Consider the following 72,089-nt stretch of genomic DNA (forward strand, 5'->3'; position numbering starts at 1 on the left):
TTTTATTCTGAGACAGTCTTGCAAAGTTGTTGTGGGTTGGCTAGAGCTTGTGATCCTCCTGCATCAGCTTCCCAGAGTGCTGGGATTACAGCACCACCATTAAAAGAATTTAATTATTCTGGTTTATTAAAAGAATTTTTTTTTTTTTTTTTTTTTTTGGTGCCGGGATCAAACTCAGGTGCTTGTGCTTTCGAGGCAGGCGGCAGAACCACTAAGCTAAATCCCCAGCCCCTAAAAGAATTCTTCATATCTGTTATTTTGCTTCTGAGATTTAAATTTGAGCCAGGCTTATTGTTTCCATCCCTTTGCTGAAGCTTCTCCGTGTGTTCTTGAGTATTGTCCAGCTTTTCCACTAAGTGCTGTAACATATTACTCTTAGCTGCTCAAAACTTCCCTTCTGTTAGTTCCAATATCTGGGTCACATCTGAATTTGAACTTATTGATTGCCTTGTCTCTGGACAATAGGTTGTCTGTTCCTTGTTTTTTTGATGTGCTTTTTAATTTTATAGAAGAGTCTGAAGTAAATAGTATTTACACTCAGAAATGGTCATGTCACCTGTTTTTTCAGCCCATTAGTATGTGGAGAAGTGTCCATCTCAGTTGAGCAGGATTGGGGTTTGGGTGCAACTATAATCATCTGTGCATTACAGGCTTCAAAGTCCTGTGGTTCGATGGATATGTTTTTCATTATTCTGAAAAATTCTCAGCCATAATTTTTGATACTGGAGGCGAGAAGAGGAGAAAGGGCTGAATAGATTGGGACTGAGGAGAGAGAAAATGAACCAGACACAGGGTAGAAGTAGATTCTCAGAGTGTTAGATAGCTGCTATGTAGATTCCTTTTTCTCTTCGAGAGAATCAAATAAAGAATAAATTATTTTAATGACTTCACAATGCTTTTAAATACCGTGCCACTCTGAGTCTGAACCACTTATCATAGCCATGGCATGAGGAGGGTTACACTGCAGATGCTGTGGATATGCCAGGACCCTTTAGAGTACTTTGCAGATTAAGAACCTGAGGCCCCTGATGGCAGGTGACTTGCCTCCAACCACACAGCTAATAAGTGACACTACTTGGATAAAAATCCAGCCAGAAGGGCCAGGCATTTAACTCAGTGGCTCAGTGCCTGCCATGTAAGTGCAAGGTCCTGAGCTGGATTCCAGGTACTGGAAAATATTCAGCCAGGTCTCACCTTCTAGCCTGAGATCTTTCAGTCTTGTTATTCAGCATCTCCTCCCTGGCCTACCCTGCCCCAGAGGTCATACTGCCTCTCTCTTACCCACTACCACCAGCATCAGAGGTGGGTGATCTATATTATATATACCCTCTCCAGCCTGGCCACACCAGCCTCTGGAGACATCTTGCCTACCCCCATCCATGAGGAGAAAAAGTTCTTTGGTTCCCTGTGTGCCCCAGACAGCCAGGCCTCAGGAATTGTAGCCAAGCAGATCCCCTCTGGGTGCCCCCAGCATGGGCCCCGGGTGTGCATCCTGTCACAGTCCAGGAATGTGGGCTTCAAAGTACCAGTACCAGACAGCCCGCTGGCTGTCAGCCGAGCTGGGGCCTCTGATAACTGACAGGAGCTGACAGGCTATTTGAGAGTATGGTGGGGTGGAAGGGGCAAATTTCAGAGTCACTTGAACTGTAAAAAGCAGAGTAAGCAGCTGGAGCTGACAACCTCTGGTGAGCCACTGCCTGAGAGGCCTCAGTTTTCCTATCTGTAGGATAGGGACAATATCTCACAGCTGTCTCCTGTGAAAAAAATAAATGTGTTGATTGCATTACCTGATTGAATTGCCAACCTCAGCCCATCTCAAAAACCACAGAGGATACTGAGTCTCTGAGAGTACAGATTGCACCTCATGTTGGAGATAGAGTCAAGACTGAACTCCAGGTCCCCTGCTTCCCCAACCGAGATCATCTACCCTGGTTTAAGTCCCTTTTTGGCTGAATACACCCAGGGAGGTAGTTTGGCTTCCTATGTGGGGGCCAGGATGGGCTAAAATTAATCCAAAGACACCCTACACCCCTGCCACTGCCACCAAGATGGGCCTGGAGTCCTGACCTCCAGGCCAAGCATCATCACTGACTGGCTGCAGGAAACCAGGCAGAGGATTTCCCTCGTAGGGCCTTGGTTCCTTTATTGTAGAATGCAGGAGTTGTTAGGAGCAGTATTCCAAACTTTAATGGGTTTTCAAATCCCAGGAAACTTCTAGAAAACCAGTCTGATTCAACCCCAAATTCTTCTAACCCTTAACTAGCTTCCTACCACTCCCATAAAACAGTCAAAGCCTGATGGTGGTCTGTAGGCTCTATCTGACTAAGCTGGACCCTGCCCCATCCCCACCGTAGCCTCTGCTTTCTTTGTGTTCTGAGCAGATTGGTTTTGTCCCCTCCTCAAACTGCTGACAAGTCACTCTGGAGTTTCAAGTGCTTCATCTTATTTTGTCCCCACAATGCATCCAGGCAAGCGTACCTCACGGGGCCAAGAGCTGGCTGGAAGTGATGTTTTCCAGTGTGCCCGCCACATAATAAGAACTTAACAAATGTTGGTTTCTTCCTTCCTTATGAACACACACCCTCTCTTCTTTACAAAACCCCAGCAGTATACACATAAATCTTACTGTGGCAGCTGCTGATGGCAGGCATGGAGGGAGAAGAAGGAAAGCAGAGTGAGCAAGGCTGCAGATGGGTTGCCTCATAATTGTCCAGCTCTCTCATCCTCTCAGCCTGCACAGTGGAGCTGGGGAGCTCTGTACTGAACTCCCCACATCCTCCTTAGAGTTGGGGCCCTGTTTCCTATTATGAGCAGGCTGTGGGCCCTTCCCCTAAGGCAGGTTCCAGGAGAGGAAAGAGTAGCCTTAGACTTCCTGTTTCTGAAGGTGAGGCAGGAGGGAGGAGTGTAACAGAGATGTTCCCAATGAGGAGTTCCAGGAACGTCAGGACCGCCCCCCCGGGGGTGGGGAGGGAAGGTCAGAGCCCTAGCAGTGCACCAAATACCAAGACACCGAGTGGAGAGGAGGGGAGGGGAATTGTAGTGGGTCAGAGGGACCCCTAATGAAGTGTCTTCCACTTCTGGGGGTCTTCAGAGGAACAGACTAGTTGGCAGCCCTGTTTGTATCCTACATAGCTTGACAGCATATTCTTCACGATACTCTTGTTTTCTTTTTGCAAATCTCCAGGAGGGGGCAGCAGAAGCCTCAGTTTCCCCCCTTGGAAGATAAACTCTATGGAACACCAAATGTTTCTCCCAAACTGTCCCAGAATGAGTCACTGGACTGGGACGGGACCCCAGACACTCACAGAACTCTGGGTCCTCCAAGGGAGGCCAGAAGGCAAGGGCCCAGCCTGAGTCAGCCAGTGTCCATCCTAGGAGCATCGCCCGGCTGGCCCAGCTCAAAATAACTTTCCAGATGCAAGGAAATATTTCACCCCACTCTGTTTTCCCACACATGCACACATGAAAAATAAACATCCCTAAATCTCAATGGGGTCAGGCTCAGGGTTGGGGGGAAGGGAACAAGAACATGGCTGGCCGCCCACTGAGAAGTCCAGTTTTTGTCCTTTTAGTTCCTTTCTTGGGGTCAAGACTTTGCTTCCTGACATGAGTGTGGCAACTCCCACTGCTTTCCTGGAGGTCACCAGCTTGCTCTTGGCGTCAGGGTGCCCTTTCTCCAGGGTCACACGCCCCAGACATTGTGACGCTGAGGAGACAGCTACAGAGACTGCACATGGGGGAATTAAGAAGTATATGACACAGCTCTGCCCTTGAGAAGCTCACTAGCCACTGAGGGGCATGGCTGGTCTTGCTCTCTCCCTGAGGAGCTCTTGGAAACTGAGGGCATGGCCATCGAGGCAAGAGTGGTTTTCCTGAAGTCGAGCTCCTCTTCATAGAGCCCACCAAAAGTTTGTCATTGCCACCTCCACAAAAATTGATATCAGCAACGTGAAAATTTTCAAACACCTCTCTGATGCTTACTTCAAGAAGAAGAAGCTGCAGAAAGGAGCCCAGAGAATGGGAGGGTGAGCTCTTCGACACGAGAAAGAGAGATACCAGATTTCAGAGCAGCGCGAGGTCCGTCAGAAGTGGCGGACTTGCAGAATTTTAACAAAAATCAAAGCTGTTCCTTAGTTCTGGGGCTACATGTGATCCCTTTTTGCTCCGACAAATGGAATGTACCCTCACGAATTGGTGTTCTGAATTTCTTACTAAAAACCTAATTAAATAACTGATATGTTGAAAAAAAAAAAAAGAGAAAGAAACAAAGAGAAAGAAAGAAGAAACTAGAGGCATGGTGGTGCATACCCGTGACCCTGGAACTCTATGAGGCTGAGGCAGAAGGAACATAAGTTAGAGCCTAGACCTAGACAACTCATCAACTTAGCAAGACACTGGCTCAAAATAAAGAGCCTGAGATGTAGCTCAGTGTGAAGACCCTGGGTTCTATTCCTAGCACTGAAAAAAAATTCACAGTATCCCATCTTAGAGAAGTATTCTAATATAATCAATCAATTCCTTATTGAGGTATGCTACTGTTGTATCCAATGGCTCATTTTTAAAATAAATTCTGCTTTCATTAACAAATTATCCCCCCAAAAGGATAAAATTTAAATCCTACCTTTCAAAGGCATCTTTTAAAATATTATAAAATTGTCTATATTGCCTATTTATACTCTAAGGGTTTTATGACTTACATAAGCACTATTACACAATTCCAATTATTTAAATATAGGATGATGAAAGATTGTATTTTCATTAGTTTTTATAAGATAATATATTAAGAAATATTAAAATGGAAATTTTATCAAATTTGTTCAATACAAGAATTGACTGGTTGAGATGACACTTGCCTCAGTGTGCAAACAAACTCATGCTGTCCAGTCATGCTTGGGTTAAACCTTTAAGTGGTTAAGGAAACTAATCAAACAGATACAGTAAAGACCAAGCAAACAATGTAATAGGCGTTGTAGACCCACTACCTTTCAGCGTAGTCATTCATTAGCTTTTATTACATTTACTTTGGAGATTTAAAAGTTGAACGAATGGTATAACAAACCACTGCGTACTCATCAATTAGCTAGAGCACTTAACAGTTCATGGTTGTATTTCATCTGGACATCCAGCTCTAAATTATTTCAATGCAAATGCCAGGCATCATAAAGTTTCATCTAAAAATACTTCAGCAGTACTTCAACAGGTCTAAAAGGTAAGGACTTTCATACCTTAAACAATTGATGTTCTGATATAATCAAATATCCAATATGTCAAATTTCCCTAGGGAGATATTGGTCAAAGGTCACAAATTTTACTTAGGAGGAATCATGGTGACTGTGGTTATAACAGTATGTTGTATACTTGAAAATAGAGTAGATTTTAAATGTTCTTGGCACAAAAAAGTGTATGAGATGCATAGGCTAACTGGCTTGACGTAATCTTTCTACACTATATACATAGATCAAAACATCATGTTGTGCACCACAAATTTATATTTTCTCTCATCAATTGAGAAAAGAAAAATAATTTGTTTGTTTGAATGGGATCCAAAAGAAGATACAGAGGGCCAGGGGATTTAGCTCAGTGGTTCCACTGCCTGCAAATAAAGACTTTCTTCTCTGTACAAACAGTACATCCATCCAGTCCAGGGGATTAATGTGGACTCATCACTGTCACCCACCTTCAGCCTCCATTAAGTCTTGGGAATGTTCCAATAATGTCTCCACAGCTGCCAATGAACTCTGAGGATGCATGCGCTACATTTATTTGTTGCGTGTTTTTCCTCATTGTGTCTTATCAGTGGTGTGTGATTTTGATTGCTCTGTTACTGATGGTTATTAAGGTGATGTTTGCCAGTCTTCACCCCTGTGAAGTTACTATTTATTTTTTAATCTTTAGGAACTAGTTTTTTTATTATTATTATTAATTGAGTTTATTGGTACATTTAAAGTATACAGTATAATTATGTTCATTATTGGGATCTTGTACCTTTACATGACAGGTCTTGGTTCTCATTTTTTTTCCCCTTGTCCATGACCTCTCTTTACCCAGGAACTAGTTTTTATTAACATATGATGTGAAGTTAATCTTTTCTCCTTTGTGACTTTGGAGAGAGATGCTTTGAAACTGCATATCTCATTCTCATCAAACCTTCAATTCATTCATTTACATCAGAATGAACTCATAGTTTTCTGCTTTATTCAGTGTTTTGTGATCTCTTGCTATTGTTATTTTTTAAAAATTTTTTCTCATTGAGTTTATTGGTACATTTTAGGTATACAGTACAGTTACATTCATTATTGGGATCTTGTACCTTTACATGACAGGTCTTGGTTCTCATTTTTCCTCCTTATCCCTTCTTTAATTCTTGAAATGTACCCAGCCTGACCGGCGGAAGTCTCTTCAAGCTGGCTTTTGCATCCTTTTAAGAAATCCCCATCATTCTTTGAGCATGTGCTTATATTCTACCATAACAAGATGTTCCAGGCTGATTTTATCTTTTTCCTGTCCTTATCTTGTAAACAGGATATGCAAAGTAGAGATATTCTAATTCTATTATTCTTTATTTATTAGCTAGGCTGAAGCAGGAAGATTGCAAATTTGAGGCCAGCTTGGGCAATTTAGCAAGACCCTGTCTCAAAAAAAAAAAAGTGAATAAATAAATAAGTAAAGTGTAGGGATATATAGATCAATGGTAGACTGCTTGCCTAGTATGTGCAAAGCCCTGGGTTCAATCTCAAGCACCACACACACACACAAACACACACACACATTCCTTTTACCAACTACACTAGTACATTTACTTGAGGTACAGTTGAAATAGAAAATCAATATGTCTTTCCTTTGGATCATCAGTTTTCATAACAATGTTAGTTTTCTAGTTTCTCTAACAGTGACCAGTAAGGTTTCCCCCGCAAGATTACTACAAACATTAACTTTTGTATATATCAATCTATTTGTCATTATTTGTATTGATGTTAGAATTGTCCTATCCTTGCCCAGTGAAAGCCTTTTTTTTTTGGTACCAGGGATCAAACTCAGAACCTTGAACTTTCGAGGCAGGCGTTGGCACCACTGAGCTAAATCCCTGGCCCTAGTGAAAACCTATTTTAACCTTTATTCTTCTGTATGAATCATGAGGGAACAAACCCACACTGAATCTTTTCTGCAATGAAAAGGTCATTGGGAATTTCATGCGGGATTGCATAGATGCCATAGGCCAATGTGGGGTGTCCTGACACCCTTGAGATCATGAGCCTTCCTACTAGTGAATGTGGTATACATCTCTGCTTATTTAGGCCCTGTTTCATTAAAATTTTACTCAAGATCTTGAGATTTATTTCACGATATTGAGTATTTTTATTGCTAGTAAAAATCATGTCCTTTTAAGAGTGCATTTTCTAATTTTAGTATATGTGCTGCTGAAATGAGCACTACGAGTGCATTTTCTAACTGAAAAAAATTGACAGTAGATACCAGTGCAAATGACTTTGATATATTGATTTTTAGATCAGACAAATTGCTAAACTGTCTTATTAAGTCTAATAATTTGACTATAGTTTGTTTGTCTCTGGAACTTCTTATCCAATGTTGAATAGAATTGGCAGTAGTAGGAATATTTGTATTATTCCTGAATTTTAAAGGAATACTTCAAGTTTCAAAATTTAATAAGACTTTGCTACAGAGTTCTTTTTTAGAGGAGGGTTAGATGTCAAATTTGGAAAATTTTTTATATTACTTATTTTCTAAGAGTTTTATTTTGAATCATAAATAGGTATTGACTTTTATCAAATTTAAAATAATTTTTTGAAATAATTGTATGGGGTTCCCTCTATGTTATTAATAAAAACAAATTCACTCATTTACAACATTTTCTATTGTTGAATTGTTTGGTCAGAGAACATTGTTTGCATGAAACTGAGTATTTGGAATTTGTTGAGATGTGGTCTTTAGCTCAATTCATTAAATCTGCAAAGGAAGTCCATATGTGCTTTAAAACTGAGTCTTGTTCTCTAGTCATTAGAGTGGGATTCTATATACATGATTAGGTCCTTTCTTATTGGGGTTGCTGAAATCTTACTGATGATCTTTGGTTTATTCAAACACTGATCGATCTACTATTTCATGCAATACTATGCTATAATGTGAATTGGAATTAAAGTTTTTTATCTTCCTGGTTAATGGAATCTTTAATGGTCCACTTTATATAAACTTTATAGCAATGTTTCTGTCTTCAAGTCTATTTTGTCTGACGTTAATATGGCAATACTAGCTTTCTTTTAGTTAATAGTTTTGTGATGTGTTTTGTTTCATCCTTTAACTTTCAGCTTTTCTGAGTTCTTAAAGCTGAATTATTTTTGCTTATTTTGATGATCTTCATGTGTTACTGTGCTGACTTATGTATTCGATTTATTTCTGCAGTATAACACACTGTGGGCACTCAGGAAATGAGCCACTGTCAGCCATTGGCCTCATGGAGACCTACTAGGGGTGGAAGGCTGGGAAAGAGAGAGCTCTTAGGGTGGAAATGTGTGCTACCATTACCTCCTAGACTGGGGGCCTATAGGTTTTTCCTGAGAAAAGCATGGCATTTCCAGAAAGACTGGCTGAGAAAACCCCAACCTAGTCTGAGGCCACATAACTTGTTTCCTAGAAACTAGATGTGAGTGAAACTCGGCCTGTGCCCAAGTCACAGCATACATTTCCTGTTTTTCATCCACCAGCTAATAAAGTTATTTCCTTCGTGTGCTGTGTGGCTAAGCAGGAAGGCTCCTCTGTTCAGGGCTGGAGGCCAGCTGTTATCCACCACCCAGCTCCAAGCAGAGGGAGGAAGTAGCCTGGGTTGTCCTGGAGAGGAGCTTCCTCTGGGCTGTCAACTCGGCTCCCCAGCAGTCAGTGGCCTTGGGGCATCAGCACCATTTCTACCCCAACACTTCCCTGGGCTCTGTCCTCCACGTGGAAGTCTTCCAGATATCTGACCATCACCCCAAGTCCCACAAATCCCAAATGGATATTTTGTTGTTTTGCCTGTGGTCCTTCTGGTGCTCTCGAGTTCCCATCTCTCAGTGTTAGCTCCAGCCAGCAGCAGCTGCACCTGGGGAAAAGAGGTGGGGTGAGGTTAGTTCCCGGGAATGTACAGGGGAGCCTGATGCTTCCAGGGCCTTCTGTTCCCTGAACACTATCGTTTATTTATCCACCAGATCATGAGGCCTTGAGGACTGGAGTTCTAACTTGCTCTCATTTGTGTATTCATTCATTTGCTTGCCCATTTATTCACTCACACACCTAATAAACCATGATTGGTATGAAGCTCTGTGCTGGGCCAGGTGCTGGGCTGGATGGGTCTTCATGTTTGCAATCCAGGAGTTCCTGGTGTTCTGAGAGGTCCCAGCCAGACACAGATCTGGTCATCCAGCAATGGACCTTCAGGGATGAGATAAGACCCTGGTGCCCTCTGCCCTGCAGAAGATGGTGTTTGCACAGCCTGTGGTGTAGACATGCTGCATCAAGCTTCTCCTAGCCTGTGTGCAAAACAGGAATGAATAATAGTGGCCATCCTAGGAGTTGGCTGTGAGGAGCACATGAGGGCTGCAGTATAGAACTGAACTCTGTTGTGAATCATGGACAGGTCATGGGGCTGGTGTCTGTGGACCCTGCCTGGAAATGCTGCATTTGTGCAACCGTCCATCTCTTAGCCACATACTTCCTAGCAACTGCGGAACAAAACATGTTTCAGGCCTGGTGTTGGGTGCACCACACAAAAGTGAGCTGCTCATTCTGTAAGGGACTTCTTGAGAACCTGTAGTGATGCTTATCTCCACTTTAGCTGTGCTTCTCAGAAGGGACCTACTGCTGGCTGAGCATAAACCCAGGGTCTGGGACACAGAGTATAAGATCTAGGTCCCTCCCTCTGGATCCTCTGTCTAGGAGCATAAGACAGGTAAGAAGCTGTAAGTGAGCTGCCTTGTGCATGGTGTGTGTGACCCCAACATGGCTATGAGGTGTAGAGCAATGGGGGTTGGCTCCATATTGTGGAAGGTGTGATAGAAACTGGGTGCTCTGATGTTTCTTCTTACATTGCTCCCCCCAACACACACACACACACACACACACACACACAGACACACACACAGACACACACACAATTTAAGCATTATATCTATCCTTTCCATTTCACAGGTGTGGAAGCTAAAGTTTGAAGTAGTTATGCCACTTGTTTAAGCCACGGTGCTGGCAGGCGGCTGGATTGAGGTTTGACTCCCTGTACACATGGCAGAAGCTGTCACCACACTCCACTGCTTCACAGTCTCTCTCTCTCTCCCTGTTGACTGTGTGCCCTCCTCTACTCCTCACCAGCTTATTCTTCCACCGGTTCCAGAGTTTACCTTAGAACTACAGGGCTGGGAATCTCCAACCCTTCCCTGTGACAAGCTGTTGGGTAGGGACTTCCTGGGTACGATCCCTGGGGAAGCAGCAACTTGGAAATCCCCACACTGCCCAGACTTACTGCTTGGGAAAGGCCCTCCCTGCCCAGGTACAGCCCAGGTACACAAGATCCACCTTGCGGTGGGGACAAAGCCTCTTTGTTTCCTTTTCAGTGCCCACCTGAGCCCCTCCCTGTGCAGTTGGGATTTGGGGCAGATTTGGGGCAGCTTTGCCAGCCAAGCATGGATTTACTGATGAGGTAGCAAAGACCATGATCTTCAGACTCTGTACAGGGGCTTTTGTCCCTGACTGCATATTGGACTCACCTGGGAGTTTATAAAAAATCCCAAGCCAGGGCCCTACTCCAGACCAAATCAACCAGATTCTGCACCCTGCAATAAACCAGTCATTATGAGATTCTATGCACAGCCAGGTCCACCCCAGTGGACTATAAGGTGGCTCTCAATGTCACAGCAGGGGTCTTAGCCTGGATAAAAATTAGATCCTTTGCCTTGAAAGTGCAAAGTCCTGATTTTGATCCCTGGTACCCCCCCCAAATTAGATCCTCAACCCTCTTCATACCTCAAAATTCATATGTTAAAGTTTTAGTCCCCAGTACCTCGCAATTTGGAGATAGGGTCTTTACAGAAGTAACCAAGTTAAAATGTGATCACTAGGGTGGGCCAGTAGACTGGTGTCCTTTTGAGCAGGAGAATTTGGAGACAGACATGCACACAGGGAGCCCCATGTGAAGAGAAGGCAGAGACTGGGGTGATGTAGCTGCAAGTAGCAGTGACAAGGCTGCCAGCTAAAGGACAGGCCTGAGGCAGATGCTCCCTCACAGCCTCAGAGAGACTTCAGCCTCCAGGCCTGAGAGACACTCTGTCTGTGGGGCTGTGATACAGCAGCCTTAGGGCAGCATTCCACCCCTTTTATACAGGGAAGCACAGCCAAGGCTATGAGGTGACTTTCCCATGCTGCCCAGAGCACCGTGATGGCTGCCACCTGCTCCTCTGCCACCTCTAACATGTCACTGCCCCGCTGCAGCCCCAAACTCACCCTACTCTCTGGAGACCCTTCCCTGGCAGTTGATGAGAGCCAGTAGGACAGATTTTCAGGGCCAATGCCTCACAGTGGTCAGGGAATGAGGCCCTACCCCTTCTTGGACTTGGTCTCTCTGTGGGATCAATGCGCACAAGCCCCTGCCAGCCCAACTCCCCATATTATCTTGGCTGAGCTCATGGATGTGACTGGTGGTGTGGACAGGTGGATGAGCTGGGGGAGGGGGAGTGGGAGCCGCATGGGCAACTATATGGGTTGACGCAGCTCAGAAGCAGAGTTGGTAGCCCTGGAAAAACAAGAGAGACGTGCAGGTGATCCCAGTTTCCATAGATGTTCACTTTGACCTGGGTCCCTTCTCGGGTCCCCCTTCTGCTGTCTTCTGAAGGGAAATTCTGGCTGCATACCTTCCACCTCTAAGTAGGTCTGCTGTGGTGTGTCCCTTCTTCCATCACAAAGGCCTGAGGTTCCCTGACCCCTAGTATCTCAGAGTTTTTGTGGACTTCTCAGGTCTCTGAGGGTTGTTGGGTAGCTGAAGGCTTAGTGGGGGTCTAAGGGGTGATCCATGCCTGCTTTCTAAACTGGGACATTATCGAGCCTCTATTTTCTTGGCTCTGAGGTACCCTGGTCCAGAACACCATGTGTCCTGGGGGGGTGAAGTAGAAAGAGTGGCAGAGTGGTCTCTGGCCTGATGACCACACTTGAGTGCCACACAGGGCTTGAAAAAGAGGTGGCCAGTGGGACCCTTAATCTTATGGTGATCTTCTCACCATGAGTTTTGGGTTCTCCTCTATTTAGGTTGAGTGGAACGCCTTGCTTATTCCTGAGTGTTTCTGCACACATGCACAGCAGAGGGGAGGTAGGGAAAGGACCCATCCTAGGTGCCCCCACCCGACACCATTGAACCCAGCCTTGACAGGGTAAGATGAAGAAAAAGCCTGTTTCTGTCCATTCACCTCCTACTCTCCTGCTTCTTGTGATGGATGGGTGGATGAAGGCCCCTTCCTGGATGTGCCATCCCTCACATGGCAAGCCTGGGGGCCATAGTGATAATACAGTTATGCAATCCTCAGGTGGAATGGGCTGCAACTTCCTCTCAGTGCTGAGGGGTGACTAAACTGCTATCTTGCTGTGTGACTTTGTGTGAGTCACCTGACTTCTCTGAGGTGGCTTCTTCATCTAATTAACAGGGATGGTAATGTTTGCTTAATGGGATTGTTGGAAAGTTTAAATAATGTATGTCACTTTTTACCTGGAGCCTGCTTGTTACTTCCGGGTCCCTAGCCCAGGTGGCACCTGGCACTGATTTTCCCTGCCTTATCCCTTCCTGGGAAGAGAGTGTCATCAGACTAGGACATCCACACCTATACTTTCCGGTGTAGTGGTCACATTCAGCTACTTATGAAATGTGCACGGACATTGCACCTGCCTATAGAGTACAGTAGGTTCATTAGCATCACCTAGCCCTGACTCTTTGCACAGAATTCAGGTACACTGTAGTGGTTGAAGGTCCCGAGAGATAAGGATGCGGCTTGTGACTGCAGCTCAGCCTAGCCGGACATGGAGAAGAGGCAAGTGCCACAATAGTGCAACTGAAGACATTCATGAAAGAGGACTTCTAGAACTCCTTCCGAAAGTAGCAAGAATGATGGGATGGGATAAGTGCGTCTGATGCAAAGGAGAATGTTTTGAGGGGGATTAATGGCGATGGGTCTTTCAGTGTAATGTATTTTTTCAAAAATTTAAACATTCACTGTATTTTTCAATCATACCTTGCATAAACATGGCATGATCTTATTTTATATATGACCCAGAGAAAATATTGTATATACAAGTAGAAATTTAGAAATAACACGAATGCCTTAGCTAATTATGGTGTATGGACAAGATGGACTACCCTGAGGCCAAAAATGAAAACTCTGTTATGCCATGGAAGGAAGGACATTGGAGAAGGAAGGATAAAGAAAACTTGGCACAGAATGTGAGTTCCACTGTAGAAGGTGCGGTAGTCATGGCTCCTCCAGAGACAGAGCCAGGAGATCCATGTCAACAGAGGTGTCGCTAGGATGGCTTGTCTGGGGTGGAGGGGCTGGCCAGGCAAGTCCCAAGTCTGAAAGCATCAGGAAGGCATAAGCTGAAGCTGCTGGTGGCAAGAGGAATGTCTTCTCCGGGGAAGCCTCACTTCTATGCTTAAAGCCTTCACTATGCTGAAGTAAACCTGCCTGGATTTCCTGGAATACTCTCCATATTTGGTCCACCGATTTGGACTCTTCTCCACCAAACGCCATCACAGCAACTTTTTACTAGTGTTTGACAGCTGAGGACTGCAGCTGAGCAGAGTTGACCTGAAGAACAGAGCACTGCAGGAGGGATGCAAAATGCCCTCAGGGCTGGCAGCAAGACTCAGCTTGGTTCCAGTCTGATCTCACTGGAGCAGCTTGCTCAAAGCTATAATGCTGAGCTTTAGTACCAGTTGCAAGGCACTTCTCTGGGCCCTACTCCTTCCAGGTCCCTTCCCTGCCAGCACACGGAGGGTGGCTGATTAGGGCTGCTTTCCCCCTGCGGCCTCAGCACTTGTTCATCACCTCTGGGTGCGGTGCCTGGACTGACGCACCACAGCCCTTTCACGCTCCCCTCTGGGGCCTCCTGGGGCTGGGTAGGGAGGGCTGTGGAGGAGCAAGGCCTGACACATGGATCCTATCAGTGATCTCACTCTGACTGGCCATCACTAAACTTCCCTTGACCTGATGGAAACAGCCTCTGTGGGTGTGGGATTTACACAGCCTCTAGGCCCCCAGGATGGAGGAAGGCAACATAAAAAGTGAGTCAGGCTGTGATTGGCTGTGTTAACTTGGGCAAGACCCTGCCCTTCTTTGGACTCTCTGGCTTCCCCAGACTCTGTCCTGGGAATGTTTGATCCCGCTAATAATCTTAGTCCATTCGGACCATGTAACAAAGGACCACAATCTGAGTGGTTTATAAACACTAACCATTTCTATCCCATCATTCTGGAGGCTGCTCAGTCCAAAATTAAGGTGCTGGCAGATTGGTGTCTCACGAAGGTCTGCTTCCTCATAGATGGAACCTGGCCCAAAAGGCCAGCTAGCTATCTCTCTGCAGAGCATTAATCCTAATATAATCTAGCCACCTTCTAAAGGCATACTTACTAACACCATAGATCTTCTGAGGGCTCAGGTTTCACTATAGGAAATTTGGGAGACACTTTCAGATCATAGTTCAGTGTTGGCCTCCGAGTATCTGAGGATCAGTGTATAGAACTGGACCACCTAGAATGGGGATGTGGGGACCAAGCGGGGCAGCTGAGTAGGTGGGGGGTGTTTATAGTTAGAGCCTGATGTGCTCCCCTTGTGCCCTAGGCCTGGGCTGAGCCCACCAGACCCAGGGTTGCTTCTGGCACAAAGGGATCCCTCATGAGTAGGAAAAAAACACAAAGGAAAGGAGGGAGGGATAGGGTAAGACAAAGACAGAAAGAGAAGGATGGAGGGAGGGAGGAAGGAAGGAAAGAAGGATGTATGGAGAGAGGAATCAGGGGAAAGCAGAGGGGTTGCTGGTGGCTGAGTGAATAACAATGAGTGTATGAGTGAGCAGTAACTGGGTGGTGGTAGCAGGCTAGGTGGTAAGCAGTTTGCTCCCATGCAGCCAGTCTGACTGCCATTCGGGATGGTGGCAGGATGGCCTCTCAGTGCTCTCCAAGCCCTGTTACAGGTGAAGATGTGGAGCCTGGGGAGGTTGGGAAGAGCTGAGTCCTGTGGCAGGAGGAGGCAGGGCAGGGCATGAGAGCTCACCCCAGGCTCATGATTCAGTGCTCCTCTCATCTCCCAAGACCACACTCAGAGAACCAGAGGAAGGGTAGTGACCAGGAGTTGGTCCTGCAGTGGAAGAGATCAGGGGCCCCAAGTCCCTGAAACCCCTCTGCCCAGGAGGCAGGCACAATGGTGGGGCCCTAAGGTTGGGTATGCAGGGTGGGAGCCACACCCCCAGGGGAGGCAGCTGAAACCTGGGCCAAGCCCTCAGGCAACAGTGACTGTGGCTGTGGCTGGGCCAGGACTGCTGGCTGAAATGGGGTCCATCTGGGTCCTGGGTTCCGCCTGTTCCAAGACTGCCCACATTCCTCCAGTCTCGCCAGCACGCGCTGCCTCTGCATGTTTGCAGCTTGTTCTCTCCTTTGACAATGTCTCTCCCTCCACCCACCATTTCCTTTTTCCCAGGCGGTCTCTCTTCTCTGTTGCGTGACTTCTCTTCTTGTCTCTGCCCCTTCCTCAAGGGTCCTGTCTCGATGTTTTTGCCCTGCTCCCTGTGGATGCCATTCCATCGGACTCTGCCTCCTGGGGCCTCTTCAGCCTCCATCCAGCTGTTGCTTTCACTCATGCTCTGTCTTGCTCTCCTCTCTCAGTGTCTCTCTGTCCCCTCCTGTTTGTGATATTCTTTCTACCTCTGCCTCCCTTTTTCCAAGGCATGGAGACCTTGGCAGGCATCTGTGGGCAGCACTTGCCCATCCTCCTCTCCTCCCTCAGCCTGACCCCTCTGGTAACAATTACTCTGGTGTAGAATGGAATTCTCCAGAGCCCCAGAGAGATCCACAGGCAGCACATGGGAACCAGATGGTGACAGATTCCTCAAGACACTAAACACTCGGGACAGAGGGGTGTGGTGGGGTGTCCTTGGAGAGGGCCCAGGCAGCTCAGAGCAAAGACCCACAGTACTGTGGCTGCCCAGGGTCCTGAAGCCAAATCTAGAGGGAGTGTCTTGAGCTGCAGTGGGGCTGCTCTGCCCACTCAGCCAGGAAGCCCAGGACTGTAGCCTAGCTCTTAGGCACAGATCGCGGCAGCCAAAGGCCCAACACTGAAAATCGAGCTCTCTTGTCCTGGTTTACAGGCACAAATCCCCACACCCTATCAGTGACCTTCACAAGGTCACCAGTAATTGGAAAATAGGTTCAAAGGCTGGAGTCTGAATCCAGTCTCTGCTCCCATGAGTGGGAGTCTGATGGTCTGGATTTCAGACCCAACTCCACCACTTTTTGACTAGGTGACCTTGGGAAAGTCACTGAACCTCTCAGTACCTTCGCCTGTAAATTAGAAAGAGTGGTAGCTCCTTTGTACAGGGCTGGTCCAGAGGGGAGGTGTTATGGTTTCAATCACAAATGTCCCCAGAAGGCTCATATGATCAGAAATGTAGCTTTGGGAAGGTGGTTAGAATATGCGGGTGCTGACCTCATCAATGGATTAATTAGCTGATGAATTCAAAGCTGAATGTGCTGTTAGGTCTGGCTGGAGAAAGTAGGTCACTGGGGGTGCAACCTGAAAGCCCTTTCTCTCTTTCCCTCTTCCCTTGCTGTCTGCTGAAGTGAGCAGCTTTCTTCTGCCATGATATTTCTGCTTTGGCCAGTTCACCATGGGCTGAAACCTCTGAAACCAAGAGCCAAAATAAACCTCTTTTCCTTTAATTTTTGCATGTTAGGTATTTTGTCCTGGTGACTAATTTAGAAGGTTCAATCAGTAACAAATGAGCAATATGTACCTAAATAATGAAATAACTACTGTTAATGTTTCAAAAGCTCAGCTCAAGCCTCTCCCCGCTCAGAAAACTGCCATGGCTCCCACTGTCTACTGAATGAAGTCTGAGCAAGCTCCAGTAGTCAGTTTTCTGTTCTTGTCTTGCACAGCCCAGACAGTGCTCATTCTTAGACATGGAGGCACTTTGCTAACTGGCCCCTGGGCCTCTGCCTTTTCCACGGCAGCTTCTCTTCAGTGCTCTGTGCGAACTCATCATCATGTAGCGCTTCAGCGTGGCTGTGCTCAGTGTTTAGTCCTCAGCCTCTTCTTTCCATCAACCTCCCATGTGGTCACCTCAGGCAGCCTATGGCGCTGAGTGGTATGGGGATACTAGAGACTCACATTCAGATTTCTAGTCCAGCCTCTCTCTGGGGCCCCCATTATGTCCAACTAGTTCTCACCTTTTCACACTTAACTCATCTAAACAAGAGATAATGATTCCCCACCCTCAAACCTTTTCTTTTCTATCTCTCCAACTTCCCGCTACTCAGTCTCAGAATCTGGCAGACATTTTTGCGTTGTCTCTTTCTATCACACTCCACATCCAAAATGTCAGCAAATCCTGTTGGCTGAACTTTCAAAAATATACCCGGAAGCTTCTCCAAGCCACCACTACCTGTCACTGGCTATTACAATAGTCCTAGCTAGCAGTCTTTTGAGGCCAATACCCTCATCTGGCTCCTGCCTCACCTCTTTGTAAAGCAAAAAATGTGACTATGCAAACTTCAAAACCCAAAGAACTGCACACTAGAAAGGTGTTTACCATATGTAAATTATATGTTAATTTAAAAATATGAAACAAAAAAGTGAAGCAGGACACATTACTTCTTGCAAACCTGCCTAATGGCTTCTGTCACACTCTTTTATCATGTTCTATAAAGTCTTCAGTTAACATTTTTCACATTGTGAGCCATACTATTTAGTAGGTCAGGAAATTAATTTAAGATCATTACCAGCATTATTTTTAAAAATTAGATAGTATAAAATGAAGCACAAAAGTACGTACATATAGTTTACTTCAGGTTTATTTTTGTACACATATGTCTGTACAAGATTACAACATAAAACTTTTTTCATACCATGGGTTGAAATAAAAATTAAAAGCCACACCGACTTGTTCATGTTCCTGCATCATTCCTGGCCCAGTCCTGCCTCAGGGCCTTTGCAATGGCTAATTCATTTGCCTGTCATATTCGTATACTACCCAGTCCCACCCTACATCCATGTGGCTCCCTCTCTGACTTCCTTCACATCTTGGCTCAAATGTCAACCCCTAGAGAGAGGCCATCCAATCTGCAGTGTGCAAAACAGGCCCACTGCCAGTTTTTCCATCATTCATTACCTTATGTTAGTTTTCTTTGTGGTGCTTATAACTACTTGAAATGTTATACATTTGTTTATCTGGAATGTGAGCTCTCTGTTGGAGGGATTGGGTCAGCATTGTTCACTGTTATACCCCGGTGCCTAGAATAGTGCTCAGTGAGTCACGGACATTTATACAACAAATCCCTTCCCTTGGGCCAGCAGAGCACTGTGTTAACCATTGTATGACTTCTTATGGTTCTTTTTAAATAGCAGAGCTCCTGGTTGCTGTCTCCAGGCTGAGACCACCAAGACTGCCCACAGAGATCATGAATGCCAGCTCCACTCCTCAAAAAGGGACATTGAAGGTCACACAGAGTGACACCTTAAAGTCACACAGCAAGCTGAGCAATCACCCACACCTTTCATCAATCAGTCTGGGGCTGCTGGATGCAAGCAGAGGTCTCAGGATGGGCCCGAAACCAGTGCTGGAGTCCAGGCCACGAGCAAGGACCTTGGGGCCAAGGTGGTGTTTAGTGGACTCTTAGCAAACAGACTGGTTGAATTTCAACAGATTAAAAAAAATTGGGGGACCAGGATTGGGATTCACTGGGGACATTATGTGAGGGTGGGGCTGGGAGGGAAGAGGGAGATGAGGCTGCAGTCCCTGTGTGATATGGGGAGTTTCTCAACCCAGAGGTCCCCCAGTCCTCGTCCTCTCACCATGCCCCACGCAGCACTGTCCCTACAGGTGACTGTTGCTCCTTGCTGAGTGCCAATGCTATTTTGGGATGCAGAGCTTCCTCTCCGTAGGGATGCTGGGACACTGGGCAGTGGGAGCAGGGCCTGGGAAAATAGGCCATCAAAGCTGCCCAGGCAGTTCCCAGGGACTCAAGAGAAGAGAGGGCTGCAGGGTCACAGCAGAGAACTAAATTTAGGACACTCAGAGGTGGAAGTGGTTCCTGCCAGCCACAGGGGGTGGGCCACTTCCGTTTCGTTGGTATGGGATGTGGCCCTTTGGGAAGAGAGTGTGTGTGTGTGTGAGACTGAACTAGGTGTTCCAGGCCTAGCCTGTGGCTGGATCAGAGGACATCGTTATGGATTTGGTGTTGGATTTTTGTCTATGGTTGGGGTCATGGCTTGGTTTATTTCCCCATGTTTTCTTGAATTCCAACCATTATCTACCACATGGGCTATGACTCTTGCTTGGAGCTCATACTCAGAGGTGCCTACTTTAGGAGCACATGCTTTCTCTGGAGACAGAACTGTCGTTGACTGACCACCTGTGGATACACAGCATGAGTCACCCTAGAACATCACCATCTACCTACCCATTGGAATCAATGTCCCAAAGGGAGGGATTTTTTTTTATCTGATTGATTCATTCAGATACACCCAGGGACAGGTCAGTGCCTGGCCGAGAATACTCAAAAATATTTGTTGAATGGTGAAATGAATGATTCTACCCAGAGAATTAAGACAGGCTTTTGGAGACGTGGCCTGGGGCTGGCACTTGAAGAAAGAATAGAATCCAGATCCACTTCATTGGGGATGAGTGTGTCAGGCAAAAGTAATTACATTACAAAGACACAACAATATGTGATATACTCAGGAATGTTGCGTGTAGCAGATGGGGAGCCAAGGTAGGAGAGAGACTAGAATAGATCCAAGGTAGGAGAGAGACTAGAATAGGTCCAAGGGCCCTGTCATGCAGGACAGTGTGCATTTGAGGCCACTTTGGACCTCAGTGGCCTGAGTCTGCGAGGGAGGCTGCCACCAATCCAGACCTGGTGGAGGAGGATGGGGTGAGGAGTGATGGGGGGCAAAGCCAGGCCAGAACTGTGCCAGGGAGGAGTGAGAGGACTCTAGGGTATTTTGGAGAAGACAGAAGAGCAGGCTATGGCAATGGATGGGAGGAGAGTTGAGGAGAACATGGGAGGTGCACTTGTCCATGTCTTGGGTGGTGGTAGTGTTCTCACTGAGATGGGGAAGGAAAGGGGAAGGTAGAAGCCATTTTGGGGCAATTGTTTTAGTCCATGTGGGGTCCCGATGGAGACACCAGGAGACTGGAACCTAGGGAGAGACCAAGGAGCCAAGGACTTGACTTCCTTTCTGTTCTCAGAGGCTCAGACACAGCCTCCTCTTGACTAATTGTCCTTTCACATCCCAGCTGAGCCAGGAAGGGCTGATCCATAGGCTCATAGCCAGCCGAGAGTATGGAGAGGCTGAGACTCCAGGTCCCAGGCCCCTGAATTTGCAGGTTGCCCGGGTAACAGGCTCCATTGTGATGTTTCATGGAGCCAGCAGGAAGGGGTCATCATATCCCTTGTATCTCAGGAAGCCTGGAGAGCCAAATCTGGACATGCCTGGGAATGGTCCAAGGATGGGTCAACTGTCTGACAAGGAGGGCCTGGCTGCCAGGTGGGAAGAGCAGCAGTCAGAGGGCAGAGCTTGAGCCAGTGGAAGGTCCTTGTTGAAATCTGGGTTCAAACATCATCCCCTGAACACACTGTAATCAGGACAGCAAGCTAATCAGGCAGTGTCCTCAGTGAAAGAAGAGGTGTCCTTTCTTGTCACATGAGGTGGGACATCATGGGTGGCACCAGCACAGCTAGGACCCAGCCTGGCAGACATGCTGTGACCTTGAAGCAGTCCCTTGGGAGACTCTACATTTAGGCCAGTGAAGCAACCAAGGCTCCAAGCTTTAGGATTCTTTGTGGAGCACCTCAGAGCCATAGGGAAAAGGCCATGCCCTTCAGATATGGGCTGGAATGTTCAGTGCACCTGGGGAAGGATAATGTCTTTTCCTTGGCCTCAGTCTGCCCACTGCGTGTCAGCAGATTACCCAGGAGGCTCCATCAAAGCTCCCTTCCTCATCTTGCCCACAAACCCCCACTCTATTCATTCCTTGCTCCTGCCTGCTGGCTCACGGCCCCATCTTTGGGCTTGCTGTCCTGGCTGGTGGGAATGCCCTCCCCTGGGGGCTTGCCTGTCTCATCCTGCTCCTCCTTCCCATCTTGCTCAAGCAACCTCTCCTGCTCTTGTGAGACCTGTGACTGAGGGACACAAGGGGCCCAGCCCCCATGAACTGCCCTCCTTCTCCCCACCAAGACTGGGAGAAGCCATGGGGTTAACGTCTCCAGACAGGCAGCGGTCCCTTCCCTACGGTCCCTGGGGAAACCCCAGCTGGAAGTGCTCGTCACAGAATAATCATTCCACACAGCTTCAGATGAGTGAGCCACTTCCCTTCCTGAGTCTCAGTGTCCTTTTTGGTAGAGGGAGAGTGATGGTGATGAGTGACCTCATGGGAGGTGGACCAATTGTTATTTTTACATCAACGTGGGTGTCTCTTGTGGGTTTTGGGGGAATGTTTGACGAATAATCCTAGCGTGGATCACACTTACTTCCCTCACCCCTCCAGGGGGTTGGAGGAGGATAGGAGCCACGCCCTTCAGGAACGAGCCTCTCTACGTGAATGTCAGGAAGCTCACAGCAGTCACAGCAGTACTAGTAGCCCTGAATTACTCAGCCCTCCCTCGGGAGCTCTGAAAATAGATCCAGGTGCCCTTCTGAGAAGCAGCATGCGTACAGGGAAAAGGCCCAGAGGCCCCAATTAGAACCTTGCTCCTAGTCATCCTGGCTCTTTGGATGACTTAGAACGGGTCACGTGAGCTTGGTGAGCCACACCCTTAATTTTAATCCCTTCAGGTTCTCCCTCCATAAACCTTACTGTGCCCAATGGCTTCATCATTTTGTGCTCTCACTCAAGCTGTTCCTTTCCCCTGGGCTGTCTGTCTCTGTTCTTCTGGGCCAGGTCACTGCCTCCAGGAGGTGTTTCCAGATCCTCTACCTGGAGAGGACCTCCATCAGCCATTCAAAGGTATCCTTTAAAGATCCCAAGAAGTCTTCCCCAGGACGTGCTGCTGAGCCCATCACAAGCATCATCTCACTTCCCTCTATTTTACAATTCAGGAGACCGAGGCTCAGGAAAGTGTAAAGATTTACCTGCAATGACTTGCAGACCTAGGATTCAAAGCAAGGTGACACAAAAGCCCAGGCTTCTCCCCATACCCACATATGTGCCATTTCTATCTTCTTCTTAGTGAAGATGAGTAGAGATCATGTTCTAAAGAAGAGGCAAGTTTAAAAGCATCAAAATTAATCAGAAATTATTGTCTCTCCCAAGGTCTTCTCTCCAAACTACCAGCATCACAAACCTTCTCTTCTGGTAGAAATACTCCCTAAAACTGAATGGTCCCAGTGAACTCCAAAGCCTTGGAGGAATGTGCAAGTCCACGGCCTCCTCATAGGCATCATCAGGTCCTCCCAACATCTCCTGTTGGCTCAGCCATCAACTTTGCCAGTGCCAAGAACACTGACGATAACTATAGGCTCATGTGGCAACTCCAAGCAGGGCACCAGGGGAAGGTCTTTGCCTCATTTCATCCTTATGTTAGCTCAGGAATGTGGATGTTATTGTTCTATGTCACTGGGAAGAGAAGGAAACCAGGGCACAGAGAGGTTGTTGGGGGACATGGACAGGTCTGCCTAATTCCAACCATCCAGGGATCTCCCACCCTTGCTTCTTTGGTTAGTCCCTCTGCTGTGACTAGGATACCTGCCTGGGGATACACTGGGTCTCCTGCCAGGGGATTTTGCTCAGAGCCTCTCTCAGAGCTTTCTCTAGGACCAGCTTGGCTGACCTTCAGTACCTCCTGGGCTGGCCCAGGCCCTGGTCACCTTTGTGGTGTTCCATGAATGTGCTGGGCAGTTTCAGAAGATAGAGTCTGAATGTGAGGTCAAGAGCCCAGGGTTCAAGTCTCTACTCCTTATTTGTTGTGCTATGACCCCTGGCAAGTCACTAGTCTCTCGAGGCCTGCTGGGGACTGTCTCCCAGGTGATATGGGGGTATTGAGGTATCACATGGTAGGTTGTGCTAGAAGTGAGCTGGGTCAGAGTTAGGGTGGAGGGATGGGCAAGAAGCCTGGTCTAGGAGACTGGGCCAATTTAGGGTTGGTTCAGGAAGCGAAAAAAAAAAAGAGACAAGAAAGTAAAGAAGGGGTACTCATCCTTATTTGGGGAACAGAGAACTTCAGAAGGCTGTGCTCCCCTCCTGTGGGCAGGATGAGGTGAAAACTTCCCCCTCTGGAATGTTCCCTTCCACCTCCCCCATGCCGCAAGACACAGACCTCTAGCATTTGGGCTGAATTAAGAGTTTCAGACGTCAGCTGCCTCTGAATCACAGCTGCTTCAACCCCAGGGGAGTTTGTAGGGCTCCCATCATGGAGGATAGTTTCGCATCATGTCCAGCTGGCCTGGGGCACTTGGGGGTCCAGAAGAGGGAGCTCTGGGCCTCATCCTAGCCTCTCTCACTGCAATTCTCTTTATCTGCTTTACAAAGTGGGTTTCTCTTATTTCATGCAAAGAGAGGAGTCTGCATCCTAATAGAGAAATGGAAAAAAAAAAAACAAAAAACCAAAAACCACCCATGTATCCAATGTTCTCATTTTACAGAGTTCCAGAGAAGTCACAAACCAGACAGTTGGAGGGTGGGATTAGAATCCTGTCTGCCAGGCTCATTCATGCATGTATATCTTCATTCACTAATTAACTCAACAAGTACACATCAAATATCTTCCTTGTGCCAGGCATGGTGGTGATCAGGAGGATTCAGTGGAAGCCAGAATAGACAGGGTTTCTATCTGCAGGGTTGAAAGCCTGAGGAATGACAGGATTAATAACAATTAACCCTTTAGCACTAATTACCACATGCCCCGTACTTTACATGCATTAACTCTGACGGCAAACCTATGAGGTAAGTAACCCTTTAATTTATAGATGAGAAAATTGAAGCACATATAGGTAAAATGATATGCTGATGACCAGGCAGTTAGTAAGTAGCAGAGCTGGGATTTGAAGCTTGGCTGGGATTTGAACCTTTGCTATCTGGCTTTAGCGTGCATGTTAGTTGGTACTCCATTATTTAGATAAATATAGTTTACAATCCATAGTACTATTTTTGTGTTTTACATACAGTACCTATTGGAGATGAGATCAGGACAGAGAGGTGTTGGCCAAGTCTTCCCCGAGGCAATGATGCTTGAGTTAAAGTAGAAGGGCAACATCCACAGGCAACTGATTTTCAGCAGTATTGCCAGTGTCGTTGAGTCCTCTTCTCAATTGATGCTGGAGCAACTGGATATACATATGCAAAAAGAATAGCTGGGTGTGGTGGCACATGCCTGTAGTCCCAGTACTCGGGAGGCTGAGGCAGGTGGATCACTGAGTTTGAGACCAGCCTGGGCTACATAGTGAGTTCCAGGTCAGTCTCAACTACATAGTGAGACCCTATCTCAAAAACAAAAAGATTAAGGTGTCATTCCCCTACCTCACACCATATGCAAAAATTAACTCTCAATGTATCAAAGACCTGCCCTATAAGAACCAAAACAATAATACTTTAGGCAAAAATTTAGTTGCAAAATTTTATGACCTTGGATTAGATAGCCATTTCATAGATATGGCATAAAAAAGTACAAGTAACAGAAGAAAAATTAGACACTCCGGGTATTATCAAAATTAAAAACTTTTGTGTTTCAAGTAAAACTGAGAGAGCCAGAATCCACAGAATGTAAAATGTAAATCATGTATGCAATAAAAAATTTGTATCTGGAATATATAGCGAACACGTAAAACTCAATAATTAAAATACCATAAACTAAAAACAAGCAAAGGTCTAATTAAATAATAAAAAGACCACCCAATTAAAAATGTGCAGGGCTGGGGATTTAGCTCAGTGATTCCACTGCCTGCCTCACAGGTGCAAGGACCAGAGTTCGATCCTCAGTACCCCCCCAAATTTATTTATTTTTCTTTTTATTGAGCTTATTGGTATAATCTAGGTATACAATACAGTTACATTCATCATTGGGATTCTGTACGTTTACATAATAGGTCTTGATTCTCATTTTTTCCCTTTGTCCCTGAAAAAAAATTTTTTTAAATGTGCAAAAGTTTGTACATTTTTCCAAAGAGATTGCACAAATGGCCGACAAACACCAGGGGGCCATTCAATATCATTAGCTATCCCACAAATGCAGTTCCAACCGCAATGCCATGACATCTGATGGCTGCAAGGAAAAAGAAAGCAAAAGTGCTGGTGAGAGCATGCAGAGGTTAGAACCCTCTACATTGCTGGTGACTTGTCAATGATGCAGCCACTGCAGAAAACACCCTAGGGTGGGCTGAGTAGAACAAGGAGTGGGACAATGGGAAGCTGCCCAATGGGAATAAAAAAGAAAGGCTGGCCCTGGGACAATAGAAACCTTTTGGCCACTGCAGGTCACTCTGTCCATCCTGTATCTACTGGCCAGCACGTTTAAGGGCTTCTGGTCTGCTTGCATAGTGTGGAGGCTGGATGAGAAAACCTCCAGCCCTTTCTTCTCTGACTTTTGCTGGCTTCTGTTTCCCCTATGAACCATGTGACCTTACATAAGGCTCCCCCACTTTGGGCCTCAGCTGCCTCTTTTAATTCAAAACCAGTGTTAGGCTGGAATGATCTCTGAGCCTGCACTGGCGGCCTCAGTGTTTGTTCAAAGAACAAGCGAACAGACTTCGTTGCCAAGGCCCCAGCCTCTGCTCCCCTCAGGAGTTCACACGCAGCCCTCCCTCACCGTCAGATTAGTCAGATCCTGGAGATGAATGCAGCCCAGTGGCTCCCATGGATCCCCCGCTCCCCTCCTAGTATCCAGGCACTGGGGAAAAGTGGCTTCTCCTCCAGTCTCAGGAAGACAGCAGGCCACCAAGTGGGATGTGTGACCCTGCCCTCAATAACCCATGGAACGGCAGCTGATAGGTAGTGGCCTTTTATTCTTCTTTACAAAGTGCTGAATATCATCACCATCCCAGCCAGACTTCTGGGCTCCCAACTTCAAGCCTTGTTCCCTAGCTCCCTCTGCCAAGGCTTTTTTAAAAATCCTACTTTCTCAGATCCACTTGGCAAATTCCCAGTTATTCCTCAAGGATTCACCCCTAGATGGTAGCACTGAACCCTCTCCTATGTCCCCACCTCCATGGTACCCTGTGCAGACCTTGACTGACTGAAGGCCTTGACCCTGAAAGTGAAGGCCCCTCCAGGCAGGAAGAGAGAGTGAAGGAAGACATTTATTTTAGGTACCTGCTCAAGAGCCTCCTTCCCCAGGAAGAACCCCCAGACAAAATTTCCCATAGCCACTCAGGTCCTTGGCTTGCATCTCATGTGGCACAGCAACGGGCTAACTCACATCAGTCACTCATGCTCACACAGAATCTGAGCTGTCAAAGCTGAAGGCCCTGGAGATCACATTGCATTTCACAGATGGAGAAACTGAGGCTAGAGATTAGCAGGAACTGCTGACTGTCATTCTGCAGATGGGACTAGAGCCAGGGTTGGAGCTCCAGATCTCCATCCACACTCTCTCCCCTGAACCTAAGGCCTCTGTCTGAGTGCAAATCAAGGGAGGGTCTTGCTTCCTAGGTTGTAGGCTGCATGTCTGGATCCTAGGAGCATGTCATGACACAGCCCATGGGGCAGCCATGCCACAGGAGCCTCACCTGACTAAGGAGATCTCCAAACCACAAGTCCAAGTGCAAAAGAGCCCAGCAATAATAGGGCAATGGGGACATGGGCATAGGGGACTTGGGACATTCAGAGACAATATAAAGCCTTCAAGGGGGCTCTGGGTTTGTGGGACACCCACTGAGCACCCAACCTTTTCTGACCTTGTCTCTTTAAAGCTCTCTGGACCTCAGCCAGGCAGAGATTATCCCATGACTTGACCCCCTACTCCAACACAGCTTCCCTAGCTGGGCGCTGGATTCCCAGCTCTGCTACTCAGTCTCCTGGGAACTTGTACAAATCCCCCAACATCCCGGTATCACTGTTTCTTCCTTTGCAAAACAGATAGCAATGCTGTTATTTTGTAGGGTTGCTATGGGGATTAAATGAGTTAATACACGAGATCACTCAGAACAGTGCCTGGAACATAGTAAATGCTCACTCATGGGAAGGGACTTGTGGGTCACACAGGCACATCAGCTTGCGAGTCATTCACCTCTTGTTTTCTGTGCGAGATGGCCTCTGTGTTGCACTTTCATGGGGCATCTTTGACCAAAGTAACATTGACAGACAGGCTGGGACCTCTTCAAATCCAAGAGTGACTCAAAGGGAAAAGCACACCTCTGGATGTCAGGGAGGAGGACTCCAAGCAGTCCTCCCTCTCACTCTCCCTGCTGGCTCACAGAATAGCAGGGGGGGTGAGGGGTGGAGGAAGGTCTGTCCTCTGCATCTGCTTTGTGTCTTCCTAGTGCTGGTTTTGCATCACAGGGCTGGCAGGAGAGTTTACATTTCCAAATGCCCCAGACAGTGGCTGATAAGGAAGTCTCTGGTCTGGGAGCCTCATAGTGACTTTATCTGTCTAGATAGGACTGGCTGGCCTGGGCTGGAGAGAGAAGGGAGCCTTCTGGTTTCTGAGATATCTCAGAGCCAGATGCTCAGGGCTCAGGTGGGCCTGAGATCACATGGCTCTGGTATGCACCTCCCACCCCCACCTGGGTCCAGCTCTTGATATTCTTCCCTCTTCTTCCCCATCAGTGACCAGAGCCTGTCAGGGCCCTTGAAACTCCCTTAGGATCCCTCCTTCCCACAGCGAGTGAGCAGCCTGAGCACAGGGCCTCCTGGGGACTTTATGTCCAGGTGTAACTCTTCTCTCCCCAGACTCCCTGAAAACCTCCTTCTCCTCTTCCTCCTTGCCAGTTGGAGACAGTGCCATCTTTGGTCTCTTCTTTTCTCCTAAGCCTAACATCCCTACACTTACTTACCAAGCACTTACCATGTGCCAGGGACTTTATTAAAGCCCCAAGACTCCCAAGAGAGACTGTTATGATTTCCGTTTGACAAAGGGATTTGTCACTGAAGGGCACTTAACTGGAGGCAACAGGAGAGATTGGGAGGCCTGACACCAGGTCATCATAGGGTGGGACCTGCAGGAGAAGGAGCTGGCCTGCACCTGCCTGGGAGTGTCACGGAGGGCTGCCATTAAAGAGGAGGGTGGTTCCTGTTACCTGGTGCTGTTTAACAAGCTGCCTCAAACTGAGTGGCTTCAAATAGCAACATTTCTTTTGTTCTCATATCTTCATGAGTCAGAGAGCATGGTTGGTTTCTGCTATATTTGGCATTACCTGGGGTGGCTTAAAGTCTAGGAGATGGATTTATTGGAAGACATGTCTGTGGAAGCTGGCTGCTGGCTGAAACTTTAGCTGAGCTATTGGCCAGGACATCTACAGTGACCTCTTCCTGTCTTCATGTTGGGCTTCACCGCAGCATAGTATTTGGGCCCCAAGGCCAAGTGTTCAGGGAGAGAGACAGAAAGGTAGACAGAACATATAGAAGCTGCATTGTCTTCTGAGATTTAGCCTAGAAATATACAAAGTCACTTCTGACACATCTCATTCCAAAGGAAGGGCAGCAGACCCCATGTCTTAGTGGAGAGTGACAAGGTTCTAGTATGTAAAGCTGGAAATACTCCAAGGCCTTTTTTTGGAAAATTATAATCTGACACAAAGACCTTTGGTCTTGCTCTTGCCCCATGTTCCAACACTCCCTAAATCAGGCTAACTGGGAAGGTACAAAGGGGTGAAGGATTGAAGACTTTTAAATTTAGGCAGGTCATTTTATGTTTCTGAGCCTGTTTCCTCACTTGTCTAATGGAGTCATAACATCTATGTCATAGACGTAAAAACAAGGCAAGTTACAATCTTAGTTACAAGCTTAGAACAGTCTCTGGTACATCACACAAGGGTCCCAGGCCACTGAGCCTCTTCCTGAACAAAACCTACTCACAGGTCTCACAGGGCTGAGAGGTCTGCAGCTGCCTGAGGAATGGGCCTCCTGCCACTTGCCAAGGGGTGGCCCTGGTTTTAAACCTGTGTGGACAACTGCAGAACTACATGTGGGCTTTACCATGACTTGGCCAAGCTCAGAAGACCAAGAAAATATTTCTGATATTAGAGGGTATCTGCGGCATCTCGAAGTTGGCTTTGAACAAAGTCAGCCCCAGTTTCTGCATTTGTAAAATGGGGATAACAATAAACACTTCACCTACACTTTTAGGTTATTTTCCTCCTGCAGACACTGGTTGAACACTTAACTGAGGCCAGAGGCTTAGAGCTTTGTCCATGGAGACTTCTGAGTCCACCTTAATTCAAGTCTTTGTCCAGGGTATTTCCCATTAATTTACCTGTTTTCATGTAGGGGATCCTGGTAAGGCTTTATTTTGGCTCCATCGTTTAAAAAAAATCATACACACACACACACACACACACACACAAATACAAATACACAAATGGGTTATTTCCCTAAGGTATCTGAAGGGATTTTTTTCATATTAAAAGCAAAGCAGAATATAAATCATGCACGGACAGATTTGCTTTTGAGTGGTAATTGGGAAAAACTTGGACTTTCTGGACAGATAATTGCCTGTCGAGCCTTTTTCAAAGCATCATTTAGTGTTCACGGTGCATTCCTGAGTGAGGCCATGAAAGTCTGAACAAAAGGACTGTCCCTGTAGACCAAATGTGACTTAGCTCAGGATCTGCAGTTCGCGAAACCTTGCTGTTGCCTGGATACAGAGGGAAACACTTTTGGTGGGGACTGAGGTCTGAGGCATCTCAGCCCCTGTCACCAGTCTGATCCTCATCAGTGGCCCTGGGTAGGAGCCAAAGCCTCAGGCCCACCTCCACATTTACATGGGCCCCAATATTCTTGCTTTTGGCCCCAGGAAACCATGTTCCTGGAAGATCTACCAGACATGGTTATGACCTAGAAGTTTTATAATTCTCCAAGAGGAAAAGGGAGAAAAGGGAAATCAGTGTATTGCACTCACATCACACAAACCGCACATGGACCCAGACATACTTCTCCCACACAGTGCACCTCTACAGACACTCTCGCAGATCTCCAGCACATATGTTCACCTGGAAACACACACATACACACACACGCATGTCACATCTATCCTTAGTGCTACATCGAGAAGCACACACCCACACCTTGCACAAACATTCACACATATTCATGCACTTCAACATGTTAACTTAAATACACAAACATTTATGAAAAAAGTGGAAAATATGCATACACATAGATAGTTGTATATGCCCAATCATCATACACTTTCATGGACAAACAGGTACATATGCTCAAGATATTTGCCTCATGGAAGCTGGTGTACACACATGCTCACACAAACATATGCATGCCTGAGTATGATTGTGTACTTCATTTACACATGCTTATATCCAATAACAATGCAGATACCCAAGCATCATTACATATGTGTATACATAATGTATATTTTATTTTATATATGATATACACATAAAACACCAGAACACATTATAGCCACCTGCATGTACAAATCCATATATACAGACCTGAGCACTGAAGGGGGCAGACACACACACACACACACACACACACACACACACACACACACACACACACACACACACACACACACACACACCTGATCTCTACAAGCTTACCCCTACCGCACGCCATGTTCCTACACAGCCTCCCTTGCTTCTGAGAGATCCTGCAAAGGTACAAAGACCCAGGCACCTAGTTCCTCTTCACCTGAAAACCCCTGGGCCTTGAATGCGTAGGAGGGTGACCATCCGTCCTCCCTGCAGTGGGCACAGTGGAAAGTATGATCTGAGCTGGCTTTTGCAAGAAGAAAAAAGGTGAGGGGTTTTCCAACCCGTTACCTAACTGTGTTGGGGGTACCAGGGCCCCTGCTGCTAACCGACATCTAGTGGGCCCTGCCAACCATTGAGAACATAAGAATTACATAGCTTTAGTTTAGTGAGCAATGAATAAATGGCAGCCTGGTGCCCACTGTGTGCAGGCCCTGGACTGAGGCTCAGGGGTAAAGAGAGGGATAGGCCGGGCCTCCCTCAGAGTAGGGAAGTGTGTGGGATCCACTTGGAACATTAGCTTAAGTCCTTCAAGATGGTCATTTGATGATCAACTTGTCAAATGCTCAATTTTCTGAGTTTACCACATTTATCAAATTAGAAAATTTTAAACTCAAAAGCATACATCTGTTATATTGGACAGATTAGTATTTATTTTCATTTTGTATACTTAACAGCACTTTAAGTAATGTTCAGATAGACAAAAGCTAAGGGTCAGGGAGTGTTTTAGTTTTAATAAAGGTACTGAATGTTTGTAATTGGACATCCATTTGGATCAGGACCTTTTGGGAGACCTGAAGCATGACAGGCTATCTAGGACCACCCGGGTACCATGCCCGTACCTGGCTTTTCTTCTGACTTGTCCTGTGACCTGTAGCCAAGTTCCTTTTCTTACAGCCTCAGTCTCTCCACGTATGAAAAGCTCATCTTTAGGGCTTTGTTGACATTTAGAGACCCTGGAGCCTCCTGTGACATCAATCCCACATTGTGACTGGGGTCTGGGCCATGGGCACCAGAAAGGGTATTAACTCTGTTGGGATAGAGCCTTGCTGGAAATTCAAAGATGTTCCTTGGGTGCATTTCTCTGAATTGTGACATTTCTGTGTCCTGTGCTTACCCCAAGCAGAGGGGCCTCGAATATTGTGTGAGGACAGAATATGCAGAGGGTGGGGCCCAAGGCACTTTCCTTTCCTGGTAATAAGTTCTCTAAACTCATTTCCTTTTTTCGGAAGGGAAATGACATTAACATCATACAACTGGATTCTCAGTGAGGACAGATGAGAACTCATGATCCCTTGGCAAGCAAGAAGGATGTTTGCATGCACTGGACACAAACCTGTCCCAGGATAGATTTGCAAAACCTCTGATCTGAGATTTCTACCCCTCCATTTAGAGATGAGGACTTCTAGGTCAGAGCAGAGAGTTGGCCTAGGGTCCGTAGCCAACAATAGCGCTAAGTTCAGAATTCAGGCCCTTACTCTTAGCCAGGGCTGTAGACAGATCTCCCTCCTTACCTGGCTCCCCAACCCACCTTAGGAGCATCACATCCACCGAGATGCCCAAGCCACAAACTGGCTTTCACCTAAATTCCTTCCTCCCTGACACCCCTTTCTCCTTGCAGCCGTACACATAGAGTCTCTTGGGTCTATCCCAGGCTACTCCCAAGACTGGGCCTCCTGTCCCTCTCTGGGGGACGTCCAGACTGTGCCCAGATTTCCCCACATATCCAGGCCTCTTCCTCCTGTCCATCCTCTGCCTAGCTGCCTAGGTGACACCACTGAGCAGAGTGATGATGGCACTGCCCAGCTGTACCTCCTCCAGGGCTCTACAATTCTCTCAGACACCACCCCTCGTAGGGCCACTTTGCTCCTCTGTCCAGAGACTGTGGCTGTCCTTGGACTGTGAAACCTTTTTGCATTTGTTTCTGGTATTTCCTCTGCCTGGAGCTTCTCCCTGGCCTGCCCATCCCTGCTCCTGTCTCTCCTGGGGAAAGCTCAGCCCTTCTACACACCCCTTCCCCTGCCTTGAAAGGGACTGATCTCTCTAGCATGTGTATCTAAGTCTTTCCCCACTTCCTTCAGAGCATCAGAGGCATTTTATTGTGGAAAATTTCAAACACACAACAAAAATAGAATATTACTAAGGACTCATGTAGTCCTCACTTGGTTTTAACTCACACTGCTTTATTTACAATGTCTTCCATGCTGGATTATTTGCAGCAATTCCAAAACATCAAGTAACATCCACAAATATTTTAGTCTGTATCCATTTTTTTTTTGTACTCAGGATTGAACTGAGTTACATCTCTAGCCCTTTTAATTTTTAGACAGGGATCTCACTAAGTTGCTTAGGCAGGTCTTGAACTTTTCATCTTGACTCAGCCAATGTATTGCTAGGATTACAAGCATATGGCACTATAGTTGTCTGGTACTCTGTATTTCTAAAAGAAAAAGGCAACATAGAGAAGAAGTCCAAGGGAAAAAGCATGATGGGTGAGGAGAAGGGGAAGGGGAAATGAGTAGAATAAAGACATGTCATCTACAGGAACCTAATAACCTCAATTAATGGGAATATTACAAGGCATAACGTGCTATGATTAAGACTATCGACAAGAATGAGAAATGGGGTACAGGAATTGAAGAAGGAAGGAAGGAGAGGGAGGGAAGGGGAAGGGGATTTAAAAAAGAAACAATCTATAATTTGTACATGTAATCTCTCTCCAAGATAATTGTAAACTGTACAAACTGCAAAAATGTACAGTACTAAACAACAAAAAGAATACTATTACCTAAATTCTTAACTTTAAAAAAAAATCATTAAGTATCCTATCCAGAAGTGTTTAAATTTCCTCAGTGGTCTCATAAAAAGCCTTTTAAAGTTGGTGTGTTCAACATTAGGATCCAAACAAGGTCCATACTTTACTTGTGTCTCTTATCTCTTTTACTCTATAGCTTTCCCTCCTTCTTTTGTTTTTTTAAGCTTATTTGTTGAATAAACCAGGTTTGTGTAGTTTTCTTGACTTTTCTGTTTATGATGCTTAATGTATTTGCCAGTTCCCTGTCTTTCCTATAAATTGGTAGTTAATGTAAATACTCAAAGACTCAATTTTAAAGTTCTATCTTCACAAGAGATGTGTGTGCTTTGTAGAAGTCACATAATATTCATGATGTTCGACCATCTCTCTTTTTTGTGCTTTTAGAAGCCTTTGGTGATCTTAGCCTACATCTATTATTTCATTAGGTTTTTGTAAAACAATGATGTTTACTATTATGATTCCTTCTTCATTGATTAGCCATACAGCTATAGAAAGACGCATCTCTCATCGACTCTTTGGTTTCTCTGAAGTGCAGTTTATTAAGGAAAAAGGAAGAATGAGTCATGCTGTCTCCTTATCAATTTTCAGAATAATGAGCTGATTTTCTAACATGCTCCAAAAGTGATTGGCAAAGTGCTGCTTGTTATGTTCTGGTTTTTGGTTTTTGGTACTGATGTCTTGTATTTTTAAAAATTCATTTGAGGGGTTTCAATGAATTGTTATTATTATGCTCGTTATCACTCAAGTTCTTCCATCTTTGACCCAGGAGATTCTCTTCTGTTGCCTTCTGAGCCCTTTTGACCTGACCTTAGTAGTATTTCATAGCTTCTTGGCTTTCTGGTATGTCAGAATGTCCAGGGTTATCTTGAGTATTCTCTGAGTGCTTGGTGCTGTTTGGCTGGTCTTACTTCTAGACCATTCCAGTGTGCAGAGCTACAGTTTTTTTTTTCTTAAGAAAACATATATGAAGGGTTCATATTGGTATTTTAAATAAAATCTGGAGTTATAAGGCTTTTATTTAAGTTCTTTTATTTTATATTTGTATCTGTTTTCTCTAATGCTGAAAACTTTGCTCCCTAACAATGACATAATTGCCCATTATTTCTCCTTTCTTTCCACCTATTATAAAAGTTTCAGAATAATGATGTCAGTGGTTAGAGATAGCAATATGATTACTGAAACACTTTATAGTTTGTTATAGTAAAAGCAAAATTTTATTTCTTTTGTTCTTGATGTGTATATATATACATATGTTTTAGCGATATATATTATACATGTACATATACTACATGTAGGTGTACTAGTGAAGTTACAGTTAAGCTACCAGGTTTCTACATCACTTAGAATAATTCAGCTTTGTGTGGCAAAGACATCACCTCAGTACAGTACCTCACGTATTCCCTTTTGCTTGTCATTTTGGAAGACTGCTTTTGAATTTTATTTATATTTAGTTTTGTTTTATTTTTGAGAAAAGCATTTACTTGGTTCTAAAATTATTCTACAGAATGAGACATTTTCAGAGAACTCTGGCTTCTGCTTCCATTCCCCGGACCCCAATTCCTCCCTCCTCCAATAGATGACAGGTTTGAAGTTTCATTTTTAAAATTTAATTTAGTTTCAGGCAAAATATGGATGTAATTCTGTCCCCCTTTCTCTTTCTCTGACAAGTGATAACGTATCATATAAATTTAATCTACTTTCCCTTCTCACGTAGCATCATACCTCGGAGACTGCAACATTGCAGCTTTATTGGAGATCTTATTACCCTCGCAGCCACAGAGTCATCTGTGGTACACGTCATTGTGTGTCCCTTATGAATGGGCATTTTAGTGGCTTCTAGATTTTTTTCAATCATGAATGGTGCTGCCATGAATAGCTTTATGTATACATCTTGTTTTTGCCAGTAAATCTTTGGAATGGATTCCTAGAAATAGGATTGCTGGGTCGAAGGGTGCACACATACATAATTTTGCTGAAAATTGCCAAATTCCCCTTAGGGCTTGTACAATTTCATATTCTCATCAGACAACATATGAGAAGGCCTGTTTTCCCACAGTTTTGCCAAGAGTATATTCTTAAACTTTGAGATTTCTGCTTTTCTGATAGATAAAAGCTGGTATCTTGGCTTAGTTTTAATCAGAATGTCTCTGATTATGAACACAGTTAAACAACTTTTTATGTATTTAGCTTCTGAATCATTTCTGTGTCCTCAGTGTTCAGCTCAGGGCCTGGCACAGATGAAGCCATTAGGAGAAATTTCCAGAATGAAGAAATAAAAGAATAGATGAACATACAAATAAGGAGATGAAGTCCTTGTGAGGGGCCAAGATACTTGGGATTGAACCCAGAGCCTTTGCACTTAGCTACATCCCTGGCCCTTTTTTTATTTTTCACTTGAGACAGGGTCTCGCTAATTCAGTACATTTTCCAGGCTGGGCTAGATTGTGCAATCCTCCTGCTTCAGCCTTCTAGAGTGCTGAGATTACAGTTGTGTGCCACCACACCCAGCTAAGAGATGAAGTCTTAAAGAGATTGATTCACCTGTCCAAGTCATGTGTCCAATTACTGGAATTGGGACTAGAATTGATTTAAGACAGAGCTGGGTGGGGTCAGGCTTTGTTTTTTTATAATAAAACTCTCATGAAATCTAGCATGGGGTCACAAAAGAGCTGAAGGCTCACCCTCAGTTGACCTGAGGACCTCTCACGGGGCCCTCCTCTTACAGGATACATCAGCTCCCACATCACCACCTAGGGACAAAGCCTCCAACACATGAACCTTGGAGTGGGGATAAACAGCATCCACACCACAGCACCGCATTAGTAACTCTTTGCAAATGTAATTGTAATGGCCAGACACCATGTCACTATCCAAGTAGATACTAGTCTATTTAACTTTTGTGTTTCTGCTAGACTTCTAGATTGTTTCCAGATTTTCTTTCTATTACAAATAAATTTTGCCATGTTCATCTTTGTTTGCAGTCTAGATTTTTCCCCTTTAGAATTAATTCTTGGAAATGGAGCTCCTGGAATCTCAGCACCGCCCTCAAGTTTGAGATTTTTCTTGGCCACACTCAGTGGGGAGTGTCTGGTGGAGACACAGAGCCCCTGTGCTGGCCTGGTTCTTAGCCTGTGATCTTTAGTAGAGACACACTTGCACCCAAGTGGGATCAGGTGATGGACTGAGGCCTGCTCAGGGAGAAGAATCAGAATTTCTTACCATTCAGCCTTGTTCCTTCCCAGGACTGTGGACAAATCATTGGCACCAACAAGCAAAACCCCACATAGGAAGGGGGAACCTGTGGGGATATGGGACAACCAGCACTCGAGCAGATGTACTCTGTGCTTTGTAAGCACTTACGGGGCAGTGGAGCAGGTGCTGGGGCTGGACCTTCAACCTTGCAAAGGGGTCCATGATAGACACAGACGTAACAGCATTGACATATGCAGGATCTGGGAAGGATTTCTAGAAGAAGCAACAACTGTGTGCAGTGGTAGGAATACAGGTCTATGTAACAAAGGAAGCTGGGCAGTGGGGTCCTCTGACCTAAGTCAGGTGCCTGGATCTTGTGCTGTGAAGCAGAGCAAGAGCAGTTGGGTCTGCATCAAGGACAATCTTTCTGGCTTCTGTGAAGGAGGCAGGATTGCTGGTGGCTGCTGTGTAGGAAGCAGTTGGGCCAGGTGTCCACCATTCAGGCCAGAGCTCATGACTGAGTGAGAACAGTGGCAAGAGAGGCAGAAGAGGAGGCTGGAGATAAGAGACATCGAGGATATAGAACAGCAAAAGCTATGTCAAATTCTGACCTTCCTTTAGGAGGTGGGGACGAGTCCTGGACCAAGACTCAAGACCAGTCCCACGTCTCAGTTTCCACTTTTGTACCCCAGAGAGGTTGCCCTAGGTCATCTCTAAGGGTCCTTGAAAGTTCTGTGACCATAAGGCTGTAAAGTGGCTCAGGTCCCTGAAAGGAAGAGGAGGGGGGAAAAGCCAGAAGATGAATAGAGGGAGCAGCCAGAGCCAGGGTCTCAGGGCCCTGGCTTTCTGTCTCCTTACCGGTCAATCTTTTTTGTTGTTGTTTGGTACCAGGGATTGAACTTGCTTCCTTGTGCTTTCAAGGCAGGTGGTGGAACCACTGAGCTGAATCCCTGACCCCATTACCCACCAATCTTGAAGCATTAATTTCAATGGGGTAGTCTGGGTCCCTGCCAGAGGCCAGCTGTGGGAAGGAGGAATTGTCTCTGGCTGAGAAAAAGGGAGAAAAGAATTCAGAGTTTCCAAAAAGCCATAAAGAAGTCTTAAGCTCTGGAGGGGTGCCCAGGGGTTTTGCAATTGCTCTCCAGTGAAGCAACATGGGGGAAGGTGAGACTTTTTCCCTTCTATGCATCAGAGACAGCAAGGTGATGGGGTCATGAAGATGACTTGGGCTGCAAGTAAGACCAAGCCCCCTGCCTGCAATTGGGCAACATAAAGGGAAATGCATCATCTCACACTATGGCAAGTCCAGAGCAGCTCCTGATGTCATCAACACCACAGGCTTTTCTTTTCTATTCTCTCTTGGACTCAAGCTGGCTCCCCTATGGTCCCATGAAAGGGGCTTGCCTGTGAATGCCCAGCACCAGAGAGATGGAGAAGATGTTTCTCTAGGGACAGCTTGGGTTATGATGTCAACCAGTCATGTCTCTCCAAGAATGCCAAGTGCTAATTGGCTTTGATTAATTGGGATCTAGTACAATATCTGAACTGAATTGGAGTTCTCTGATGAAGGAAGACAAGTATGGATCTGGCTAAACAGCCAGTAAATCCATATGATAATGAGCATGCAGATCTCCTCAGTTCACCCATCCCACACAGCCTAGGGTGAATGGAGCAGGTGTCAGCTCTAGATCATCACGGAGAACACAAAACACAGAGAAGAGAGTGACTGGCTTGGGTCTCATACAGGGAAAAAGGCAGAGCTGAATCAAGATGAATAAGTAAATGGCTTCAAGCTGTCTCTCAAGTTTGGACCTGGTATGCACATGGCCCTGCCTATTAGGGCCTTTGCTTGCAGCCTGAAGACATTGGCACTTACTCATCACTGAGGCTGCCAAGAGCTGCTTAAACTTGGCCGTCACATGGGATCATGAACCCCACCTTCAGTATCTCTTGGTGTAATTGGGGATCAAATGAAATAAGGTGGTGCTTTGCTGACTGTGAAGAGCTGCAGAATCTTCAGGCTTTCCTTTTCACCAGGAGCTCATTCCATGGGCTTTATCTGCACTGAGCACTGAAAGACACAGGAATCAGGCAGCCAGAGTGGTATGTGAGACAGCCAGACATAGATTCGTTTCCTTCCAATGTAAGTTTTGAATCCAACCATTAACAGATTAGGTAACATATCCAGAGAGGGGTGGTGGCCTTCACAAGGTCACACAGGACTAGAACCCAGCCCCTGCAACAGCCCCTTATGTTGAGTGACTGCAAAACCCACCCCTGCAAGCCTGGGGTGTGGGGAAGGCACAGATGCAGGACAGGGTGTGCCTGCCAAGTTTCTTGGGGGCCATTCTTTGGGGGTTCACTGAAGTGAGGCCACATTTCCCCTCAGGCAGCTTCCTGTTCTAGCCAAACAATAACTTTTGCCTGGACCTGGTGCCAGCTGGCTACAGCTGTCTCCAAAGCTTCTTGCTTTGACTTCTTGCATGAAAGAGAAGAGAGGTCCTGTGCCACTGGCCTCCCAGGTCAGGAGCCCTTCATTCAGATGTGGCTTCTGTGCCCCATTGAATTCAGTCACTCCTTTATGTCCTGATGACCCACATGAATATCAGGCTCTCTGGGTGCCCAGAATGCAGAATTAGATATGGGCAAGCTTAGCAGTCCTACGGACAGTCATCCTTCAGCTCCTAGGAGCAGTGCATCACACTAAATCCAACCAATAAAGATATGCTCCAGATGTACCCAATTATCCTCCCATTACCTTGCAAAGCTCAGAGCCTCTCTCCAGTCATTTAGTGCATTTGGTCTCAGGGAACTTGGAGAAGGGATACTGAAGGTACAGGTAAAGATAATATAAACACTTTTTTTATGATGAATGTTTTTAGTAGATGAGGAAATTAAGGTTTGGATATGACAGAGATCTTTGGATAAGGTAAGGGCCAGAGCTGGGCTGGAACCCCAGTCTTCAGACTCCAAATATTGCATTCCAGGAGCTTCATAAACCAGCCAATCTAGTTGGAGAACCATGGATTGGAGATACTATGGGGGTGTCCATGAATCCATGGGGTGGATTGCTGATGAATAAAATGCTAGATGAAGGAAGAGACGTTTTGAGCATCTGCTGTGTTAGGCACATGGAGCAGTGTGGCCCTCTGCAAAGAGCTGTCTGGGAGACTGCTGGTTAGGGTAGTGGAACCCTCACCCAGGCTCCACAGTGTGATTCTCCTCTAGCCCCAGACTGTGCTCGGGGTCTTCTGTGCTGACCACATAGCTGCATCCGTTTTCTGTTAGGTTTGGCCTGTGGGTGGCTATGCAGGAGGTCAGGGATCAGGAACAAGAGGTGACCTGATAGAATAACTAGAAGCTGGGTCACTCTAGGTCACTGCTGCTGTTTAGTGGCCTCAAGGGCAGACTGGGCTGCTATAGCATGCCAAGCTGACCTCTGCCCTGCAGACCTGTGGCAGTAACAGCTTTTCATGCTGCTGGCCTTAGGTGCTCCCTCTAAAGTCCCACCTGCTGGTGGCCTTATAACTGTTGTCCTTCTGCTCTGCCCACACCTCCTCTTGGTCCATTCTCTTGAGGGAACCCTCTATCCTGCTAGAGTCCTGCCTGATAAGAACTACAGCCAGGACCCTGAGCTGGAACATTCCCTGTCTTCTGGCTTTGCTCCTGTTTCTAGGGTCATCTATCCACACTTGCCTGAGACAGAGCAGTGACTTTGAAAAGCTGCTTCTGGAGCTTCTGAAAATGTTTGCAGACAGGTACAACTGTGGAGACAATGAGAGTGAGGTTCCCAAGGACTGGCCCCAAGTCCTGCTGTGTCCCCCAACTCCTGCTGGGGACCCAGGGAATCAGAATGTTCAGTTGAGAGAGCTTGAGGGGAGCAGTTATCTGGCCCTGGCCTGTAAGTTCTCCCACCCTCAAGCTGGGAGTGAGGAAGGTGCTGGAGACTAAGGAAGAGAAGGGCAGGGCAGCAGGGTCCTAAGGGTTCCCTGGGCAACCCTTGATAGTTCAGTAGCAGTAACAGGCCAGGAAGAAGGAAGACAACTGAAGTATTGAGGAGGGGTGATGGCTCCTAAGTTTACTTCAAGCTTCACTTCTCTCTTGAATGCCACACAGACATCAACACAAGGTTTCAAAGACCTTTGTAACCCACAAGAATCTGATATCAACACACACCCTTTCTCCTCTACCCTTCTGCCATGGACTTTCTATCAAGGAAAGGAAGCAGAAGCCTAGTGTCGGCCTTAACCAGCTCTTTTTCATTCTTAGCCTCTGCCCTTGTACAGGGTCTCATTGAGTCCTACTCTAGGTGCTACTCAGTGATCTTCCTGACCTCAGTCTGGACTCCTCCAACTCATCTTCCATTTAGCAGCCAGAGTAGTGTTTCAGATGTACAAACCTAAGCATGTCCCATCTGTGCTGATGTGGAGCCCAAACTGTAAAACGCCGCAGTCTCCCTATCCAACTTAACCTCTAAAATAAAAACCCAGTCCAATGTTTCATGGCCCATAAGCCTCTGCTCCCTTCCTCATATACATCTTGTTACCATCAATTTCAGAATGGCCCCCTTGCAAAGGGCACCTTCCTATTGGATTGTCACTGCCTTAGTTTGGCTTCCTCCAAAAGCAGAAAGTGAGTTAGGGGCTTGGTGCAAATAGTTACTGGGTAGGTGATCTCAGGAGCAGGACTAAAGTTGTTGGGGAAGAGGCAGCAGGGAAGAAAGAAAAGCCAATACTGAAGTGTGTTTTTCCTCCACTATTGGCAATAGGACCACATGCCACCAAGACCCTGAAAAACCTGCAGAATGACTCCCATGCCATCCACCTGCATAATGGAAACTGGAAATTGATCTGCTGCCTCCAGCCCCCACAGGATGAGGGCGCCTAGACTTCTGCATTGTCTGCCTAAACAACCTTCCATGGTGCTCAAATTGGAGTAGACACTGACTGTATACAGTGAGCTTAGGTTGGCAAGAAACTGTCTACCCCAGGTGCAGGTGAAATTCAGTGCAGTCCTGGGTGCCTGGACAGAACATTTCTTGGTCAATAAACACGGATTGCTGGGTTTCAGCAGAGTATGAGCTGCCTGGCTTGCTGAAGAAAAGGCTATGCTCAGAATGCTGTGGAATGAACGTGGGCTTTGCCACGGGATTTTCTGTGTTCAAACCCTGCCTCAGCTGGTGTCAGGTATGGGACTTCGAACATGGGGCATGTCACTCTAGACTAGAGCCACACTGTCCTCACCTATAGCACAGGGAGAATAATGTTCATCCGAATCAAATTACCCCCAGAAATCCATGTGTATGGCAGAGTTGGATGCTGAAGAGCATTCATTATGTCAGTTTGTTTCTTCCCACGTGTCTAAGTTTTCTTGTTGCTGAGATAAAACACCTGACACCCAAAGTTAAAGGAGGAAAGGTTTATTTAGCTCACAGTTTGTAGAGCTATTAGTCTATAATCAGCTAACTCCGAAGCAGAATGGCTTGGCACAGAGGCATGAAAAAGGAGAATCAGCTCATGGCAAGCGGAAGACAGCAAAACAAGCAAGGGAGAAGACAAAGCTCTTTCTGTCCCTTATATTGTGTTCAGGTTACTGGGATTAGATTGATGCCAAATCAATCAGTGCACTAATTTAGTAATCACACACCCTTAATCCCAGCATCACACACTCTAGTAGTCAACCACCTCTGAAGAAACCCCACCTATGACCACACGAGGCTTTTGGGGGGCATCTAAACACAAACTGTAAGACCACACAGATCTAGCTGCTGAGAGACTTCCTCATTTGTTGCTTCAGTCAAGATAATTTCATATCCTCTATGGCTGGTGATACCTGTATCACCTATGTTACTCAGCAGCCCTGGTGCCTTGCATGCAACATAGTCTTTGCCAGGTTTCTGTTTGGGGCCAGAACCTCAGCAACTTACTCCCCTGCTCCACTGTTGAGGGCAGAAATAGACTCTGTAGAAACACATAGAGAAGTGTTGACATTGCACATTACACGGTGATCACTTAGTTTTTGAAATCCCTGTTAGCTGTTGCTGTCTGTGCTTCAAATCTCTCTCCTGACCCAGCTGCCTTTCTCATATAGGCTGAGTCTCTGTACCTCCAACACTGTTCCTCCAACACACCTCTCAGACCTTGGGTTCTGTGCTCTATCTACCTGTTAGGAATTGAACTCCTGCCCCACACCAAATTCGTATGTTGAGATTCTAACCTTTGGAGACTGAGAACATGACCTTATGTGAAAACAAGGTCATTGCAGATGGTAGTTAATATGAAGCTATACTGAAGGAGGATGGGTCCTGAATCAAGTAGCTGGTGTCCTTCTAAAAGGGGGAAATTTGGGCAAAAGGACATATATTAAAGGAGAATGCCACATGAAGACTGGAATTATGCTGCCGTAAGCTAAAGTGCTATCAGAAACTAGAAAAAAGGCAAGAATAGACCCTTCCCTTACGCCTTAGAGGAAGTATGGACCAACTAACACCTTGATCTTGAACTTGCACGCTTCCAAACTACAAGGCAATCAGTTTCTGTTGTTTAAGCCCCCCAGTCCGCAATATCTGTGTTTTATCATTTAGCAAGCTAGCACGTCACCTGAAAGGACACCTAATTTTTCTATTCCAAATACAATATTTTGTGTTCTTCCCTTTGAGTCCAGGGGAGGACTTTGTTGCTCAGTTTATGTATTTATAGCTCTGAGCTCCTTGATGGACTATGAAGGCCAGTAAGTGGAGCCCTGGTCATTCTCCCTGGATACTTTCAGGGCTCATCTCAGAGCTTGGCCTATGGTAGGCCTGCTGGAAAGGCTGCCTGAAGATCTCTGTCAGAAGGGGCTCTGATATCTACCCTGCCAGGTCCATCCAGATGTGGACAGCAGTCTGTCAGGAGAGGGCATTCAAAAAAGGAGCAGACTGAGGGCATCATGAGCTCCCACAGCCAGCTGAGGTGTAGATACTATAATGGCAAGAAGTAGGGTAATAACAGAAGATGGGAAATGTGATGTCAGGGGAGCAGGTTTTGATAGGCAATGGAATAGTGGGAGCCATGGAAAGGAGACAGACCAATGACAAGATCCTGGGATGATTATTCTATTATAAAAAATAGACAGAACACAGAGAGACCAAGGAGATCTGTGGCTGGGGTCACATTCCAGGTGAGAGATGATGAGGGCTCAAACTTTCATGGGGATAAGAATGGAGACAAGATGAGACATTTAGGAGAAAGAAATGCCAGCCTGATGAGTGATTTGGAGGTATTTTCCCCTCTGAGGAGCCTGCTGTAAGCTCCTCCTCCTCTTGAAGATGCCGCACTGAGAATTTCCATGATGTCAGCCATGACATATAAACCACCATACCCCCATCTCTTCTCTGACAGCTAACACTTTAGGTGAGAGAGTAAAGCCCCATCTCAGGCCGCTAAGGTTTCTGATCCACAACCCAAAATGTCAATTCATGGAAAGAGGTGATTTTTAACCTCTTGAAATGTCAAACTTTTATGATCATTCGTGAATTATATAAGTTAATTATACAAAAAAAAATCTGAAAATGCAATGGCATTGGATCTTATGGGTATAAGGTGAAACTTACATACAGTAAAATATGATCCTGGATAATCCCTTCAGCAGAATGACCTAGGTGGTAGAATTCAGAAGAAAAAGCCTAAATCATTTAATTTTCTCTAGTGTTTGACTGTGACCTCCTTTTCCCTCGAGTATCAAAGGCCAAGGTCTAGTTCAAAGTGAAGGCATAAAGAATGAGAAATTAGATTCATTCATAGAAAAATGGATACATATTGAGGATATACTCCTAAGTGAAATAAATAAGTCACATATGTGTAAATACTGAATAGTTTCTCTGGTGTAAATAAACTATAATAGTACATAAGATCCTAATGAGATAATTGACAATATGAAATAGGAAGAAAAAGGCTAAAGGTGTAGGGAAAGTGGGAAGGGTAGGGGAAAGGTAATAAGGGAAAGAAAAAAAGTAGGAGAAAATGGAAAAATGGAAATAAAATGTTTGTAAATGGGGAGCGGGCAGGGGGTGAAGGGAGGGCAGAGACAAGGGGAAAAAATGAGAACCAAGACCTGTCATGTAAATGTACAAGATCCCAATAATGAATGTAACTGTACTGTACACCTAAAATGTACCAATAAACTCAATGAGGAAAAAAAAAAGTGAAGGCATAGGTGGTGGGTAGCTATATTAAATATTTTTGGGGTATGAGTCCATTATAAGTAAAATAAGAGAAAAATCACCTGAAATCTTCTTCCTGCTCTTATTTTCTTGGTTGAATAACATCATTCTAATTTCTTTCATCTGTGCGTTTTGAAAGCTATGCTCAATGGAGTCGAATCATTTAATAATTTTATTTTTCTGACCACAATATCTTTGAAGCCCAGTCCACTGGCTTTCCTCTTCTGCATCTAGATGACAATGTCTTGAGTAGATCTCATGATGTTTTTTTTGGGGGGAGGGCATGGTATCAAATATAAATGAAGAATCTCATTCTCAGTTATTAAAAAAAGCTGCACATAAAAGATCTGGCATGATGTGCCCCCTAATGTGGTTTGTTGGGAAGAACGCAGTGTCATTTCTCTAGTGTAATATTGAGATATAATAAGAACTATGTATTTGATCTGCCCCTAGCTTTTGGTACACAGCTCCTAGAACATTTGGACTCTCAGTAGTGATGAGCATCTCTTGTATGGTAGAGAACTGAACAGTGTCTAGCAGTCTCTGGGTCACTTCAGTATGGAGACTGGTCATTGGAAAGACCAAGGCAGGATTAGAGGGTGATGACTTCCAGCCCCAGCTTTGACCCACCAGGGAGGTGGGAGGGGCAGAAGGTTGAGTGAATTGCCAACGGTGTAATTAATCATGCCTACATAATGAAACCTGCATAAAAAAATAAAAAGACAGAGTTCTAAGAGCTTCCAGATAGCTGGAGCTATGGCGGTTCCTGGAGCATGGCACACCCAGAAAGAGCATGGAAGCTCCCCACGCCTTCTCCTAAGCCTCATCCTGTTCATCTCTGCACCTGTATCCCTTGTAGTATCTTCTTAAAAGCTGTTAAAGGTATCTGGGTTCTGTGAACTGCTCTACCACATTAATAGAAGCCAAAGAGGGAGTCATGGGAATTACAATTTACAGTGGGTTTGTCAAAAGCTCAGATGACATCCTGGGATTTGGAACAGGCCTCTGAAATGAGGGGACAGCCTTGAGGGCTGAGTCCTCAACTTGTGAGATCTGACTCTATTTTCAAGTTGTGTCAAAATCAAATTGGAGGACACCCAGCTGGTGACTGCCAGGTTATTGGGAGGAAGAAATTCCCACACATTCTGGTGATCAAAGGTGAAGTATTGTGTGGTAAAGTGTGGGAGTAGGAAAAATATTTTTTAATGTCTTACAAAGTATTATTCCCAGCACAAAGGCAGATCTGACATCAGACAAATGTAAACTGAAAATCTGTCTACAACATAATTGGCAAAGATTCATCAAAAGTGTCAACATTATAGAATACAATAAAAGACTAGAGAACTGTTATGGATTAAAGGAGACTAAAGAGACACAGAACCAATAGGGACCCTAGACTGGGTAGTGAATCAGAAGGGAAATCATTTTTTAAATTATTATTATTATTATTTTAATTAAGTTTATTGGTACTTTTTAGGTATACAGTTACTTTCATCATTGGAAACAAAGGTTTTGTAAATAGGGAAGGGTGGAGGGGGTGAAGGGCGAGCAGGGATATGTGGAAAAAATAAGAACTGAGATGCATCATATAAAGGTACAAGATCCCAATGAAGAAATAATTTTATTTATTTACTTACTTATTTTTGGTACTCAGGATCAAACTCGGGCATGGCAGTTTGTGGAACCACTGAGCTAAATCCCTGGCCCTGAAATCATTTTAAAGGCCAATATTGGGGCACTTAGCAAAATTTGGGTCTCACCTGAGGATGAAATAGTATCATAATATTAAACTTCCTGAATTTGATAACTGTGCCATGGTTATGTAAAAGAGTGTCTCCCCCAACTTAGGAAACATATGTCAAAATATTTAGGGTAATGATTTACGTGATTTACTTTCAAATGGTTCAGGAAAAACTTGTATATATAGAAATAGCAAGTGACAAAGCAAAATGTTAACAATTGCTAACAATTAGTGAGTGGGAAACATGGGAGTTTTTGGTACTATTCTTGTAATTCTTCTGCAAGCTTGAAATTGTTTCAAAACTTAAAAAGAAAATAAAGTCCAGGCCAATCCAAATAAAAAACTTCAGTTTCTGGAAGAAAATATTTATAAAAGACATATCTGATGGGGGCCATTACCCAAAAAATATAAAGAACTCTTGAAAATCATTAAAACGAAAACAAACAGTCTGATGAAAAAAAAAATGCACAAAGACCTTAACAGACATGGAGAAATACTCAATGTCACATATCATGAGGAAGTTGCTAATTAAAACAACAAGGAGATACCACTATACGCTTAATCAAATAGTCAAAAACTGACAATACAAAATGCCAGAGAGGATGTAGAGCAACAGGAACAATCAACACCGGTGGGAATGCAAAATGGCACAGCCACTGCAAAGATAGTATGGCGGGTTCCTAAAAAACTGAATATCTCTTACCATTTGTTATGGCTTATATCTAGATGTCCCCCAAAGCCTCATGAGCTCATAGATGGTGCTTTTTGGAGATGACTGGATCTAAGATGTGTGAATATAGATTAAGTGTATGTGATAAATAAATCAGTCCAATGATCGATTTAGCATAGTTCTGGATGTGGATAATGGGAAGGTCCACCTGGGTATGGATGGCACTAACCAATAGGCCTGTAGCCGGGATGAAATATAAGGGAAAGGGAGGCTCACTGCTTGCTGCCTCTTGCCTGCCGTGTCATGTACTGTTTTTCATTTGCAATCCCCCTCTGCCATAACACCCTGCCTTGGAACCAGCTGACTATAGACTGAAACCACTGCAAACTGTGAGTTAAATTAAAAATTTCCTCTTTTAACTTGTGGGTGTCAGGTATTGTGTCTCAGCAATGAGAAAGTAATGAAGACACCATTTGATCCAGTAACTGTGCTCCTTAGTATTTACCCAAAGGAGTTGAAGGCTTATGTGCACACAAAAACCTAAACATAGTTTATAGTCGCTTTATTCACAATGGCAAAAACTGGGAAGCAACCAAGACATCCTTCATTAAGTGGATGGATATTATATACAAAGAATGGACTATTATTCAGCACTTCAAAGAAATGAGTGATGAAACCATAAAAGGACATGGAGGAAACATATGGCTATTACTGAATGAAAGGAGTCAATCTATAGAGGCTACATATGATATGACTTCAGCTACATGACATTCTCGGAAAGACAAAGCTGTGGAGTCAGTAAGATGATGAGGCATTGTCAGGGGTTAGGGAGGGATAAACACGTAAATCAAAGAGGAATTTGGGGACAGCAAAACTATTCCATGTGATGCTGTAATGGTGGGCACCTGTCAATATACATTTGCCAACATCCACAGAATATAAAACACCCAGAGTGAGCTCTAACATACTCTATAGGCCAGGTGATAGTGATGTGTCACTGGGGGTTAACTGATTGTACCGCTATGGTGGGAAATGCAGGTAGTGGTTGACCTGAGTGAGAGAAGGGAGCCTTTGGGCTCTGTATATTCTCCTCAATTTCACTGCAAATTTACAACTGCTCTAAAAAATAGTCTATTTTTTAAAAGAAGCTCAGAAGTTAGCTGTATGTGGTGGCACCTGCCTGTAATCCCAGGACTGTGGGAGGCTGCTGCAAGAGGATGAAAACTTTGAGCCCAGCCTAGATGATTTAGTGACTTAGTGAAACCCTATCTCAAAATAAAAAATAGAAAAGGACTGGTGATGTTAATCCTCAGAACCAAACCAAACCAACTAAACAAACAAAAAACCAAAAACCCATTTACTCTCCTACTATATTTCCATTAAATTGATTAATTTTAATTCTCTCCCCAGAATAGGGGCAAAGTTTTTCTATGGGTGATGCTCATTCTCCTAACATTCCATGACTTAAACGTTATACTATAAACTCAGTTATATTTAAGAACTGATATTAAATCAATCAGTGTTATGTTACAAAGAATGAAAACAAAGATTCCTGCTTAAAATATGTGTATATATGCACAAGCATATCAACACAGTAGGAGAGAAATATTCACACTAATTACAATCCTCATTTCTGTAACTGGTCATGAAAGCATAGCTGGTATTTATAATTTCTACTACTCATTCTATATTTCCTTAGCATCAGCAAGCATCTCAACTGATCTTGGTTCTTTACCTGGTGGGGTGACGCTCACCTTTATTCTCCATACAGAGAGGTCTATCCACATACCTCTTGCCTGAATATCTTTGTCATCAGTTTTCTAGTTGCGTTCATTCCAAGTCCCTCACCATCTGGCCAGAACATTGGTTACAGCTCACAAATCAGTATATAGTTGCATATCCTTTTCTTCCAAGTAAAATGTACAACCATGTAGATTGCCTGAAGTTCTTCTCACTGTGAAGATTTCCTTTCACCTCTGTCCTTCAGGGATATCCTGGAAAGGGGTTATATTACTGCAGTGTCCATTTTTGGGTGGTGCCTGCCTGATTGGCAGAACCAGGGACCTGTCTTCTTTTCCTTTGTCAGCTGATAATGCGACATATCCTTTGAGGCCATAGGCTCATGCCAGGAGACAGAAAGCAGAGTTGCAAGAATAGGAAGTGTAGTCATTTGGGCCACTTCATGTAACTTACCTGTGCTTTCTGGACCTGCTGAGGCCTGATCACATATATAGCACTTCCATTTAATGATGGGCTGCTGCTGTTCATGAACTACTTTATGGTTTGATGGGTCAGAGAATACTCAGTTTATCATGGGCAACTCAAGTCACATGGAAATTTAGTGTCCCATGGCCCAATGTTCAGTTTCCAATGAGGCCCAATAACAGACCAGGAGCTGTTTTTCAAAGGGTGAGTAGTTCTCTGAAGAGGATGACAAAGCCTTGCTCTAAAGTCCTAAGGTCCTCCTCCGTGATTTGTTTGGGGCTGCCAGAGGCTCCAAACAGCAGCTCTATCTGCCACTGACATAAGGACCACTGGATCTGCTGCATCAGATGGCCACAGTGGCAGAGAAGCCTGGACCTGTTTGTTCTGGGTCCACTCAAAATTAGGACTGAGTGGGAATTGAGGGGAAAGAAGGCAAATACAAAGTCTACGCTGAATAGAGTCATCTGAAAATGGAGTTAAATAAAATCTGCTCTGCTCTCAAGGGACAAATACTTTTGGATGGCATAGAGTATCTCTGTGGGTCACCTCTCCATGGTTCCTGGGTTTGAGCATACTCCTTGGTCAATCCCCTGTACCATCCCTGCCATCCCTGCTGAGGTTTCTTTCTGTAAGGTTACCCCCTGCCCCAGGGGGTACATTTTTGGGGCACTGCTCTCTCAGTCTGGTTCACACCAAGCGCCTTGCCCCCTGTCCAGATGGCCCACAGGAACACTCCTTTCCTTTGCTGCCAACCTCTGAAATTACAGGCCACTCTCCACCACCCCACTCCTCATGCATCCTTAGGGGGCTGCTCCCATTGGTCTTTTGTCTTTAGACTTTTCTAGGTGACAAGTGTCCTCCAGCCTCCAAGGAAGGCCCTATTGTTTGGCTTTCATGGCACAGGTGAAGCACAACACTGACACAACTCTGTTCACAGCCTCAGTCTCCCTGCCCAGGGCAGGGCCTGCTTTGGGGGAGGGGGTAAAAATGTCCCATGCTGCCCATGTCCTCCAGGATTGTGTCTGGTGCCGATTTTGAGTTCTGGGGTGCAGGTGTAATCCTGAGACACAAATAACTCCCATTTAACATTCTATAACTTGTAACTAACATGCTATTAACAACTGGGATAGTACTGCACATATTTTATGACTTTCTTTTCTCATTTCATACTAGGTTTTGAGCAACTTTCCATGCTAACTAATAGACTCTACATTCATCTTCCTTTAAATGACTAATTTTCCCCTTGCATAGATATTTTATAATATATCAATTTCCAATTGTTGGCCGCTTTAGGTTGTTTCTGATTTTAGATGATCACTAATAATGCATTGTTTGGGATGAATTTCTATGAAACTCATGAAAGCACTTCATTTTCTTAGGACTTTTTCAAATACCTAGGAAATTCCAAACAATTTTACGTTCATAATTTCGTATTCTTTGTGTTAAAAGGGTCCCTAAATTGCATAAACTTCAGGCTCCATAAAAACTAAATGTGTTCCTTGGCTACAATCAACATTTTCACACATTTTCTTTTGGCCACATCTTTATTTCCTTAGGATAAATTCCTTGAAACAGACTTGCTGGATTAAAGCAGATGGACATTTTTAAGATTCTTTGCACACATTGCTAAAGAACCTGCCCTGAAAAGAGAACACCTAGGACTTGGAGGTTTCTACTGGGCTATGTCTCTTTGTGATTGTGCTTATTTTTTTCTGCCATTAGCACCTTTCCCTGAAATGCAGGCTTGACCTGAGATCCATGGGACCTAAGGACAGTTAGGATTCTTGTGGTCTATCAACCTGATTGAGAAAAAAAAAAAATCACACCTTTACTTTCATCATAAGTTTCTCATTAAGATGTAATTGTTCTTTTCATCTTGAATATAGGCCAAGAATCCCTGGAGTGTTAGTAGCAGCAGTGACATTAGCAGTTCTGTTCCCAGCAGAAATCATTTTGTCTTGTTATAATTGCTTCAGATACATTTTCATCAGAAGTTAGATCTGCCACTAGATTTTACTCTGTAATATGCTAACAAAAGACATATTATTAGGCCAGGGATTTAGCTCTGTGGTTCTACTGCCTGTCTCACAATTGCAAGGTCCCGAGTTTGATCCCTGGTACCAAAAAAAAAAAAAAAAAAAAAAAAAAAAAAAAAAAAAAAAAAAAAAAAAAAAAAAAAAAAAAAAAAAAAAAAAAAAGACATAGTATTAAATCACAATTAATGTTTAAAAATATTTTGATTACTGCATCCAATAGAATTGGTTTCCTTTTGTAATCAGGTTATTTTTTTTATGAAGTTATTTTGAGGAAAAAGTCTGCAGACTTCACCAAACTACCAAGTGGACCCTGACACGATAAGTTTCAGGGTTCACATTCCTTTAAAACTTGTGCATGATACTGAAGGAAAGGAATTAAACTTTCCTGCACCCTTTCTCGAGTCAGGTCTTGTGTCAGGTGCTGGAGGTAGGGAGGGGACAGGCAAAACCTTCCCTTGAGGAGCTCACCCTCTAGGTAGGAACTCATCTTCACAGCTCTGATACTTATTGCCCTGTGGGCCGAGGACCCAGGTTCTTGAATTTTCCAGGGTTTTAAGAAAAATCAGGAATACAGAGTTTAATATATTCTGACATAAAACAGCTTTTCTAATTCTTAAATGTTGGAAACTAATACAATTTTATAAACTACTGTGTGGGCCAAATAAAGCATATCCAAAGGCTTAGCCTTTGACCTAGAAGGGGAATGGAATCCCAGTTAGGGTGGAACACGTGCATGCTATGGGACAAAGCAGCAAGGTCTCTGAGCCCTCAACTCTGCTCCCGTGAATGAGAGAGATAGGGAATTGGAATCTTAGAAGGGAGGAGATGAAAAAAGGAGCTCTGCAGTGGGCTCAGGGAGGCCCTGAAAATGGCTGAAGGCTAGTTGAGGAAAGACAGGACTGGAGGCAGGTGACTCTGTGATGAGAGTATCGCTGGGTCTTTAATAAGACAACCAAATGACAGCACATCCAGAAAACCCAAGGGCCCCCAGCAAAGAAATAAAAAAAGACAAAAATAAATGCAAAACAAAACAAAAAACTATTTGAATTAAGAAACATTGGTATTTCTTAACTAAGATTAAGAAGTATTGGATACAAGATAAGTATACAAAAATCAATTGTTCTTATTTTTGAAAATAAACACATAGAAATGGAAATATAAATAACTCCATTTACAGCATTGACAAAGTATTATTTGTAAGTACAAATAAATTTAACAATGCAGAGAGCTCATATGAAGAAAGCTATATAAAGTTGTGGAAGGATAAAACACAAGATCTGAACAAGTGGAAAGATATACTGTTCTCTTGGATGAGAAGACTTAAAATCTCTCCAAATTCACTCCAAAAAGAGGGCAATGATTTTGATGTTTATTTGGAAGAACAGTCCTTAAGACTAGCCCAAAAGGAATGGAAAATAATAACAGTTCAAGAGGATTTGCCTTGCATGTATTAAAACAAACTCTAAAACAAAAAAATAGAGCATTGATACAGGAATAAAGAAACAGATCAATGAAACAGAACAGGAATTTCAGAATTAGATTGTAAATATATATCAGAATTTGATATTTGATAGAGCGACTATTTAAAAATGATGCTGTACAATTGTCATTTATCTAAACCAAGTACAGTTTGATAATTACCCAACTTTATAATCAAAAGTAGATTTCAAATTAAAGGTTTGAATATAAAAAAAGAAATTAGCAAAAAATCTTGCAAGAATGTTTAAGGAGACTATTACGAGTAATCTGAGTAAAACTTAAATTAAGGAGCTCTAAGGGAAAAGTGAGGCCTTGACATTGCTGATCAAAAGATACATAAACAAAGGCAATAAACAAATGAAAGGCTTATAAAGCATTTGTCAGGAAATGCGAGAAAATGTTTATTATCTACAACATACAGCAGCTTTACAAATTGACATGGAAAGGTTAACTCGTAGGAAAATGGGTGAAGGACAAAGATGGGCAATTTATGGGAGAGTTAATCCAAAATGCCAATAAATAAATACAAAGCTGTTCAGATCCAACAGCAGAGAAATGCAACTTGAAATAACAGTGAGAGGCCACTTTATACTCAGGGCTCAAACTTGTATTTCTAGCAGATAAACACAAGGAAAGAACTTTCTTCCCTACATTTTGAAACCACTATGTCTTTTTGAAAAGCAAGTTTTATTAAAATTATATATATATTATATCACACACACATATACATCATATCTATATACATATATATGCCTCTGTGTGTGTATATATATATATATATATATATATATCCCATCAATCTAGAATTTCAATTTTAAGTATTTATCTCACAGAGACACATCCCAGGAGAGAACAGAATCTGAAAGATTTTTTTTTTGCAGCATGTTCAGAATTGCAAGAAAAGGTAATAAAGCCATCAATAGGCAAATGGCTAAAGAAATCAACTGCATAAATGGCTGAATATGAACTCTACAGAATGTTATGTACCGTCAAAAATGAAACAGAACTGATCCTGTTTATTTGAGGGTATCTTTGAAGTATTGTTAAGTTTTAAAAAAGCAAGATGTAGGAAAGCATATAGAATACAATCCTATTTTTATGAGTGATCAAAATTCCCTAATACAGTACATGCATATGTATACTTAATACTGAAGAAATCATACAGTGGGTTAGATATGAGTCTGTTAAAAAAGGTAACCTGGGAAGAAAGGGGTTGGAGTGCAAGGTGACTCCGGTGGAGTAGAAAGAGAGGAAGGACTGTAACCCAGCCTTCACCAAAAAGCTAAGAAGTAAAAAAACCCAAAAAACAAAACAACACCCAAAACACAAAGGCAGGGGCCCTTGGAGTTGGGCTTTCTCACCCTGTAACCTAGCCCCACGCGCCAGTGCTTGACTCTCACCCGCTGGGCTATACTTTCCCCTTCACTGCGTGTGGCTTTTCATGCATCTCTCCACGATTCACGAAAGAGTGGAGGCACTGAGGGGTGGGGGCTGCCTTCTGTGAGGGGTCCAGAACCCAGACACTGCCCTCCCTAGGCATTTTGACAAGCTGATGGAAGAGGCTATGGGAGTGCTGATTCACTTGTGGTCTAATTTACATCTTCCCCAGACTCAGCTTGGATGTCACCTCCTCAGAGAGGACTCATCGCAATCACGCCCCATTTCAATCCTCTCCCTGGTAACTGTTGTAGCACTCGTCACAGTTTGGCATTATTTGTGTGTGTGTGTGTATGTGTGTGTGTGTATGTGCTTGAGTGTTTGATGTGTATTTGCTCAATAAGCTGTGAGTGCCCCAGGGGAGGGACTTTGTGTATATAGTGGCCGGTGAGGCCTATAACAGGGCTTAGGATGTGTTGGGTGCTTTCAGTAACTTACTAATGTTCTATCTTTGCTTGACTCACTCTTTCACTCACCCCTTTATTCATTTATTCCCATATTCATTCCAGAAACGTGTTGCTCAATGGCTTTTCTTGATCTGAGCCTTCTCCTTTCTAGGTGTCTTTTTCCGGGGGAAGTCAGGATGTGATGACAAAATTCTGGGAACACATCCACTGAGTGAGTTGGAGGCACTCCTGGCAAGGAGGGAACATTCTAGAAAGATGGAGGTTCTTCGCAAAAGGTGCAGAAGATAGGGGTGCACAAATGTGCGCAGACTCCTTTTCATTCCCCGTGATTACCAGGATCTCTAGCTGCCTGGCTTTGTTCAGAGGCCTGCTCTGCTCTGCCTGGATTTCTCCCTGTCTCCACATGTTGAAATCCCTTCTATAGGCAGCCCAGATGTCCTTGAAGTCCCTCTCACTTCTCCAGATGCAAGGGCCATTCCTGGCTGCAAACAAACTTCCCAAGCACGAAATTTGGACCACCCTCCCAGGTGACCACTTCCTAGCTTGTGTTGAGGTACGGCCCCTCTCTCCACTGCCCAGGCAGAGGCTTCAGCTACTCTTCCTTGTAAACCAAGGGCCCAGAACCCAGCAACACAATGACCCTCAAGCCATCTGGCCTGACAGTGAACAGGGCCATGAGTCAGGAAGGGTTTGGTGGTAGTTATTAGCCCATTTTACAGATCGGGAAATGGGAGCAGATACAAGGGGCACAAACTACATTTGCTCCCAGAACAAAGTGGCAGAGTCTAGACTTGGTGCTGATTTTCTGGTTCAGAGGCACAGCTAGTTCCAGAGCAGCCCTGTGGGAGGTGAGGGTAGGTGGGGTGGGGTGGGAGCTGGGTCCTGAGAGCCAGCAGGCCAGAGAGATTTGGAGTTTGGATGGCCAAGTTCAGGGAAAGCACAGCTGGGCCGGAGCCAAGGTATTTATTATGCTTGGTCTCCAACTCCAAACAGAGCTGATGGATGGAGCTGCTCCAGTTCCTATAAACAGCTCGGGGCCTCTCTCCCTCCCCTCCCTCCTGGTTCTCAGCCACAACTGTTTCCAGTGAGATACGGGGTGAGGGTGCAGGAGATGACCAGGGAGGGAGAGGACAGAAGAGGGGAGGGAGGCCAGAAGGAGGGAAAGGATGAAGTTAAGACAGGGTTCTAGAGGCCCTAGGAGAATGGAGGGTGGTCAGAGAGTTTTCTTATTTTGCTTCCCCACTGGCTGCTGGTTCCCCAGGCAGCCCACACCCTGCAATCCCCTCTGTGTTCTGTCTGTCTGGTCTTAATCCCAGGGTTTATTAAGTCCTGGAGTGTAGGGGCCATTAATTCAGGAAATCTTATCTGAGGTCCCTGCCTGGGCTGGCTCACAGTTCCCGGGACACATGAGGTCTCCAGTTGGACTTCCCTCTGGGGGCTTTTGGCCTGCTGTGGACTGAAGAGACCCCCTAGTACAGTGGTGAGGGCAGCCTGAGGCTGTGGGCAGTCTCCCTGAGGAGTAGGACAGCAAGGGTGGGAGAAAGAGTCAGCAGGTGGGTTAGATGCTCTGCACTCTGTGGAGGATCAGGGGAGAGCCGGTATGGGAAGGTCAGGAGGCAGTGCCACCTAATGGAGAGGGAGGAGCCTGAGTTTAAGCCTTAGCTCTGGACTCTCAGTTTCTCTAACATGAGTTAATTTCTTATAGGTTTGTCAGAATGAACAGGACAAAGTACATAAATGCTTAGCACAGAAGGCCTCTCCAACAAGCTAGTAAGTGTTCTTCTGAGCACCTTGTGGAGAGGCAGAGAGAGATGGGGCTGGAGGCAGGAGGGACCTGTGAGCTGCCAGAAGGACAAGGACATGGGGGCAGACAGCTGATCCTGGGCCCTGGGGTCTGTGGGGCACAGGGCCTGGTTTAATGGGAGGCCAGCAGAGCTCACTGAATGAAGGAGCTGAGTGATAGCACCTTAGGGTGGTCTGCAACATGGGGTACAAAAGGGCCTCCCTGTCCCTGAACTTGCTGAAAGCCTGGAAGCCGGATGCTCTGATGACCTAGTTGGCAGCTGTGTCCATGTTTGGCTGAAAACAGGAATTTCTGTCTCAATGGGGGGTCTTGGCCAGGTGAGCAAACTCTCCTGTTTGCCAGGAAAAGGGGTCAGGGGCCTGGTGGGCTCCCAGCTGGGTGGGAGGTCCAAAGACCCTGCGAGTCAGCTTGTGTACCTCTAGGCCTTCCCCGAGCACCTGCTATGTGCCTGCCCTGGGTTGAGATACACCCTTCTCATTCTCTCAACACCACCCCAGTAAATAGGTGTTTAAAATGTTTCTTTGGAAAGTGGGAGCTGGGAGTAGGAACTGGAAGGGGAGAGTTACAGGCTAGAGAAGCTGGCTGAAGAAGCCTCTAAGACACAAGGCTGCAGCACCAGGGCCCAAGTGGCAGCTGGGCCTGAGGGGAGGGACTCAGGTCACTTGGGGACAGTGGGGAAAGTAGGATAATTACTGAGCTGGACCTTAGGGAGAGGCAGGTTGGGGAAGAAAGTTGGTTTCTGCAAAGCAGTGACTAGGGGTCAGCCTGCTGAGAAGGGGGATTGGGGCGCCTAAGGATGAGCTCCTGGGATGAGATGCAGAGTGGGAGCCAGGAGAACCAAGAGGATCACTCTGGCCTCCAGATCCTGACAGGCCCTTGCCTCTGCCACCCAGTGCTCACACTGTCCCAATCTTCCTCCACCCTGAGGCAACTCCTGACCCTTTCCAAGGTGCCAGCCCACACACTCTCACTCGCCAGCTCCCATCCTGGAACCAGTAATCTTTTTCCAAGTTCAATCTGGATCTGCAACCTAAATGCTTCTTGAATTCTCCAGGTTCCCTGGAGACCTTTAGTCTTCCAGTACAGGGTTGGATCTCCACCATAGGTGAGGGTGGAGACACAAATGGGCCTTGTAGTTGGAGCAATGGGGTGGCTACAGCTAGGACCAAGTCCTAGAGGTCATGATTTAGAAATGGCTCCAGAAAGATGAGCACGTGGAGAGGTCAGAAAACGATGGCCTGGGAGGGAGGAGACAGCTTCATAGGTGAGGTCACAGATATCAGGGAGGTCACAGGCAAGGAGCCCTGCTGCTCAAGGGTCAAAGAGATGAGGTCTGAAAAGCCCCCTGAGCTTGGAAAAGGAGACGGTGGAGACCTTAGCAAGGGCAGCTTGGGAGGGGTAGGGAAGTTTACCTGTGAAGAACAGGACGAGGAAGGGCACAAGGGTCTTTTTGTTATTTTTAAGATGGGCAGGACTTCAGCCCCCTGAGAAGGGGCAGAGCGGAGTGACCACAGAGAAAGGGAGGAGACATATGTGTAGTGGCAGAAGGCAGGTAATGAAGAGAAGTCACCAGTCCCTCAGTGTTGGGGAGGGAAGCAGGGCTGTGCATGGCCATGATGGAGGCTGAGACTCAAAGGTTCAAGGTGCTGATGGCCTTGAGCCTCAGTGTCCTTCAGACACTCGTCATGAGGATGAAAGACCCTACAGGAAGTGGTAGAAGTCAGGGTTCAAGCCAACTCCTGACAAGGAAGAGGCTGGTGGACACACTGTTTCTCCAAAATTAGACTTTAATACATTCATGTGGGTTATACAAAGAGCTGGTTCCAAGACCTGCGAGGTGACAGCAGCATGGTGTAGTGTTTTCATAGATCAAGCACAGGGGTCAGCACTTTGGCTCGGGGCCTGAGGAAGACTGTTGTATACAGTAGCACCTGTGATCAGCCAGGACTGAGCCACCTGGATGCCTTCATACCATCAGGGTCCAGGGGAGAGTTCTTGCCCTGCCTCTGACCATCAGCTCTGTGAGCCCTTAATCCTCTCAGGGTCTCAGTTTTTCTCATCTGTAAAGTGGGGTAGAGAAAACTGCATTTTCATTTTTTTTGCACTTTACCAAATGCCCATGGGCCAAGCATGGGCAAGAGGCTGAGCACAATAACAGGGGGTCTTTGCCAGGTCCAGAGTTTCCTTTCTTCCCACAAGGCTCATGACCCTATGGTATGAGTGAGAAGGATTTATCTGAGTGGGTCTTTCTACCTATTTTCCTAGGAGTCAAAAAATCCCGGCATCATGAGGAACAAAATGAAAGTCTGGAGCAGCATTGCCTTGCCACATGGCAGTTGAGAGAAGGCCTACACTCAATCTCATCCCATTGAGGTCGAAATCTATTTTTACCTCCACCGGCTCTGCCATTGAGTTGAGCAGCTGTAAGCGGTTCCTATTCTTTCCTAAGCCTCAGTTTCCCTATTTGTGCAAAGGGGAGGTTGGACTTAATGATCTCAAACTCCAGACTGCTCAGTGGAGGGAGATAGAATGAGAGAATGCAGGAGGTAAAGAGAAAAAGGAGGACACACACCAGTCCACAAAGGAAAGAATGAGAGAAACTGAGGCTGAGGAAGGGTAGAGGGCCTGCAATTGCCTGGAGAGGAGAAAGTGGGTGTGCATGGCCCAGGAAGCTCGGGCCCTGGCCAGGTGAAATGAGGCCACTTCTTGTCTACTTAACAGCTTGTGGCCCCAGTCAGCAGCAAACTCAGACCTGGAGACAGGAGGATGTGGGTCTGAATCTCAGCTATGGCATTTTAGCTGTGGGACCCTGGAAGGAGACTTCTGGAGCTCTGTGTTCCTTCTTTACAAAATAGGGGTAAAATGCCAAGGTCCAAGATTTGTCACACAGAGGCTTGGATTTGCATCTGCAGCTGCTAAGCTGAGTTCAAACTAGAACTAGATACCTATGGTTGTAGCCCATGGCTCAGTAGCTGGGGTGGGGCTGGATGGAGAGAGGAGCCTGGGCAGGAAGTGGGGTTCAGGCAGTACTGGGGTCGGTGTGTGCAACATGAGAGTGCCAGGGAGGGAAAGGTCCTGTCCACAGCAGGAAGCAGAATGGTCCACCACTGGATGGGAACCCAGGGTGATCACCTCTTAACCAGGTCCTGCTGGAGCTACTGTGGCCTGCCAAACAGCACCGGATCCAAGACACACTCGTGACATTCTGGCTCTCTCTTCTGGTCACAAGCTCTCCATTTTCCAGAGAGGCTGAAAGTCATTATGAGAAGATGTGACAAAACAGTCTGCTTGAAAATGTTTCAGACAAATCCTCTTGGGCTTGGTCCTGCCTTTTCCTGGCACAGCCAGAGCAGGACTCTCCACACCTTATCTGTGGGGCTACAAAGCAGTGGCACCCCAGGCTTTTCTATCTCAACCCCATCACACTGTGGTCACTGCCCGGCACTGCGACAACCTCCCCTACCCGAGGACAGGCATGCATTTCATTTGGTAGTGTCCCCAGCAAGGGGACAGATGCTCTGTGAAGCTCTGTTGATTTGGGGCCCCTGAGCTTACTCAACTTCCGGCTTCCACAGCTGGACTAGATGTGCAGCCCGGGAAGTGGGCCACCTACTGATGCAGCAAAATGCAGACAAAGGAGCCCTGGCCTGGGATTTAGAGGCCAGAGTTCTGGGACTCTGGCTCACTCTGTGGCCAGTTCCCATTCCTCTGTGGCTCCAGTTTCTGCACAGACCTGGAAGGATCTCCTGGCTTCCTTAGGCTTTGTACTGTTGGTTAAACTTCTGCCGGCGGATGCAGCAATAGGCAGCCAGCGTAGTGAGGATGGCAGCCAAGGCTAGTGTGAAGGTGAGGATGATGATGAGGTTGATATTCTTGAGCCCCCCTTCCTCACAGTCCTCAGGACGTACATGGCTCAATAAGACCTCAGCCTGGGAGCCGAAGCGGCAGATCAGGTCCTGGGTGGCATCCACATCCACACGGCCCTGGTGCAACTGAGCAGCCAGCCAGCCATTGCCGCAGCAGCTGAGCGGATTTCCTTGCAGGTAGAGGCGCCGAAGGCTGGTCTCCAGGCCACCCATGGCGCTGCCTGGTAGGAGGCTGAAGCTGTTGTTCCGCAGGTCCAGCACCTCCAGTGATACAGCCTGTGTCCAGGCAGGTAGGTGGCTGAGGTGATTTTCAGCAAGATTGAGCCTCTTGAGGCAGCTAAAGCAGGGCAGGTCCACCTGCAGAACAGTCAGCCCATTGCCCTGCAGCTCAAGGACCTCCAAGGAGGCCTCCAGGCCTGCCAGAGCTCCTGTGGCCACCTTGAGACCAGGGTTGGCAGAGAGGTCCAGCTCAGTGAGCGCAGTGTGGAGGAAGGCCCCTGCCCTGAGCGTCTCCATTTGGTTACCCGCCATGTTTAGAACACGGAGGGTAGGGATGCCAGAGAAAGCCACACAGCCTGGGAGGCTGGGCTCTGCTGGCCCCCCGCAGGGGATGACTCGGTTTCCCTGCAGGTTGAGCCTCTGAAGGCTGGCCAGGTTGGCAAAGGTGTATGGTGGCAAGTCCCGCAGAGTATTGTCCTGTAGGAGCAGTGTTCGTAGGGACCCTAGAGCTCTGGTCCCCAGCTCTAGTGCCTCCAGCACATTGTGGCTTAAGTCCAGGAGCACCAGGCAGGGCAGAGAGCCTATGGGCCGGGCCCCAAAGGCCCGCAGGCAGTTCCCGCTGAGGTTCAGAAAGCGAAGGGAGATCAAAGGCTCAAGAAAGGTGTCTGGAATGTGCTCAATTTCGTTGTCACTCAAATCCAGGTTCAAGAGCTGGGAGAGGGCATGGGTGCTGGCATTCCAGCTGGGGCTGAAGAAGGGCAAGGATGACCAGCCCTCAGAAGGCGCATGGAGGGCATCACTGCCTTGCAGAAGCCCTGTGGGGAACCGGATGAGGTTGTTGGACATGTTCAGGTAGATGAGTCTTGGGAGAGCGGCTAGGTCAGGGAAATGGAGCAATTTATTTTCCCGCAGGTCTAGCCAGGCAAGTTGGTACTTAGCCTGAGGCTCTGGGGCTGTCTGAAAGGCCTCAATACTGTTACAGCTCAGGTCAAGCACCTGCAGCTGCTGGAGGCTGAAGTCAGAGATACAGGTGAGGGAATTACGGGAGAGATTGAGCTGGACCAGGTGGGGCAGGGCCTCAAAAGCACCATCTTCAATGTCCATCAGCACGTTGCTGTGCAGATCCAGCTGCTCCAGCGCAGGAAGGCCCCAGAAGGTCTGACGGCTCAGGCGTGTCAGGCTGTTCTCCGCCAGTGAGAGTGTACGCAGTCTGGGGGCTTCGCCCAGCAGTTGCTCCACCAGGCCACTGTACAGGCTGTTTCCAGACAGGTCCAGGGAGATCAGGTGTGGCAGGGGACCCAGACCTCCGGCACTCAGCGCAGTGCCCACTGCCAGGCGGTTTTGAGCTAGATTAAGGTGTTCCAGGTGGGGCAGGGCCTGGAAAACTCCTGGCTGCAGAAAGCTGATCTCATTGGTGCTCAGGTCCAGATAACGCAGGGCAATGTAAAAGCCCAAGGGTGAGACCAGGACATTTCTCAGCTGGTTTCCAGATAGGTCGAGGGCCTCGATGTCCAATGGGAGCCCTGAAGGGACCTGGAATAGGCTGAGACCCTGGCAAAAGGCCTCCTTGCCCACCTGGGGAGGGTAGAAAGAACAATGGGCATTAATGGGTGTAGTAGGGGTACAGCTGACAGGCTACTCCAGAAGGACAATTAGCCCCCCTCCAGGCTTGGGTGGGTGCTTCCAGGGACTCCCAGAATGCTAGACTCTCCTCCACCAAGCCTAACATCTGATGATCCATCCTGCTCCCTAGCCTTGTCCTTAGCATCCAGTTCAGCGCTGGATAGAAAGGAAGGACTCAGTGAAGGTCGGATGGGTAGCCAGATAGAGAAATAATAGGCAGATATGAGGACAAACTAGGAAAAACCCTGTTTGACTACCATCTCATTTCACAGGAAACTAAGCCATGTGTCAATCAGGGTGACCCAGAGTCACTGAGCAGCAGGGCCTGGTTCCCCATCCTGAGACCCTTCTATGGCCCCGATGGTAAAACTTCCAGGATTAGACTGGAAGCCACACTGGGGAAAAAAATTTTGTAAAGGGGAACCTACAGTCTCTACTCCTGTCATCAGTTCTTGTTTTGGCGTCCTATCCTCACTTCTCACTCAGGCTCTCATTCCATGTGATGGGCCCTGTAATGAGAGACCCAGATGTGGCCTCCTTTCTATTACCTACCCCCACCTCATAAGTGGCCACACTCCCCACAGCCTGGTCCAGCACCAGCCCCTGGAGGTAAAAGTAGGGAGAGGGAGCAGGGCAAAATATGGTCAGGGTCCCATTTAACATTCTTCAGCAACAAGACTGTGATTTTGTTGTGTGACCTCCATTAGGTCCTATTACCACTCTGGTTTCTTATCCCCAAAGTAACTCATCCTTACCCAGCGCCCACTCAGCACTTTATATTTTGCCAAGCTCTCTTGGGCCCTCAATCTCACCGGATCCCATAACAGCCAATCCTGTATATGAGGGCTACCTAATAAAACTTCCCCTATTTACAGAGATCCAGGCTCAGAGAGGGTAAGGGTGGCTTCAGGATCACCCAGCTGGTGAAGAAGGAGCTGGGATTTGAACCCAGGTCTCTTACTACTTAAAGACATCACTCCTGTCCTTCCACAAAAGGTACCTTCTGGAGCCAGGATTCTTCCATGTAAATGTATGTCTCCCTTTTCTGTATCCAGGCCTCTGAAACCCCTATCTTTGTTAGCAAAAGGCCGGACTTCCATAGCCAACCATCACCAAAGCCTGGGGCCTTTCTACCCGCCTTTACTCCTTCTGACCCACCCATCTGCAAAGCCAACTGGCAACTGCTCAAAAACTCCACTGTGCTTATCTACCCCCAGGATAGAGTCCAGGACCTTGAGTAAGGGACTGAAGGCTGTGGCTCCTGTCTCCTTTTCTTTCCATCTAGCCCACATGAAATGACCTCCTGACCACTACTCACCACTGTGACGAGAGTCACAGACATCTGTGTTGTGTTAAGGTTTAGTGTACAGGGTGGAGGCTTGGAATCAACCACTTTTTTGAGGGGAAATAAGAGGGATGAGTCATGTGATTAGATTCAGTGACTGTCAGAGCAAAAAGAGTGCAGCTCATCCAATTCCCCGATTGGGGAACTGATACCTGAAAAGGTAGCAACGTGCATGATGTTACAGGAAGCCCAAGGCTGAGATGGCAAGGATGAAACACAAGCCTGCGGCTTCCTCACGGGGCCCAGCTGTGTAATTTCTCCTGAAAGCCCCAACTGAGTATCAGTGTGGTGAGGAACTGCCCAGACTCAGGTGTGACTCTTACTGCTGCATGTCCACCATGGCAGCCTTGTTATTCCCAGGAAACTGGCTTCACGGAAGCCTCAGGAGTCCCAGGGATATGCCCACAGCTGACCCCATATACATCAGAAACCTACCCTGGCCACCTTGCCAGTCTTTGCCCATTCCTCCCTCATAATCTCTGCTCAGTGGCATCAAAGACAAAGCCTCCTCATCACCAGCCTCAGCTGCGCAGACCATCCTGACTTAAGGAAGAAATGACAAAAAGAGGAAGTCCAGCTCTGCAGTGGGTTCCATGCTGAGTACACAGATCCCTCACCTCATTCAATCCTCCTATCCCCTTCCCCTTGTCCTCCCTAAGGAAACCGAGGTTGTGCAAGGTCAGAGAGCCCATAGGCTCAAAACTACTCCAGGCAAGTTTCTTTTCCTATCATGGCAAGCTGCGTTCTGCCTACTGAGCCCTCAGCTAGTCAGGCACACAGGCTGATTCCTCTGACACTGGAAATCACACCAGGCACCATTTACAGGGCAGTGGGGTAGGGCACTGTACTGTGCTTCACAAGTCGCCCCACCTTCAAACCCACACCCATATCCCCTCTACACTGGCAAAGGTTCTCTAGGCACCAGCCTGACAGTGGGCTGGGCACAAAACTGGCCCAGTCCAGAGTCTGAGATTTACTAGCTGCTCAGGTGCCAGGACCCATTCTAGAGAGGCCCCAGGGCTGCTGATGGGCAGGGCTGTTCTGGGATGCTCACTTCTCCAGCTCAGTGCAGGAGGGAGCCTGAAGGCCACATCAGCTCCTAGAACTCCATTTCCAGCTGTCCTTCAGCACCCAGCCCCCAGCCCCAAGCTCCCAGCAGTGAGTAATTGATGGGGCTGACCCAGGGCCTTGGATGGGCTTTAGAGCTCCTCCCTGCTCTCTCTGTAGCATCAGCCTCTACCCAGCTCAATCCTTAGGCAGCACTTGCCACCAAGCCCACTTATCATCTGGACATGGGGCATATACCAGGGTAGGAAGAGGCATCTGGCAACGGGCAGCATAAGGACAGTTGGGTGAGAATCCTGACTCTATCAGTTCCTGCTCTGATTCTGTCCTGGAGTGGATTGGTGGCAGTGGCAGTGGCAGATGCCCTCTCAACTCCTGCCTGCAATATCTTTTGTGCTACTTCACAGAGTGCTTTCCTATCTATGATCTAATTTCCCCAGGAATCAAAGCTGCCCTTGTTTCTCTCTGCCTACTGACCAAGGCCCCTACTTCATAGAGCTTCCCTCCATTCCCCAAGGTGTGTTGGTATTTGATGATGTCTGAGGCCTTCTCTGCCCATCATTCTGGGTTCTCAGAATCTCTGAAAGATTCAAAGGAGAAAGAAGAGTGGTGGCCACAGAAGACATCACAGGACCAGGGGAAGCACTGACTGTCACTGGCCAGCACTCTGGCTTCCCCCAGCAGTTGCCTATTCTGTGTCCAAATGGGGCTGCTAGAGGGCTGGTCTTTTCTCCAGCCCAGGCTCCAGCCTTGACCCATATGGCTGCCCAGCCTTACAGACATCCCCAAATGATATCTTGTCCCTGTACCTGACAGGGTCCCAGGAACTTCAGAGCTAGTTTCTCTGGCTTGCAGCAAGAAAAAGGAACAAGGTGGAATCAGATCTGCTCCCTGCCCTACATAAATTCTTGGTCTGGAAGGCAAGACAAGCTCAGATCACTCACCAGTCACCCAGGGTGCTCAGTGTTGCGGTGGTGGGGAGCTTGGGAATGGCAGGAGCCCTGGAGAGGAAGTGGCCAGACAGAGTGAGCCTGGGAGGGTTCAGGGAGGCTTCCTGGAGGAGGCTTCACTGACCTACCAGTAATGAGTGAGATGCATTCTAGAGGGCAGGTTCAAGTCAAGGAGCCCAGTTTGGGAAGAGGATTTGTCCCCAGGGAGACAAGTCCAGAGGAGCCTCTCATTCCACATTCCCTATACATTCTAGATCCCTCAGCTGGGCCCACTCTCCTGCAGGGACAGCTTAGGGGGATACAGCTCAATGCTGGGCTCACTGTTCCTAACTAAATAATCTTGTATAAGTCATCTACTTCTCTAAGCCTCACTTTCCTCCTCTGTAAAATGGGAATATTGAGGCTTACTTGGTAGCATTGTTGGGTAAACAGGGTATTTAAACATTCTATTAACTGCTTGTTAAGTGTAAGGTAAATCCCTTTCCGCTCTTGACTCTAACTTGTAGCTTCTGGGGCCCAGGGCAGTAGGACACTTCAGGGCAAGGATGGTGTGGTATGGCCCTTTCCCTGCCTTGGCAGAGCATCTTACCATCTTACAGGGCACCTTGTCTCGGTGTTGGGAAGTAGCCAGGCCTCGAGTCAGCACGGCCAGGAACAGCAGGATCTGGTGGCTCATGGCTCTGTGTAGAGTTGGGGAGTAGAGGGAAACACTGTGAGACCACTGGCCCCTTCCTGCTGCCAGCCCCACCTCTCCCACATTGTCTGCCTGCCTTCGAGAGCCCCAGATCACGGCTGGGCTGGAATACTGAGAGGGAGCAGGTGGGACACGAAGCTGCACAAAGGGCCTGGGAGGCCGGGCCAAGCTGGGTCGTTGCCTGGGGGAAGCAAGAATTTTAGAACAGTGGGTGCCTCGGTCAGGTGTGGATTTTCAAGACCTGCTAGGAAACAGCCTGCAGGAGAAGTGCAGAGGCAGAGGACGAGAGGACTGCCCTGGGCCATGGTCATGGCTGGGGGTAGTGGGAGGGGAGCTTCTGACTCCACTTCCACCCACACTACAGTGGGTCCCCCCTCTCAGCTCCTTAGGCCCCAAATACAATTCTTCATTCCACCCCCTCTACCCATCCCGCCCTCCACCTCAATCCCCACTCCCATCCTCCTCATTTTGCCCTTTTTCTTTTGATTTTCTGATTCTCCAGCCCTTGCCATTGTTCAAGGACTGGGCTCAGGGCCTTGACAGGAAGCCCCACCAGGGGACCTGCCCCAGCACTGTTCTTCGGACTTCCCCCAGCGCAGGCTGCCAGTCCCGTACTTTCACTAGGCCACTGGTCGCACAGGGGCACTGGGACTTGCTCTGTGAGCAGCAAGTGAGGAGGTGGAGGGAACCATAGAGCCCTCAGCAGGACTGAATCCCAGGGCTCTCTCCCTGAGGATGGCCCTAAGCCAAGTGCCGGGATCCACAAATCAACTCATCAATCTTATTCAATCAATCCCTCAATCAGTCAGTCACAACTTCACTGAATGTTTTCTCATGTCTGGCTGCACGCTAGGAACTCGCAAAACAGTTCATAAAAGTGACTATAATATGGACAGAAAGTGTTAACAACGAGGGACATATAATGCCGTCCAAGAACACTGGACTCAGTCACCCACATCTGACTGCTCTCTCTTATCTCTTCTACTTCCCTTCTGTGTCACCTTGTATAAGTCCCTTCACCTCTGCGAGCTTGTTTCCTTTTCTGAGGTTAATAACGGCCATAGCAAGTTTCGTTGAGGATTAAACGAGTTATATTCTCTGCAGGTGCCACTTCTAGAGCCCAGACACTCTTCTCAATACTTTACAACTGAGAATTCGCTTAATTCTGACAATAACTCAATGACTTCTTGGTTCCCTTATTACCATTTCCCCTTTACATTTAGTAGAAGGGAAACTAAGTCTCAGAGAGGCTAACTATAAAGCCAGCTAAGTGGCAGGTCCAGCAAGCCTGGCTCAGGAGTCTATGTCCTTAAATTCCAGGCTGTAAGGTCCTTAGGTCTCCCACAGTGAGGGATGAACTATTCAATAACGAATGCTGAACTGTGACTCTGAAGGAGGCTCAGGAGAAAAGGCATTTGAGGGCCTTTGAGGGCTGTGCCTTTCGCTATTGTCTAAAAGTGACTAGCAAAGATTTTTAGATGATAGCTAGATGAAGATAGCTGCCCTGAGGTCCTTTCTTGCTGAAACATGCAAGGCCCTCCAGGGTTATCTTTCAACTTTCTTCCCTGGCTCCCTGAGGCAAACAGGCCCTGCCCCACAGCCGTGTTGCTTATATTCAGGGGAAATTTTGTTTTGTTGTTTAAAAAAACAGATGTTAACCATGTGCAGTGCTTCGCGTCTGTAATCCCAGCAGTTGGGAAGCTGAGGCAGGAGGATCAATGTGTTTGGAGGCCAGCTTGGGCTACCTAGTGAGTTCCACTCCAGTCTGAACTGTACAGCAAGACCCTGTCTCAATTCTTCACCCCATAAAAAAGAAAGCAAGGTCATTCAAGAGACGCAGATGAAAACAACACTGAGATTCCACCTCACCCCACAAAGAATGACTGCTATCAAGAAATCAAACAGTAACAAATGTCGGCTGGGTTGTCGAGAGAAAGGAACCCTTCTCCATTGTTGGTGGGAGTGCAGACTGGTGCAGCCACTGTGGAAATCAATATGGGGATACCTCAAAGGGCTGGGACAAGAGGTTCCATTTGACCCAGCCATCTCTCTGCTGGGTATCTTTCCAAAAGAATTAGAAGAATCATATCACAGAGATATATGCACACCTATGTTTATAGCGGCACAGTTTGTAATAGCTAAAACTTGGAAACAGCCCATTTGCTCATCAGTTGGAAACTGGATAAAGAAGATGTGGTTTTTCTATAAAATGGAATACTACTCAGCCACAAAGAATGAGAAATTAGATTCATTCATAGCAAAATGGATACATATTGAGGATATACTCCTAAGTGAAATAAACAAGGCACACATGTATATATACCGAATAGTTTCTCTGCTGTGAATAAACTATAATAGTACGTAAGATCCTAATGATCTAGTTGACAATGTGAAATAGGAAGAAAAGGGCTATAGGTGTAGGGAAAGTGGGAGGGGTAGGGGAAAGGAAAGAAGGGAAAAGAAAAAATATGAGAAAATGAAAAAATGGAAATGAAGTGTTTGTGAAGGGGGAGGGAAAGAGGGGTGAAGGGAGGGCAGGGACAAGGGGAAAAAATGAGAACCAAGACCTGTCATGTAAGGTACAAGATCCCAGCAATGAATGTAACTGTATTGTATACCTAAAATGTACCAATAAACTCAATGAGGAAAAAAAAAAGAAAGCAAGCAGATGTCACCACCTGTTTCACATTAGCATACTCAGAATCAAATGAGAATTGAGCCCCCCCCCGTGCCCTTGGGGAACATGCCCTCTGGCCAGCTTTGTAGCCTCCATTCTTTTTTGGTTTTTTTGTAGCCTCCATTCTAACTGGGTCCTGTCACCCTTGCCTCTGAGCATTTTTTCACTGTTTCAACCTTCACTTCCTCTCCTCTCCTCTCCTCTTCTGCTGAATACCTCCACATCCCGCTGATATTAGTTAGCTTGGTTATCACCTCCTCCAAGAAGCCTTCCTTGGTTCTCTGAAGTCTTCTTTGGTTTCCTACTCTGAGCCCACACCAGCACCCAGTGCTTTGCTACCTTCCCTCACCTTGTAGGAAGCTCCCCCAGAGCAGAGGGGGTGCACTGTCTTCTGAGATCCATCTCATGGTACCCACCAGGCCAGGGTGACACAGAATGACACCAGGAGTCTCAGTGACGTGGTAATACTGGCAGGGCAATACCCCTTGACTCTCCTCTCCTACCAAATTCCTTCCCCCAGCTCCGTGGGCTCTGATTACTCTCCTAGAAGAAAAGACCCCAGAGCCACACACCTCCCTCCTCTATCACTGCCACAGACAGGTGCCACCATGATCCCTGGCCCTGACCACGGCAAGGGCTGACCCAGTAGTTTCCTTGCTTCCATTCTGCCCCTTAGAATCCATCCGATACATCACAGCCAGAGTGAGGTTTCAAATTCATGCACCCAATCATGAATGACTACTTTGAACATCTCCGGAAACGTGCAGGCATTGCACGATGTCTCTGTGGCTCCATTTACAATCTTCCCTTCCCTTCCCTTCCCTTCCCAGTTCTAGCTTTCTCCCAGTTCTCCAAACAGAGCAGCTCCAACCCTGCCTCTTGGCCCTTGCCCTGTTACTTCTGCCTGGAATGTTTTTCTCCCAGTCCCTCACATGCTTTGTTTTTTTTTTCCTTACATTTACCATTTTCTGATATTTTATTTCCTATTCTGGGGGAACGGGGCCTTACTAAGTAGGTGTTCACTAAATATCTCACAAACAAGTGGCACAGTTTGGGGGCATGTACTCAACAGTTGTGGATTGAGTGGTGACAACAGGAAGGCCTGGCTTTACTTTTGAGTCTAAAGGTAGAGATGCCCGGCGGGCCCCTTACTGTGCCTCCTCTGCCAAGTCCCCTATGTGAACATCTGCACATCCAGCAGGGGCAGTTTCTGCAGACATGGAACCGTGATAGGCAGGGACCCCTAAGCTGTGGGTACCCTCTGAAGTGCCTAGGACACGGTATGCTCCCTTTAAGGGCTGCTCTCTGACTAGGGAGGGCTGGGATCCCTCAGACCTATGCTCATATCCAAACAACACTGCTCATTAGCCCTGCTCTGGGGCAAGTCCCTTCACACGCACCCCACCCCCGTGCCTCAGTGTCTCATCTGTAGGGCCGCCATCCCAGCCAGTGTGACGATCACGTGCAGAATGACTGTGGAGGAGCCTGAGCATCCTTTGAGGTTAGTACAGAGACACACAGGACTGAGCATAGGTGACATCCCAGGTGACACATGCTGAGGAGGGGGATCCCAGGTCTTCTGACAAGTGACAGTAAGCAAGAGGAGGCGGGAGACAGCAGGACTCTGACTTGGAGAAGAGCCAAATATCCGTGCATGTGCCTGTGCATGTGGGTGTGTGTGCATGTGAGAGAGAAGGAAAGGGAGAGGGAGGGGGAAATGCTCTCAACCAACATAAGCCCACCTCTTACTATATAAGGATGTTAGACTCTCTTCTAAACCCTTGATTTATGTCATCTCATTTAATTTCCACAGCCCCCTTCGAGGCAATTACTGTAATTTCCATTTTACAGAGGAGAAAACTGAGATTCAGAAAGGTGAAGTGACTCAGCCTCTAGGTGTTTTGGAGCTAGGACTTACACAGTTCTACAAGTCCTGAGTGCTGCCTTCTCTGGCACACGCCGAGCCAGTGGCTCCCTACAAAAGTATCCCCATTTTGCCCACGAGAAAAATGAGGCTCAGAGAGGTGACTTACCCCCAAATCACACAGGCAATAAATAGCAGAATCAGGATCAGAATCATTCCCTCTGCCTCCTAAGGTACTGCTTCCCCTACACCGGGCTGAGATCTCCCTCCATGGTACACCAGAACCCCTGAGCACACAGGCACCGGGAGCACAGCAGCTCACTCATGGTCTAGGTTCTGAGGTGGTCCCTCTCCGGCTCTCAGCCTCCCTCTGATTTACTGGCAGACTGGGGTCCTGGGAGAGCTACTGCGAGGTTCACAGCGGCGGATAGTGAATCACTAAGGGCAAACCCCTTTCTGGAGACATGTGCATCCCACGGGGGAATTACACCTTAACCCAAAGGAATGTGGCTGTGATGGCGCAGTTTCAGCCAGCTAGACGTGGGGGTTGGGGGTCCTCACATCTCACCCTCCATGAGGAAGGCTGGCTTCAAGCCCCTGGGAGAGCGGAGAAACAGGCAGAGTAACCCGGGGCAGCGAGATGGGAAGCCCACGTTGAGTCTGGAGCAGGAGGAGCAGAGGATTGGAGGGGACCCGAATCCAGGTCCCGAGCTACCCTTGACTGTGTTCCTGGGCAATCCTGGGCGTGAGACAACTGTTTTCCCACCTGTCAAATGGGAATGCCGGCCTTGCCCCTTCTTGGGAAAGATCCACTGACACGGTAACCTGTCAATTTCTCAGGAACCGAGAAAGTAAGGCGCTTGGAGGACGAGTTAGGGGCGCCCTAACTAACGGACCATCCCAGCCCGGCTGGGCTACCAAGGGCGCG

General features: G+C 46.4%; 1 protein-coding gene and 1 long non-coding RNA gene across 2 annotated transcripts in view; both read right to left on the reverse strand.

Annotated features, from left to right (window-relative positions):
- Nucleotides 1-23,908: 23,908 nt before the first annotated feature.
- Nucleotides 23,909-31,779, reverse strand: LOC104854984. Its single transcript, XR_778282.1, has 5 exons — nt 31,715-31,779; nt 30,942-31,082; nt 28,578-28,812; nt 24,399-24,554; nt 23,909-24,077 (listed from the first exon to the last, which is right to left on the reverse strand). It is a non-coding gene; the product is annotated as an uncharacterized LOC104854984 (long non-coding RNA).
- Nucleotides 31,780-57,992: 26,213 nt separating this feature from the next.
- Lrrc32 (leucine rich repeat containing 32) overlaps nt 57,993-72,089 on the reverse strand; it is a 14,201-nt gene continuing 104 nt past the window's right edge. Inside the window, exons 2-3 of the mRNA XM_010613817.3 lie at nt 66,516-66,606; nt 57,993-62,518 (exon numbers count right to left, since the gene is read on the reverse strand). Coding sequence (XP_010612119.1) covers nt 60,614-62,518; nt 66,516-66,602 — 1,992 coding nt within the window. The 5' untranslated portion in view covers nt 66,603-66,606 and the 3' untranslated portion in view covers nt 57,993-60,613. The remainder of the gene's footprint in view (nt 62,519-66,515; nt 66,607-72,089) is intronic.

The sequence above is a fragment of the Fukomys damarensis genome, unplaced genomic scaffold (genome assembly GCF_012274545.1).
Source record: "Fukomys damarensis isolate Sample0158 unplaced genomic scaffold, DMR_v1.0_HiC HiC_scaffold_16, whole genome shotgun sequence".
Lineage (NCBI taxonomy): Eukaryota > Metazoa > Chordata > Mammalia > Rodentia > Bathyergidae > Fukomys > Fukomys damarensis.